Below are 50,922 nucleotides of genomic sequence, written 5' to 3'. Positions count from 1 at the left end.
GTCATTTAATATTTTCCCCCATAGAATCCTTCACGATTGCAACTCGAGGCTTGAATTTTCTCTTCAGTTCTTTCAGCTTGAGAAATGCCGAGCGTGTTCTTCCCTTTTGGTTTTCTATCTCCAGCTCTTTGCACATGTCATTATAATACTTTGTCTTCTCGAGCCGCCCTTTGAAATTTTCTGTTCAGTGCTTTTACTTCATCATTTCTTCCTCTTGTTTTAGCTGCTTGACATTCGTAAGCAAGTTTCAGAGTCTCCTCTGACATCTATCTTGGTCTTTTTCTTTCCCGTCTTTTAAATGACCTCTTGCTTTCTTCATGTATGATGTCCTTCATTTTATTCCACAACTCGTCTGGTCTTCGGTCACTAGTGTTCAGTGTGTAAAATCTATTCTTCAGATGGTCTCCAAATTCATGTGGGATATACTCAAGGTCATATTTTGACTCTTGGGAAGTTGTTCAAATTCTCTTCAGTTTCAGCTTTACCTTGCATATGAGCAATTGATGGTCTGCTCCACAGTCGACCCCGGCCTTGTTCTCACTGATGATATTGAGCTTTTCCATTGTCTCTTTCCAAAGATGTAGTCAATTTGATTCCTGTGTGTTCCATCTGGCGAGGTCTACGTGTATAGTCGCCGCTTATGTTGGTGAAAGAAGGTATTTGCAATGAAGAAGTCGTTGGTCTTGCAAAATTCTATCATTCGATCTCTGGCATTGTTTCTATCACCAAGGCCATATTTTCCAACTACCGATCCTTCTTCTTTGTTTCCATCACTAGTAATTATCAATGCATCCTGATTGCATGTTCGATCAATTTCAGACTGCAGCAGCTGATAAAAATCTTCTGTTTCTTCATCTTTGGCCTTAGTGGTTGGTGCATAAATTTGAGTAATAGTCGTATTAACTGGTCTTCCCTGTAGGCGTGTGGATATTATCCTATCACTGACAGAGTTGTACTTCAGGATAGATCTTGCGATGTTCTTTTTGACGATGAATGCAACCCCATTGCTCTTCAAGTTGTCATTCCCAGCATAGTAGACTATATGATTGTCTGATTCAAAATAGCCAATACCAGTCCATTTCAGCTCACTAATGCCTAGGATATCAATATGTATGTGTTCCATTTCATTTTTGACAATTTCCAATTTTCGTAGATTCATACTTCGTACATTCCAGGTTCCGATTATTAATGGATGTTTGCAGCAGTTTCTTTTTTTCAGTTGTGCCACATCAGGAAATGAAGGTCCCGAAAGCTTTATTCCATCCACGTCATTAAGGTCGACTCTACTTTGAGGAGGCAGCTCTTCCCCAGTCGTCTTTTGAGTGCCTTCCAACCTGGGGGGCTCATCTTCCAGCACTATATCAGACAGTGTTCCGCTGCTATTCATAAGGTTTTCACTGGCTAATGCTTTTCAGAAGTAGACTGCCGGGTCCTTCTTCCTAGTTTGTCTTAGTCTGGAAGTTCAGCTGAAACCTGTCCTCCATGGGAGACCTTGCTGGTATCTGAATGCCGGTGGCATAGCTTCCAGCATCACAGCAACACCCAAGCCCCCACAGTACGACAAACTGACAGACACGTGGGGAACATCATGAATAGTTGGGTTTATCTCAGGAATGCAAAGTTGTTTTAACATGTGAAAATCAATGAATGTGATTGCCATGTTCACAGACAGAAAAACCATATAATTATCTCAATAGATTCAGAAAAAAAAATCATTTGACAATGTATTTTGACAAATCCAATATCCATTCCTGATTTTTAAAAAAAAAAACTCAGCAAACTAAGAATAAAAGACATCTCTTCAACCTGATAAAGAACATCTGCAAAAAAATGACAGCTAACATCATACTTAGTTATGAAAGACTAGTGACTTCCCCTAAAATCAAGAACTATGCAATGATATTCACTCTCTCCACTTCTCTTCAACATTGATCTGGAAGTTCTAGCAATAAAGCAGACTGGAAAGAAAGACATAAAATGGTCTTTATTTGCAAATGACATGATCATCTATGTAGAAAATTCTATGGAATCTACCAAAAAAAGCCTCTAGAACTAATAAGTGAGTTTAACAAGGTTACAGGATACAAGATCAATATATAAACACCAATTGTATTGCTATCTACTAGCAATGAAGAATCAGAACCTGAAATTTTTGAAAGTACCATTTGTAATGGCATCAAAAAATATTAAATACTTAGGGATAAATCTAACAAAAGATGCACAAGATCTGTATGCTTAAAACTGCAAAACTTTGCTGAGATAAAGAAGAACTAAATATAGAGATGTAACATGTTCATAGTCAGACCACTCAAAATTGTTAAGATATCAATTCCCCCCAAGTTGATCTATAGACTCAGTGCAATCCCAATCAAATTTTTTTTTTTTGTAGAGATTGAAAAACTGATTCTAAAATTCCTGTGGAAATGCAAAGAGCCTAGAATAGCCAAGACAACTTTGAAGAACAAAGCTGGACTCACACTAACTGACTTCAAGACTTATTATAAAGCTACAGTAATCAAGATATCATGGCACTGATGTCAAGATAATTAGATCAATAGATCAATGGAACAGACTGGACCCACACATATATCAAGTGATTTTCAACAATGGTACAAAGGCAATTCAGTGAAGAAAGAATAGATTTTTCAACATATGGTGCTAGAATAATTGGATGCTCATATGCAAAAAAAATTTAATTTGAATCCATACTTTGTACTATGTCATGGATTGAATTATATCCTCCAAAAATTATGTGTAAATTTGGCTAGGCCATGATTCCCAGTATTGTGAGGTTGTCCTCCATTTTGTGGTCTGATGTTATTTTCCTGGGTGTTGTAAATCCTAATCTCTGCCTGTGGTTAAGGAGGCAAGATTAGGTTATGTTAAAGATGATTAGGGTAAGATGTAATACTCCTACTCAGGTCACAGCCCTGATATGATGTAAGGGGAGTTTCCCCGAGGTGTGGCCTGCATTACCTTTTATTTTACAAGAGATAAAAGGAAAGAGAAACTAGCAGAGAGATAGGGACCTCATACCACCAAGAAAGAAGTGCCAGGAGTGGAGCATGTCCTTTTGACCCAAAGTCCCTGAGCTGAGAAGCTCCTAAACCAAGAGAAGATTGATGACAAGGATCTTCTTCCAGAACTAAGAAAGAGAAAGCCTTCTCCTGGAGCTGGCACTCTGAAATTTGGATTTCTTGCCTCCTAGACTATGAGAAAATAAATTTCTGTTAGTTAAAGCTATCCACTTGTTATAGCAGTACCAGATAGCTAAGATACATTGTATAAAAAAATTAACTCAAAATGGATCAAAGACCTAAATGTAAATCCTAAAAGTACAAAACTTCTTGGTGAAAACATAGAAATCTTAGTGACTCTGGGTTAGGCATATACTTCTTATATATGACACCAAAAGCATGATCCATAAAAGAAAAAAGTTGATAAATTGGTTTCTTCAAAATTGGACTAGTGTTCTGAGAAAGACACTGTTAAGAGAATGAAAAGACAAGCTACTAACTAGGAGAAGATATTTAGAAACCACCTGTCTAACAGGGGACTTGTATCCAGAACATGTAAAGAACTCTCAAAACTCAATTAAAAATTTCAATTAAAAAAAAAAGTCTGTACTGTGGTTCAGTGAATTACTTCATATAGCCCTCCTAGCCATGCATGGTCTTATGACTCCCACAGAATGATTGGGAGGGACTATGCAAATAAGGTGTTTGTGGCCCACCAAGGGGATTGGACAGCCTGCTAAGAATGCAAATAAAGTGCATGGAACCCCGTGGGGGTGGGACCATGCAAATAAGGTGTATGGAACCCCAGTATGGAGATTGGCCAGTTTTATCATCCTGCTATTCTTAAAGGGAGCCAATTCCAGAGCAGAGAGGGGACCTTACTACCGCCCAGAGGTAGAGATGGGAGTACAGCATGTCCTTTGGACCTGGAGCCCCTGTGCTGAGACCCTCCTAGACCCAGGAGACAGAGAGAGAGAGAGAGCCGCAACGTTGCAGACAGCACAATAAGGCAAAAACCAGTGGTAGAGATACAGCAGCAGAACCAGGGGACTGGTGCAGGAAAGTGCAGTGGGCTTCTGGGCCCATAGTGTAAGCCGATTACAACGGGGAGGTGAGAAAGCTGAGCACCTTCGGGCAGGAGGCTTGCTGGTAGAGCGCGGTGCCCCTAGGCACTTACTGGTAGAGCGCGGTGCCCCTAGGCACTTACTGGTAGAGCGCAGTGCCCCTAGGCACTTACTGGTAGAGCGCGGTGCCCCTAGGCACTTACTGGTAGAGCACGGTGCCCCTAGGCACTTACTGGTAGAGTGCGGTGCCCCTAGGCACTTACTGGCAGAGCTGAAGAGCTTTGTAACACTTGTCCAGGCAGGGCAGAGGCCAGGCCAAGGGGCCTAGGGCCAGAGAGGAGCCTGCCTGCTAGCACGGCTGAAAAGAGGCTGTCCTGATTGAAGAACTATATCCTGGGTTGTTCCTGATCCTTAACTGGAACCTGTACTTCCCTAATAAACCCCATAACTGTGAGTTGTGTGTGGCCATTACAATGGATTATTGAACCCAGCAGAGAAGTAGAGAGTGTCGTGGGAGGGATGGCTGATGTCAGAACTGATTAAAAAGGTCGGAGGATGGACTTATGTCTGACCTCCAGCACACAGGAATTTGCCTTGGGCCAATGCTGATGGTGATTCTCTCTCCTCCCCCATTGTTAAGTTAGAGAAGGTCAGATGCCCCCTCCACACCATTTTTACATACACTAATAGTAAATAAGTACATAAAATTAAACTAAAACCACAAGGTTATCACTATACACCTATTGTTATTGTTATGTGCATCAAGTCAACTGCAACTCATAGTTACCCTATATGACAGAGTAGAACTGCCCTGTGGGGTTTCCTAGGATGTAGCCCTATGGGAACAGATCACCAGGTCTCTTCTGCAGAGCAGCTGGTGAGTTCGAACCTCTGACCTTTCAGTTAGCATCAGAGCATTTAACCATTGTACCATCGGGGCTCCTTAAGATATGTATTGGAATGTCTAAAATTACCTCCGCGTGTCTGTCAGTTTGCCGTACTATGGCAGCCTGCATGTTGCTGTGATGCTGGAAGCCATGCCACTGCTATTCAAATACCAGCAGGGTCACCCATGGTGGACAGGTTTCAGCTGAGCTTCCAGACTAAGACAGACTGGGGAGAAGGACCCAGCAGTCTACTTCTAAGAGGAATTAGCCAGTGAAAACCTTATGAATATCAGCGGAACATTGTCTGATATAGTGCTGGAAGATGAGCCCCCCAGGTTGGAAGGCACTCAAAATACGACTGAGGAAGAGCTGCCTCCTCAAAATAGAGTTGACCTTAATGACATGGATGGAGTAAAGCTTTCGGGACCTTCGTTTGCTGATGTGGCACAACTGAAAACGAGAAGAAACAGCTGCAAACATCCACTAATAATCGAAATGTGGAACGTACAAAGTATGAATCTAGGAAAATAGGAAATCATCAAAAATGAAATGGAACACATAAACATTGATATCCTAGGCATTAGTGAGCTGAAATGGACTGGTATTGGTCATTTTGAATCAGACAAACATGTGGTCTACTGTGCCGGCAATGACATAATGAAGAGGAATGGTGTTGCATTCATCATTAAATAGAACATTTCAAGATCTATCCTGAAGTACAACTCTGTCAGTGATAGGATAATATCCATATACCTACAAGAAAGGCTGAAAGCAGAGAATACCAGAAAGATGTTTACCTGTGTGAATCATAACAAATTATGGATAACGTTGCGAAGAATGGGAATTCCAGAACACTTAACTGTGCTCATAAGGAACCTGTACATAGATCAAGAGGCAGTCCTTTGAACAGAACAAGGGGATACTGTGTGGTTTAAAGTCAGGAAAGGTGTGCATCACAGTTGTATTCTTTCACCATACTTATTCAATATGTATGGTGAGCAATAATCCAAGAAGCTGGACTATATGAAGAACAGGGCACCAGATTGGAAGAAGACTCATTAACGACCTGTGATATGCAGATGACACAACCTTCTTTGCTGAAAGTGAAGAGGACTTGAAGCTCTTACTGATGAAGATCAAAGACTATAGCCTTCAGTATGGATTATACCTCAACATAAAACCAAAACAAAACCAAAACCAATGGTGTCGAGTCGATTCCAATTCCTAGCTATGCAACAGGACACAGTAGAACTGCCTCATAGGGTTTCCAAGGAGCACCTGGTAGATTCAAACTGCCGACCTTTAGTTAGCAGCCATAGCTCTTAACCGCTATGCCACTTCAACATAAAGAAAACAAAAATCCTCACAACTGGACCAATAAGCAATATCATGATAAACAGAGAAAAGACTGAGGTTGTCAAGGATTTTGTTTTACTTGGATCCACAATCAACACCTGGAAGCAGCTGTTAAGAAATCAAAAGATGCATTGTTTTGGCCAAATCTGCTGCCAAAGACCTCTTTAAAGTGTTGAAAAGCAAAGATGTCACCTTGAAGACTAAGGTGCGCCTGACCCAAGCCATGGTACATGGGAAAGCTGGATGATGAATAAAGGAGACCAAGGAAGAACTGATATCTTTGAATTGTGGTGTTGACAAAGAATATTGAATATACCATGGACTGCCAAAAGAACAAACAAATCTGTCTTGGAAGAAGTACAACCAGAATGCTCCTTAGAAGCAAGGATGGCGAGACTAAGTCTCAGATACTTTGGACATGTTACTGGGAAAGATCAGTCCCTGGAGAAGGACATCATGCTTGGTAAAGTACACAGTCACAAAAAAGAGCAAGACCCTCAATGAGATGAGCTGACACAGTGGCTGCATCAGTGGGCTCAGGCATAACAATGATTGTGAGGATGACGCAGGACCAGGCAGTGTTTCGTTCTGTTGTGCACAGGGTGGCTACGAATAGGAGCCGACTTGACAGCACTGACCATACCAAGTGTTGATAAAGATATACAGCAAGCAGAATTTTCATACATTGTTGTCAGATACGTAAAACGGTATAATCACGTGCCCTTACAAAAACCTGTACACAGATGTTCATAGCAGGCTTACTTGTAATAGCTCAGAGCTGGAAATAACCAAAGGCCATCTACAAGTGACTGGACAAACCAATTGTGCTGCGTCCATACAATGGAATACTACTCAACGGTAAAAATGAATGAACTATTAATGCACGCAGCAACATTGATGGGTATCAAAATAATTATGCTGAATCAAAGCCAGTCAACATAGAGTACCTACCTTATGATGCCATTTGTAGAAAATTCTAGAAAACGCAAAATAATCTATAGTGACAAGAAGCAGATCAGTGAGTCGTTACCGGAGGATGAGGTAGGATGTGGAGGGGATCCAGAAGGAAGGATTACAAAGTGGTGTGAGGCATCTTTTGGGGGTGATGGCTGTGTTCACTATCTAGATTATTGTGATTTTATGGGTATATACATGGCAGCAGAGTGATTAAGAGCTACAGCTCCTAACCAAAAGGTCAGCAGTTTGAATCCACCAGCCACTCCTTGGAACTCTATGGGGCAGTTCTACTCTGTCCTATAGGGTCACTATGAGGCGGAATCGACTCCACAGGTTTGGTTTTAGGTTTTTTATACATGGCAAAACTTAGCAAACTGTACACTTTAAATATGTGTATTTATTGTATATCGATTGTACCTCAATAAAGTTGTTACTTAAAATAACAATAGGTCGATGTGCTAGAAAAAGAAGGTGAGGCGGCTCCCATAGAGGCTGGTCTGGGAGGACCGCTGAGGGGGCAGATGAATGGCTGAGGACTACCACGGTCTGCAGATGTAGCAGGTGCTCTGTTAGCATTTGCTGAGTGAATAAACGAACTCCTGAATAAAGAAGCCCATTGCTGTTGAATCCATTCTGACTCATAATAACACCAGAATAGCTTGGTGTTGATCATTTTAGATTTTTTAGTGCATAAATAAGCTTATTGGGTTTCACCTTTTCTCCTTGCTGTTAGCTGCCATCGAGTCGGTGACCGATTCACTCAACAGAACCAAACACTGCCTGGTCCTGTGCCCTCCCCAGGACCGAATGTGGATCGGACTGTTGTGATCCACAGGGCTTTCACTGGCTGATATTTGGAAATAGATCGCCAGGCCTTACTTCCTAGTCTGTGTTAGTTTGGAAGCGCTCTGAAACCTGTTCAGCATCACAGTAACACTGACAGACAGGTGGGGGCTGTGCATGAGGAACTTCTTTCCTGTGACAGCCTCCCAGAAGCCTTTGCCGTATCAGAGCAGGGGCTGCCCTCTTGGACCTGCTCTAGGACACTGTTTGGAGGGACAGTGGACACTTGGGTGGCCACAGGGACTCTCGTCACAGACTCTGTAGCCACGGGCGGCCTGTGCCCACCCCTCTGGGCCTGGGTTGCTCATATCTTTGAGGTGAACTTGAGGGCATAGACGTTTCTAAGACCTGACCCAGCGTCCCCTTCTGGAAGGTTAGCTGTCCCCACAGGGACTCAAAGGTGGTGACACTGGTCCTGCCTCCTAGCTGGCCATTCAGGACATGGCAGAACTCCTGGGCAGGACAGTGGGCTGAGCGGGGACCTGCTGAAATGGGGTCCCCACCCTGGTGCTGCCTCCCAGCAGCCATCCAGGACATGGCAGAGCTCCTGGGCAGGACCAAGAACCGAGCAGGGCCCTGCTGGGATAGGACCCCGCCCTCCCATAGCTGCTTCCTCTCCGCAGTCAGGTCCTTGCCGGGGGCCAGAGCAGGACACTGATCAGGCCAGGCCTTCCTGGCTAAGGGCTGATGAGCGGGCACATCTCTCCAACTCTTGGGGCTCACAGACCCTCGAAGCCTGGCCATCCACGTGGCATCTGTCAGGGTGTATAATGGCCTGGTGGGGGACAGGAGGTCTGGGGTGGGCAAGCAGGAGGGGGTGTGGTGGGCAGTGCTGGCACTCACGGCCATGGGGGTTCTCCCTCTCCTCCCCTCCCGTGTGCTCTCTTGGGCTCGACCCAGAGGCCCGCAAGCCAGGCGCAGAGGCCCCAGGAGGAGAGGCCTCACCAGGGCGTGGAGTGCAGCATCCAGGGCGTGGAGTGCAGCGTGAGCCGCACTTTGCCGTGGGGCTGCTGAGCTGGGGGTGTCAGCGTTGGGCGCTTCTCTGGCAGCGCCTCCCTCTCCTGGAGCCCCTTGACTGGGAGGCTGCGGGGAGATTTCTGACCTGGTGTTGGGGCGCTCAGGCTGCATCCCAGGAGGGCAGGGCGGGTGGTAATGTCTAGGTGGAGGGCCGAGTTAGGAGGGGTGAGTGGACCCTCAGGGCTTTACCCGGAGCATGTCCCAGCAGTGGGGGAGAGTGTTCGCTTCCAGGCACCCCAAGAAGAGGCCGTCTTGCCAGGTGCTAGACTCTACCCACATACGACTGGATGGAGCCTTGGTTAGCCCCTGCCCAAGTGGGAGACAAGGGCACCCGCCAGCTCCTCTCCCTCCTTCCCTGTCCTCCCGCTGCCCCTCCCCTCCCAGCTCTACGCCCCCCTTCTCCAATCTGCTGGGCCCAGGTTGGACGGGCGGCCTCCCTGGCTCCTACGCAGCTGGCTTTCTCTTGAGTTGGGCCGGTGCACAAACTGGAAAGGCATCGGAGCGTGGGAGGAGAGTGAGACTGGGGTTCACTCTCCCAGCACCCTTCCTGCAGCGTCAGAGGCCTCAGGCCCATGGGGAGCCCTTTTAGATGGTGCTCTGTCCCTCTGCCTCTGGTGCCAGCACCCACCCGGGAGGGGCAGTGCTCTGCCCCCCCCCCCCCACTTTTAGGTGCATCCTTGTGCTTCTCTGCATCCTGACCACACCTTTGTAGTTAGACTCTTTCCCCAAACCCCTCGATGGACCCTAATGACAGAATCATCCATATTAGCAGTGGTCCTAGGACACAGACCCTCCAGATGGGGTCCTGGGGTCAGATCACTCACAGATCTGAGGGGCCCAGGGCCAAGCTGCTACAGGGGGAACCGGCACCATGGCTACTCCGGTTACCACGGCGGTAGTGTGGGATGAGGTACAGGTGGAAGGCAAGGGATTGGGAGATCAAGTGACTGTGGCACCTGGTTGCTGTGGCAACACAGGTGCTTCTAAAGACTGGCGTCACCTTGCTTCTTCCGCTAACGGCCCATGAAAAGAAAAAGGTGAAATCGAGAGCTAGGGCTGGGCAGCTGCAGCATGTGGGAGAACCAGGCCTCTGAGGCCCATTTCCTGTGGCCACAGCTGGTCGGCCCAGGGCCTGGTTCTATGTGCTGCGGCCCCACCTGAAAGCTCATCCCACTGAGGCTCTTACTTGCTGAGACAAGGCAGTTTACATCGGGAAGGAGGGGCATTCTGAGACCCCGGGACATGCAGACATGAGACCATGGGACTCACAGACAGACGTGTGTGAGACCGGGAGCCCCAGCTTCCCTTGCTGGTGGGGCCCCTCCTCGTGTAAAAGCCTGTGTCTGCACCCCAGGGAAGCTGCCAGTCCTCCTTATGACCCACCCCACCCCACCCACCATTCCTCTTTGCCTCCTGAACCAAAAAGAGAGTTAGACCAAGACTGAGGCTGTCCCAGGAAGAGAAAGCAAATGCAGTGAAGAATTACAGGCCAAGCTAACCCAGATCAGCTCGGGGAGCAGGGGGGCCTGCGTCCATGTGAGTGGGTTCTAAAATCATTAGCCGTTGTATTGAATGGGAGCATTCGCTGGGATTCCGGAGTAATGTGTTGGCAGGGGTACCCAGGACTGGGGTTAATCATCCACTAGGCTGGGGCCTGGACTCAACCATGGCCTGCAGTCAATGAGGCTGAGATGCTGGGACTTCCCAGCACACCGTCACCTGGCTACTCAGCAGGGTGGTTTATGGACCAGCAATAGCACTGGGGAGCTTGTAAGAAATGTGGACTCTCAGCCCCCACCCGAGGCCTACGGTATCAGAGTCTGAATTTTAACAGGATCCCAGGTACTCATGGGCGCATGAATGTTCCAGAAGCAATGTGCCCTCAGGGATCTATGGCCACGGTGAGATTGACTAAATCAAACAGATGGGCACCTACTAAGTGCTGCTTGAAGTGCATGTGGGCAGAAAAATTCTAGGTCTAGTGGGCAGTTATCTGACAGAAAGTGCCCAGGGGGGCTTCAGGGCCTCTTATCTAGCTCCCAGACTTAAGCCAGTCCATAGACCCAGAGCCCTTGACAGAAGTAGGCTGGATCCCTTTGAAGGCCCCTACAACATAGCCACAGGTGTATGAGTGATTCTGCCCTGGGGAGAGGGAAAGACTCAGGCTTAGTCATCCAGTGCTGCTATAACAGAAATACCACAAGTGGGTGGCTTTAACAAAGAGAAGTTTAATCTCTCACATCTAGGAGGCTATAAGTCCAAATTCAGGGCACCACCTCCTGGGGAAAGCTTTCTCTCTTTGTCAGTTCTCAGGCAAGGTTCTTGTCATCAATCATCCTCTGGTCTAGCAGCTTCTCAGCGCAGGGACTCCAGGTCCAAAGGACGCCCTCCACTCCCGGTGCTTCTTGTTTGGTGGTAATGAGGTGGTCCCCCTCTCTCTGCTTGGAGCCCTGGTGGCGCAGTGGTTAAGAACTATGACTGCTAACCAAAAGTTCAAATCCACCAGCCACTCCTTAGAAACTCTATGGGGCAGTTTCCCTACACTGTGCGTCAGAATCCACTCAGTGGGTTTGGTTTTTTGTTTTCCCTTTCCTTTTATCTCTTGTAAGATAAAAAGTAATGCAAGCCACACCCCAGGGAAACTCCCCTTACATCGATCAGGGCTGTGACCTGAGTAAGGATATTGCATCTCACCCTAATCCTCTTTAACATAACCTAATCTTGCCTCCTTAACCACAAGCAAAGATCAGGATTTACAAAACTAGGAAAATTACATCAGATCACAAGTGGAGGACACAACCTCACAATACTGGGAATCATGGCCTAGACAAGTTGACACATATTTTTTGGGGACATGATTCAATCCATGACACAGACCTTCCAGGGACTACTGAATAATGGCTCTGAACTCTTGCTAGTCCCCAGTCACCTGAAAACCATTGTGGCTCGAAAAGACTTATGGAGATCTGGCAATAGGCGGGGTATTGACCTGGCTCTAACTGTGAATCCAGTGGTTTTATAGACCTACCCTGTAGGTATTTCTCTAGTCCCAAGGATGTAATTGGGAACATTCATACTTAACCACTGGCAGAATCTCCACATTAGTTCTCTGACCTGTGGATGGAGGGCCATCATGAAAGCTTCTGGAACTGCACCCCCCCCCATGCTAAACTAAATCATTTCCCGGGAAATTTAAGAGATTAATGCCAACCAGGGACAGATTATCCAACAGGCAAGGTAAATACAACGCTTACCATGCTTCCCAGGTCATCTGTGATGAGCAGTTTCACTACAGATTGGTAAAGCACAAGTAAGCCCATGCCTACCTTGCGTACTGGGTAATCCATCCCTGTCAGGGATTGTACATTTGAAAAGAGGCTTTGATTCTGCAGGAAGGTGCTGTGGGGTTGGGAGAGAGAGAGATGCCAGACATACCTAGAAGCAGAATCTTTGATGTGGTGAAAAATGTGAAGTGGTTCATTACAGATGATCTGGTAAGCAAGGTAAGCACTGTGCTTACCTTGCTCATTGAATAATCCACCCGACCAACATCAAAAAATTGGAAGCTGCAAGGAGGGGTGTCCTTCTATGTTCTTCATGTAAGTTGCCAGATGGACGTGAAGTGACGCTGGATTATCATACTTTAACCTGTGGGGATGCCAGTCGTAGATGAGGTCCAGACATAGTATCTTTATGGGGGAAAATCAACCACCCTGGCATCTGCTATGCAGCTCCTAACCTGGCAAATGCTTTCTTTTCTATCCCTATCAATAAAGAAGATAAGCAGTTTGAGTTCAGGCGACAGGGACATCCGAACCAAAAAAAAACCAAACTCAGTGCCGTTGAGTCGATTCCGACTCATAGCGACCCTACAGGACAGAGTAGAACTGCCCCATAGAGCTTCCAAGGAGCGCCTGGCAGATTCGAACTGTCAACCCTTTGGTGAGCAGCTGTAGTGCTTAACCACTACACCACCAGGGTTTCAGCATACCTTTACAGTTCAACCCGAATGATGTCAACTCTCCTGCTGTCATCGTCTAGAGAGCTCTCGATCTTCTCGATGACATTATGCTGGTTGCACAGCAAGCACTCAAGATGCCTTAGTAAAGAAAGCGCATGCCTACCAGAGGGCAGACGGCCAAGTCTGGGAGCCTTCGCTGAAGTTTTCAGGGCTCCATAGTCTATGGTGTGTTGGTATATTCTATTTTAAAGTGAGGTAAGTCATAGCTTACACCACCCACTTCTAGAGGCACAAAGCTTGACGGGACTCTGGATTTGGGGTGCAACATATACCACGTCTGAACCTACTGCCCTGACCCACTGCTTGGGGAATGGTAATGTTGGCAAGAAGGGGCTCTGCAGGTCTAGGCTGCAACACAAGCTACCTTGCCACTTGGGTCTTGTTATGGATTGAACTATGTTCCCCCGAAAATATGTGCTGGAATCCTAACACCTATACTTGTGGATGTAATCCTGTTTGAAAATAGGGTTTTCTTTGTAATGTCAAAGAAGCCTTGCCCGTGTACAGGGTGTGCCCTAATCCTAATCACATCTGACTTATAAAAAGCACCATAGACAAAAACAAGGAAGCACAAACAGGGGAAGATAGGTGCCACATGAAGATCTCCAAGGAAACGAGGAACACGGGGGCTACAGAAGCTGAAAGAGACACGGATGTCCGACAGAGACCCTTCTCCTAGAGCCAGTGTCCTGAATTCGGACTTCTAGCCTCCTGAACTGTGAGAAAATTAATTTTTGTTTTATAAAGCCACCCACCTGTGATGTTTGTTACAACAGCACTAGAAGACTAAGACAGGTCTTATGACCCAGCAGGCCCAATGTTGTCTAAAGTGTCTGTGGCAGACAGAGATGCTCCATGGAGCCTCTGGTGAGCACCAGTAGGAGATACACAGCACAGACACCCTAGCATTCTGGATTAAGTCCATTCCCTCCTGTCAAAAACAGCTCTCCAACTAGATGGTGCCCGGCTACAACCAATGACTGCCCTGACAGGGAACACAACAGAGAACCCCTGAGGGAGCAGGAGAGCAGTGGGATGCAGACCCCAAATTCTCGTAAAAAGACCAGACTAATCGGTATGACTGAGACTAGAAGGACCCCAGTGGTCATGGCCCCCAGACCTGTTGGCCCAGGACAGGAACCACTCCCAAAGCCAACTCTTCAGACAGGGATTGGACTGGACAAAGGGTTGGAGAGGGATGTTGGTGAGGAGTGAGCTCCTTGGATCAGGTGGACACTTGAGACTATGTTGGGATCTCCTCCCTGGAGGGGAGATGAGATGGTAGAGAGGGTTAGAAGCTGAAAAAATGGACATGAAAAGAGAGAGTGGAGGGAGGGAGCGGGCTGTCTCATTAGCCGAAGAGAAATTGGGAGTATTTTCAGCAACGTGTACGTAAGTTTTTGTGTGAGAGACTGACTTGATTTGTAAACTTTCACTTAAAAAAAAAAAAAAAAAAGAAAGCACGGTAAAAATTAAAAAAAAAACAGCTCTCCATGTGAAAAGTAGCTCCTCGCTTGCTGTGGGGCCCTGCTGAATGTCTAACTGTGATTCACCAGGTGGATGACCAGAAGACCTGAACTGGGTACTCTGCAGCATTCTGATATGAGACCAAAGGGCATATGGAAGACCAGGCACAAGTCAATTGTATGAACGGGAGGCTCAAGCTCCCATTTACCTGCCTCTTCTGTATTGCCACCTCTCCCTCAAGCACACCTATGGCTTCCTAACGAGTTTCCTGTTGGCTGTTGAGAGAGGTGAGCCAAGTGCAGACTTGGCTCATGGGTGTATCTGTGTGGTACACTGGCATTGCCTGGCAGGGGATGGTTCTGCATTAGAGCCCCACTTGGGTGGCCCTGAGTGGAGGGACATCCTTGGTGGGCAGAACTTAGTGATTCATTTGGCCTGAGGCATGGCTCTACAACGGGCAGCCTCCAAGAGGTTGTCCACTTGCTCAGACTCAAAAAAACCAAGATGGGAACCTGGAAGCTTGGTGCCAAGGAGGTCTGGAAAAGACGCAGTAGATGTGCTCTTAGGATGGGTACAGAGGATATCGTGCCCTACAAAAATGCTGCATTCACCCCGAGGGCATCCACCGTAGTGAAGATGCTCAACAATGGCAATGTTGGATGTCAGCCTCTTCCCCATCGTCATGGATTGAATCATGTCCCCCCAAAATACAAGTCAACTTGGTTAGGCCATGATTCCCAGTATTGTGTGGTTGTCCTCGTTTTACGATTTTCCTATGTGTTATAAATCATAATCTCTGCCTGTGGTTAAAGAGGATAAGAGTGGGACTAACACCCTTGCTCAAGTCATATCCCTGATCCAATGTAAAGGGAGTTTCCCTGAGGTGTGGCCTTTACCACCTTCTATCTTAAAACAAAAACAAACCCGTTGCCTTGGAGTTGATTCCAACTCATAGCGCTCCTATAGGACAGAGTAGAACCGCCCATATGGTTTCCAAGGAGCACCTGATGGATTCAACCTACCAACCTTTTGGTTAGCAGCTGTAGCTCTTAACCAATATGCATCAGAGTTTCCCCTTTTATCCTAAACCCACTGCCATCGAGTCGATTCCGACTCAGAGCAACCCCTTTTATCCTACAGGAGATAAAAGGAAAGGGAAGCAAGCAGAGAGTTAGGGTTTTCATACCAAGAAAGAAGCACCAGGAGTACAGCATGTCTTTTGGACCCAGAGTTCCTGCGTGGAGAAGATCCTAGTCCAGGGGAAGATTGTTGAGAAGGACCTCCTCCCTCCAGCGCTGACTGAGAAAGCCTTCCCCTGGAGCTGACACCCTAAATTTGGACTTCTAGCCTACTTGATTGTGAGAAAGTAAATTTCTCCTTGTTAATGTCATCCACTTGTATTTCTGTTGTAGCAATACTAGATAACTAAGACACGCAGTGAACACTCCACGGGCCGGCCCCATGCAAAGTGGTGGTGGCAGCAGGGATGGAAGCTATGTATGGACTCATCAACATGGACTTGCCCTGACCAAAACTAACCTGCCTCTCGCTACTGCTCCAAGCCCAACCTGCCACCAGCATGGCTCCATGGAAGGGTGGGGCGAGTCAGCAACCTGGTGGCTGCCTGATTACACTGCAGCCTTCTATCACGAAGGAGGTGGTGGTTATCCCACTGGAAAAAGGGAACCTACTGCAGAAGTGGACTTCCATCCCTACCCGAAATGCCCTTGCCAGCACCACCATTTTTGGGCTCAGTATTTCTTGCTTCCACGTGTCTGCAGGTTGTCGTACTATGGTGGCTTATGTGTTGCTATGATGCTGGAAGCTTCACTGCCGGTATTTCAAATACCAGCACAGTCACTCTTGGTGGACAGGTTTCAGCGAAGCTTTCAGATTAAGACAGACTAGGAAGGACCTGGCAGTCTACCACTGAAAAAACTGGCCAGTGAAAACCTCCCGAATAGCAGCAGAACATTGTCTGATGTAGCGTTGGAAGACGAACCCCTTAGGTTGGAAGGCTCTCAAAAGGTGACTGAGGAAGAGCTGCCTCTTCAAAGTAGAGTCAACTTAATGACATGGACGGAGTAAAGCTTTTGGACCTTCATTTGCTGATGTGCCACGACTCAAAATGAGAAGAAGCAGCTGCAAACGTCCATTAATAGCAGAAACGTGGAATGTACAAAGTATGAATCTAGGAAAATCGGAAGCCATCAAAAATGAAATGGAACGCATACGGATTGATAGCCTCGGCATTAGTGAGCTGCAATGGACTGGTGTTGGTCATTTTGAACAGGACGATCACTTATTGCCAAGGCACCTCCACACATCATTTCCAACAGGAGCCCATTTACCACCCAAGATGTGTGGCCTGGGGCTCATGCTGTGCTGTGAAATCTGCTCATACAGGTGTCTGTGGATGCCCCTGGTTTGGTCAGGTGGCAGGATGGACTCCTGATGCCCAGCAGGGGACCACCACCTGAGGTTGGGCTGCTACCTCCAGGATGAGGTGGACACTTAAACGCATGGCTGTTTTGTTGAAAGCCAGGACACATGGGCCTGGAACCACCACACCCAACTGTCCACCTCTGGAGTTTCCTCCCTGTCCCCCCAGCCTTGGGCTCAGTTGGTTTGACAGTCCTGGTATCCAAGGACGGGCCGTATTCACCAGGGATAAACTGGAAGCTGAGATGCCCTCCTGGCCACTAGAGGTTCCTCGAGCCACAAAAGCAGCAGGCGGAGAAGGGGCTATTTTACTGGTCAGGGTGACGGGTCCTAATTACTATGGAGAAATAGGGCTGCCACTCCACAACGGGGGCAGGGAGGCTGACGCCTGGACCTCAGAGATGGTGCCATGGCTCCTTGTGCAATCACCACAGTCAGCGGGAAACTGGCCACCACAGAGACACAAAGGACAGGGCCCTGAGGGTGACAGTCTGGGTGCCCCACCAGGCACTCAGCCCAGAGCCCTAAGGCGCCGATGGGGAAAGGGGGGCAGGAAATGGGTGATGGCTTTGGATTCCAGGTGGAACTAAGACCAAGCTGACATCTCCCTCCCATGATATGGCAGCTGGCAGGACTTGGTGGCCCGCATGTCAGAAACACACAGTGACGTGAACTCTTCGCCTGGACGGAGAAGGAAGATTCGGAGAAGCAAACAGAATTGCCGGTGCCATCTCGCCGGCCCCTCCCAATGCTTGCTCCCCTCCCCCTGCAGAGTCATGTGAAGACAACCTCCAGGGAAACGCACAGCGTCCCGTGATGCCTCTGTCTTCCAGGTGGATGACTGTAGCCAGGAGAGTACACTAGAGGGGGCAGGACACAAGTGGTGGTCCCTATTCCCTGGCTCCCACCCAGCAGGGCCCCACTGGCTGGCGGCATCCCTGAAAGTCTCCACTCCTCAAAGGGTGGCTTCTTCTTCCCCTGCCCCTTCTGGCCTGGGGGGACAGCCCCCAAGATTCTGCACCCTCTCTTGTGGCTTCCCTGCCCCTGGCCACACATCTGTAAAGAATCCCTTTGCTAAACTCTTCTCCAGCCATCCTCATCTGAGCACACCATCTGCTTTCTCCAGGCCCCAGACAGCTCGAGATGACCCCACGGTGGTGACAGAGACCACTGTGGACACTGCCGACCCTTCCTGTCACTGGCCAGTCTGGGCCAGGCTACAAGGATGCCACCCCACCCTCTGCTGTGGCAGGGTGCAGGAACAGCCCCAGCAGGGCCTCAGCACCCAGGCACACATCCTCCCTCATGGCTGAGCTCCCCATGTTGCACGATGGGTCAGGAATGCAGGGGTTGGAGCTCCAAGTTGGGCCTCCCTCACCCAGTGGCGATGGGGTGTCCAGCCTGGCTGGCCAGGCTCCCCAGCCCTGGGTGATACCAGGATTCTCCCCAGGGGCTGCACAGTTGCAGCAAAGAGCATGTGTGGGCCTTTGCCAGCAGCTCAGACCTCTCTTGGCTCAACAGCCGTGTCCCACAAATCAAAGCGGAGGCACCTGGGGGTCTGTATGGGGAGTGGGCTCTGAGTGGAGATATCAGCTTTGCCCCAGCCAGGCCCTCACCCTCGGACACTAACCCCTAGGTCTGCCCCTTGTTCATTCACGAAGTCTGACCTCGAGACCACCGTGTAGAAAAAGCAGTTTAAGTGGTAGGGGCAGGATAGGACAAACGGAGCTGACGACTGACCAGCTGATGGCCGCCCAGCCCATCTTGACTCCCGGTCTTCCCCAGGTTCAACAGTCAGTGCAGGCTCACAGGGTCACCTGGTGGCAGCCTTCACGGGACAGGGACCTCCAGGTACTGCACGGGATCTGAGAAGGGGCCGGGCCGGGCCCAGTAGTCCACAGCTCGAACCCGGTAGGAGCCGGAGACAACACCTGTGCCTGAGGCAACAAAGATGCATGTGTACCCGTGAGTGTGTGCCCACCTGAACCCACCCAAGTCTCCAAAGCTCCCCCCGCACAAGCTTAAGCAAGTCTCTGGGTGCCCACCCACCCAGTGCTTTCCTGAGGCCCAGCAACAAGGCGGCCCAGGTATGGGTGGTGAGCTCACCTGGGCTGAACACGAAGAGGTTAAAGGTCGATGCTTTTCTGCTCACTGGGGTATACACCCCACCCTCCTCGGAGAACTGGATCTCATATGTCCACAGGCACCTGGGGAGGTCAAAGTCAGGACCGAGGCTGGGGTCAGAGTTGGGAATTCATATCAAGGGTGGGTCCCTGAAGGCCTGGAGTGGGAGGCATAGGGGTCACCCAGGGCCCTATTCCCTCTGCCCCCCTTCCTAGCCCTTCCCACACCTCTGGGCACTCTCAGCAAGGGTGACAGGCCTGACCGGTGGAGTAGCAGGGATCAGAGCCCAACTGCACTGATTTGCACTGGTGTGTGCACACTGAGGGACTGCACATTGGGCAGGGGGGTACACACGGCAGAAAGGGGGTGCACACAGGGACAGAGAGGGTGCACCTGGGGGAGGGGGGTGCACCTGGGAGAGGGGGGTGCACATGGGGGCAGGGAGAGTGCACGTGGGGGAGGAGAGGTGCACGTGGTGGAGGGAGGAGCAGCCAGGACTGGGGGATGCATGCAGGGGTGTAGAGGAGGTATGCCCTGGACAGAGGATGCATGCAGGGGTGTAGGGGAGGTATGCCCTGGACAGAGGATGCATGCAGGGGTGTAGGGGAGGTATGCCCTGGACAGAGAATGCATGCAGGGGTAAGGGGATGCATGCAGAAGCAAGGGGGTGTGCGTGGGGGCAAGGGAGTGCACAAAGGACTGAGAGGTACACACAGGACATGGGGTGCACAAAGGACAGGGAGATGCATGGAGGAGCGAAGAGGGTGCTGCAAACCGGCAGGATGGATTCATGCAGGACGGGGGGTGTACACAGGGCAGGGAGATGCACTCGGGCAAAGAGAATGCTGCACACGGGGCAGGAACAATGTACACAGGACAGGGGGGTGTACACAGGGCAGGGGGGTGTACACAGGGCAGGGAGATGAGATGCACTTGGGCGAAGAGGGTGCTGCACACGGGGCAGAAGGGATGTACGCAGGAAGGGAGAGTGTACACAGGGCAGGGAGATGCACGCAGGAGTGAAGAGGGTGCTACACATGGAGCAAGAGGGATGTACGCAGGACAGGAAAAATGTACGCAGGACAGGGGGGTGTACACAGGGCAGGGGGGTGTACACAGGGCAGGGAGATGAGATGCACTTGGGTGAAGAGGGTTCTGCACACGGGGCAGAAGGGATGTACGCGGGAAGGGGGAGTGTACACAGGGCAGGGAGATGCACGCAGGAGTGAAGAGGGTGCTACACATGGAGCAAGAGGGATGTACGCAGGACAGGAAAAATGTACGCAGGACAGGGGGGTGTACACAGGGCATGAGGGGGTACACAGGGCAGGGAGATGCACGCAGAGATGAAGGCACTGCACACGGGGCAGGAGAGGTGTACGCAGGACAGAGGAGTGTACACAAGGCAGGGAGATGCACACAGTGGCGAGGTGGGTGCACTGGCTAGGCAAAGAAACATGGTGCAAGAGGAAAAGCCTAGGGACCAAAGAGCAGGTGCAGTTTGGGGGCAGCGACCCCACTCACGCACTTGGAGCCCACGCGTTCATCTGACCAAACCAGAAGCAGCTGTCCGCGGGTCATGGGCAACACCCGGAGCCGAGTCACCTGGGGAGGGGGGCGCAGTGACGGAGTGAGGGCGGGGCAGGGTCTGGCCTGGGGGCCGGGCGGGCGAAGCGCGGCCACTTGCCTGGCCTGGCGGCGTCTCCGGGCGCGCACACACGTGCAGCAGCAGCAGGGAGGGCAGCGGCAGCTCCGGGCGCAGTGTCAGGAGACCGCCAGTGGGGAAGGGGCGTGGGGCCATGGCCACAGGGTCCTGGGGGTGGCGGCGGACCTCAGGGCCTCGCGGCCAGGGCTGGCGTCCCTCCGCCGGACCTTAGGGACGACTCCATCCCACCCCGTGCAAACCCCGCCTCCGCCCTCGAACCTCAGCCGCGCGCATGCGCCGGAACTGCTCGGCCGAGGGGAAGACGGGCCGGCCTAGGCGCTGCCACTCGCCGTGAGGGCTGCACAGCCGGTTGTCCAGGTAGAGTGTCACGTAGAGGAGCCCTGCGGAGCAGGACGCTGGGGCCGGCACCTCCCCGGCCCCGCCCCTCCCGGCCCCGCGCCCTCACCTCGCGGTCACACCCCCTCGCGGTCACGTTCGGAGCCCGAACCCGCGCTGGCAAGAGCCCAGCAGCTCACCTGGGGCTGGGGGCACCCCGTGCAGGTGCAAGGTCATGGCGGCGCTGCGATTGGCGTGGGCGCGAGTGTCGTCGCTCGCGTAGACCAGCACCGTGGCTCGCCAAGCGTCAGCGGGGCCCGAGGGGCTGTGGGCGCTGGCCAGGACGCCCACCGTGTGGTTGCTGTCCAGCACTGTCCCAGCCTGTGACACCTCCGCCCAGAGCTGCTCGCCATCTGCGGGGAGCTCAAGGGAGGGGTCACCGCGCAGAGGTCGGAGCCCTCCCCCCCCGCCTCCAGGCCTGGCTTCCCACTATTTGCATCTCCTCCTCTTGGTAAAGGAGTCACCCAGCCACTCCACCGCTTCTGTAGCCCACAGAGCTGGGGGGTGCAGAAAGGCTTGGATAGGCAGCCCCAAAAAGCAGGCACTGCAGCAAGCATAGCCCCAAACAGGGCCAGTTCCTGCTTTCCCCTCGCCTCAGGGCCTCTGCCTGAATGACTTCCCCGCCTATCCACCGCCACCTCAGGGAGGCCTTGGCCCCACCTGATCCTTCTTAGTCCTCACCCCATCCCAGGGTCTGCATATTCTGTTTCCAGTCTGACCCAGAGCAGAGGACGCAATGCCGGGGCACAGGGCAGGGCTCACCAGCAGGGCCAGCAGCCCCATGGGGGGGAGCCAGGACAAGTAGTGCTGGGGGCACAGGAGCGGGGCTCACCGAGCAGGGCCAGCAGCCCCATGGCAGTGAGCACCGGCTTTCGCAGCAGCTGCACGTGGGGCGGGCGCGTGTTGTTGACTTGGAAGCGGGCAGTGAGCGTGCGCTGTGAGAAGGGGTGTGGGTGGTAGCTCAGAAAAGCGTTGTCGTTGCTCAGGAGCGCATAGCGGGTGGAGGAGCTGGTGTTGGCAATCAGCAGATTCTGGTGCTGCGCGATGACCTGCAGATGTCGGAGGCGGCTAGGACCATGTCCGCCGCGGCCACCTGCTCCCACACCAGCACCCCAGTAGAAAGGCCGCTCCTGGAGAGGTGCCCTACAAAACCCAGCGACTAGCAACTGCACAGGCGGGGAGAAGCGCCAGGGCGGGGCCGAGCCCACCTTCACGACCATGGCTGCGTAGGTCACGTCGGCCCTCCACGGCTGCGGCAGGGCCCAGCCCACCAGCGGGTCGGCCTCGTCGTTGTAGACTGGGGTGTCGGTGAACTTGGGGAAGAGCCGCTGGATCTGCTGCAAGGTCTCCTGCTCCTGCTCTAGGATGTAGATGGAGCTCCCTGCGCCCTGTGGGCAGCAGCCAGCCTCAGCACCGCCAGGGTCAACTCACGTGACCTCGGCTGGTGGGAGGCAGGAAGGGGCAGCCAGCGGGGTCCTGGGCGGAAAGCTGGGGTTCCGGGCGGAAGGACTGGCCGCACCTTTTTGTGGAGCGCAATGTAGTCCAGGCGGACGCCCACCTCGCCCGTGAAGAAGTTAGTTCCGTTGTGGCAGTGCCCCAGGAGGCTCCAACACAGGGGGGAGCGGGGTGGAGGGTGAAAGGAGTCGCCGGGACCGCCTAGCCGCAGAGCTGGACTGGCCTCTCGCAGACCCTCGGAGCAAGCGTCATAGTAGTTCAGGAATCCTGGGCAGGTGGAACCACAACGTCCACCACTGCCCGAGGGGCCGTCGACGTGGCCCAGGCTCTACTCCATCCCCGAAGGTGGCCCTGCTGTCGCCCCTCCCCGACCTGGTCCCTGGACCACCCTCTCTACTCCCCAGCTCGGTGGGACCCCTGGAAGCACTGCTCACCTTGTGTAGTCATGGACACATTGTCAAAGTCATGGTGGTCTGGCTCATTCCATGTTTCAAAGTTCCACTTGGAAACGTGCTCCAGCCCGTATCTACCTGCAAAGGTGCCTCAGTGCCCTGGCTTCCACTGGTGGGCCCCACACAGAGCTATGGGGGGCTGGCCCAGCCTAGGCCCCAACCCTGGGATGAAGAAGTGCTGGGCCTATACGGGGGCTCCCAAGGGACACGAAGGGGGTGTCTGATTCAAGATGCGCCCCACTTCATCAGGAGGGCCTGAGTCCAGAGATGGCTGGATGAAGTGGGGGGAGAGGAAGCTTCAAGTGTGGTAGAGGACAGCCTGCTCAGGAGCACTCCGCCCAGCCCAGGCTGTGCCTGCCCACCAGGGCTGTGCCTGCCCACCAGGGCTGTGCCTGCCCACCGAGGTATCTCCTGGCCAGGAGTGAGACCAGGCGCTTCCACTCCAGCACCTGCTGCTTGTCCTCAAAGTCCGTGAAGCGTCCAGAGGGGCTGCCCATCAGCTCGAAACCTATAACACAGTCACAGGGTGACCGCCCCCCGGCTCCACCCATACTGTCCCCCCCACTCCCCCCTTCTTGGGATGCTAACACACCAGCACTGCGGCCAGTCCTGATCAGGCAACCAGTGAGGAGAGGGGGTGGGGAGAGGGGGGTTGGGTGTGGGCTCATGGGGAGGGGGGTTGGGCAGGCGGTCAAGGCGCTGGCCGCTCACCTGGGAGGAGCTGGTTCTCCCTGAGAAGGTCCAGGTACGCGTCCAGGTTGGTGAAGTTGTAGCTCAGGCCCCACCCAGCCATCCCCCTGTGGAAGAACACTCAGTGTGTATGTGTGTATGTGTGTGTGTGTGTGTTGGGGGGTGTTGGTGTGCTGACACAGTGTATCTGTTTCCCTGGCTGGAACTGGGGCCACATCTAAGCAGGTAAGGAGTCCCTCCCCTTTGAAAACACCAACTACGAAAGCCTATCAGTCACTCACAGTCTGGTGTGAACTGGTGCATGTACACGTGAAACTGCCCCCAAGTCTTCAGATTAGAGATTTGGGTTGGGGGACTCAGAACAGCCTGGGGGCTCAGGATTGGGACCTCCAGGCAGACGCTGAGGGAAAGATACAATAGAACAGGGATGGGGGAGGACAAGGCATACTGAAGATCGCTGACCTGGGAGTGTGGCCCATGGGACGGGTGCCAAGCTGGACCCAGTGGACGCTGCCCACTGCTTTTGCTGTGCCTCCTGGAGGCTAGGGACCCAGGTTTGGCCCAGCAGTACCCCCACGCCCTCCCACAGCATGGGTGGGCAGAAAAGAGAGGAAAGGGGAACACTCCACCCTGCACTCATCCTGGCCAGGGCCTGGACCCAGCAGAGACTAGGATAGGCCTGATCCCAGTTTTCATGGGGCTCACATTCCCAACACAGAAGGGATGTCTCCAGACAACCATGTGAATCTATAAGGCATCAGACAAACCTCGAAGCAGATGTGACAGAGAGCACAGAGGGCAGAAGTGAGGCACGCAGCCCCAGAGCCCGGCCCTTGGAGGCAGCAGCCCTGACTGCTCCTTTCCTTGGACCCTCCCTTGAAATAAAGGCATCTTTCTGATCTCCCACCTTTGCCTTTTGTTTATTGGCTGTTAACAAGGCACACCAAGAAAAACCTGGGGCTTTCACCCAGCAACAGAGGGGCAAGGAAGAAAGCCTCTCCAAGGAGGTAACATCTAAGACCAGCTGAATGATGGGACAGGCCAGCCATGAGATGTCTGGGGTCGGGGTGGGGGGGAGAGCAGGGACAGCACATGCAAAGGCCCTGAGGTAGGAATGAGCTTGCAGTAATCAAGCCCCAGAAAGGCAGCCAGTGGGCCTGGGGCAGAACACAGGTACCAGTCCTTGGAGATGAGGTCACACAGGACCTTGTAGCCACAGTGAGAGTGGGACTTTGAATCTAGGCAAAACAGGGTTCTGACCAGAGCAGCACCATGACATTCTGAAAGGATGCCATCTGACATCTGAGTGCAGCCAAAGCAGGAGCTGCAATACCGCTAGGGCCACAGTGGTCACCCACGGAGCGGTTTGGTGCCTGGCCTGGGGTGGTGGCCATGGAGGCAGTGAGAAGAATCAGAGCTGGTGTGTTTACAAGTAGAGGTGATGTGAGCTGGAGAAGGGAGTCCAGCACCACCCTGCAGATGTGGGCTTGAGCAGCTGGGTGGACAGGGTGCAGACAGCCGTGGCAAGTGAGGAGATGCTTGGGGTAAAGTGAGGCCGGGCTTTGGTCACGTGGAGTTGGACATCCCAGTACGTATGGAAGTTGCATTGGTGGCTTAAGGAACGAACCCGGTGCTCAGGGGTCTGGGGCCTGAGGACCATTTCATGTCCCCAGGCATGGGGGTAGGGGTGGGGGTGATGGAGGAGAGAAGAGGACCAAGTGTTGAGCTTGGGGAGGGGGCGCGGAGAAGGTCACAGACAGGTGTGCTGGTGGGAGTCCGAGGGTGTTCCCCTTGAGGATGCGCCCAGATCTCTGTGTGCGAAATGAGGAGAGGTGAGTGGGAACGCTGGGGGGCAGGGGGATCTGTGGGAGGCCCTGGGTGCCAGCCTCCAGGTGGGGCAGAGGAGCAGCTGGGTTTGTCATCTATGTGCCATGGGGGGGGGTCACAATGATGGACGCTGGAATCTGGCCCTAGACAGCGCTGGGCTGGCCTGTCTTCACACCCCATGCCCAGAGGCCTCCCCCAGAAGGAGTCTCCACAACTCAACACCGCACTCGGGTCTGGGTGTCCTCCCTCACTGTGCGATCCTGGGCCCAGCGTTCAAGGCCCCAGGAGCCCAGGTCCAGCCACTGCCCTCCACCCCCCACCCTGGCACCAGTTCCTCCTCCTCTTACCCTCCGCTTGCCCTCGCTGTTCCTCTGCCCAGAGGCTGGTCTTCCTTTCCCACCCCAAGGTCAGCCAGCACCAGCCCGCGGACAGCGGGAGCTCCACAGCCCTCCCCCGGAACCCGTCACCTCCCCATGCTCCCTCCCTTGCCCATCCAAAGGTCACAACCGGTAGCAAAGGAATAAAACAACTACCATTTGGATAAACATTAAACGGAGCCGAGGCTGTGCAAGGAGGGAAAGTGAAGCGTTCTCCTGGGCCCTGGAGTGATAACCCCGACCGGTGCCGGACATAGGTGTGGGAGCAGAGCCGCCACGGGAGGGCGCCTGAGAGCCAAAGGCGTCCTCAGCCTGCCACCCCGGGTGGCCTTGAGGGTCCACAGGCTGTCACGCCCCGGCAGCCAGGGATGTCCCCGCCTGGGGCCAGGAGACCCACCCCAGGGGCAACCCTAGGCCCAGGAACCCCGGGGCGCGGTACTTGGGCCCCCTGTACTGTGCCTCGGTCCCCGGCCGACCCCGTCGAGAAGGGATTGGAGAGACCCGACCCGGAGTGGGGGTGCAGGGAGGAAGGGAGAGGCTGCTCCGTCGAGGGGAGGTGAGCGACCCCGCCCGGGGTCAAGAAGGCTCAGGGCCCCAGGCCCTGCCGCCCCACCCCCCCGCCCCGGGCTAGGCCACCTCCTGTCTCTGGCCGACACGTGGGTCCGGGTCGTGCTGGCTGCACAGCGGGCTCATTCACCGCGCAGTCGGCCGTTCAGCTGCACCGCGCCCGGTCCCGCTCCCTGCTCCCCGCCCGCGGTGCCCACCGCCGCCAGAACTGAGCCCACCGCCGCCGGGCGCCTGGCCGGGTGAGTGGCTGGCTGGCCGGGGCGCGCGTGCTCCGCGGCGGAGGGGCAGACGGGGCCTAGGGGCGCGCGTGCCCGACGGCGGGGGAGTAGGCGGGGGCCGCGAGTGCAGGGTGGGGGGGTTGGGGAGACGGTGCTGCGCACGCTGGAGGCATGTGTGCCTGGGGTGGGCCGCGCGGGCCCAGGGCTGGGTGGGTGGGGGACATGGTTGCACTACTGGGAGGAGGGGCGCCAGGTCTGCCCAAGGCGGGGGTGGTGGGGGCTGACGGGACCTCACGATCTGAGGTGGGTGCACGGGCCAGAGGCCTGCAGACACAGACCTGTCGTTTAGAATAATCTGCTGCCTGGCCTGGGCCGTGGGGGGGGGGCGGGGATGTCAGCCCTGGCCCTTGGACCAGCCCTATATGCTGTGGGTCCTCTCAGGACCTCTGTCTCCTCAAGTGGAAACCAGGATTACACCCACGTGGCAACAGGTCTTTGGGGAGAAACTGAGGTCTGACCCTCGGCCCTGAAGCCAAAATGCACTTGTCGGTGGAGCCTCTTTTCACCTGTAGTAGGGACAGTGTTTCCTTTCCAAATGAATAGGCTCAAATGTGAAGGAGTTGATATAAATAAAAACATTAATGCTGTGCAACATAGGGGAGCTCAAGGCTGCAGTGAGGGGGTCCCAGCAGTGGGAAGGCACTGGGGACCCCACTGTCCCCTCCCAGCTACCCCCACCGGGCAGGGGAGTGAGAAGTCTGGATGGAGCCTGGGGAGGGGAACGTGGGCCTCCCTGTCCTCTCCAGCCAGCAAGTCCCTGGGACCCCCAGACACTTAGTCTGTGTGCCTGGCCAGGCTGTAGAGCACCATCTCTATACACAGGCAGGGAAAGTGATGCAGGGACCATTGCAGTTCAGGGGGGGATTGAGGCCCTCGGGGGTCCTATGATTCTCTCACAGGCCAAGTGTGACCCGATTCCATTTCCTCACCTGCTTTAGACACCCAGGGCACAGGGCGGAGTAAGGCCCAGTCCCTGCCACTGAGGATAACCAAGGTGGGGACACCATGATGCACCCAGGCACCCACAGTGCAGCTGAGGATGGTGGGGGGCTGGGAAAGGGCTACACACAGAGAATCGCTCTACCTGAAATCCCCCCCACCTGCCTAAAATCCCAACCCCAGGACCCTCCTGAAGCCTCCACCCCCTCCCTGTGGACCGGGCCTGTGGGTCCTGCTTCCTGAGGGGGGAGGCTGCTTCTCCCACTAAGTTTTCTGTCCCCCCAGGTGACCACCCCCATGCTGACTTGCACAGGGCCTCAGCACACATCACTGCCCATCATAGCATACATGTATGTGCCCCCGCAGCAGAGCTAGGGAACCCAGCCAGCCCTCCTTCCAGGAGCCACCCCAGGGGGAGTAGACCCAGCCCTGGGGGGTGGGGTGGTGAGGCCCTGGCCTGGTGAGACCCAGCTCTGCCCACAGGAACCCCTGGCATTTCTCCCACTGCCCCTTGCTGGTAGCTGGGCCAGGAGATAAGTGTTTATGGCCCCTCAGTAGCTGCCCTACAAGGTGCAGCCCTCCCCTCCCCTCCCCTTCAAGGTGCCCCTTATCTGTACCAGGGAGGGGCCTGAGGCCCTGAACTGGGTGACTCACCCACCCACTGGCAAACTGCTTCCAAAACCACAGCTCCCAACCGCTACTCATGGGCAAACATTTTCCCCCACCAGGGCCCAACTGAGGGACAGAGGGGAAGCCCCCAGGCCCTGTCCTGGGGAGGGGGGTGGTGTTCAGACTCTGCAAGATGAGGGGCAGGCACTGCAGGGAGATATCCCTGGAGCTGAAGGGGGGCGGAGCCCGAAGGAAACAATCCCGATCCTGGGAGAGTGGAGGCCCAGGGCCATGGGGGTGCCACAGGATCTTAATTCCCCTTTGAAGACCTATCAACTCCCCAAGGGGACAGGAAAATCAGAGGCTTGTAGCCTGCTGTCCCCGGGCCTGAGGCTGCCAAGATGCCCAGGCCAGCTGGGGTTGTCCAGCCTCTCAACCTCCCCGGGGGCCGTGACTCAGACATTATACGTCATCTCACTTAACCCTCAAGCAGCCGGTGACGGAGGTTTTATTTTCGTTTCTTCATTTTAAAGATGGGGGACCTGAGGCTCTGAATAATAAATTTTAAAATAGCAGTTCACCCTTGGCAGTAAACCAAAAAAACAAACCCGCTGTGGTCAATTCTGACTCATGGCAACTCTACAGGACAGAGCAAAACTGCCCCGTGGGGTTTCCAAGGAACAGTTGGTGGATTTGAACTGCCGACCCTTTGGTTAGTAGCTAAACTCTCAACCACTGTGCCACCAGGGCCATCAAATTGACTGCAACTCATGGCGACCCTACGTGTGTCAGAACTGTGCTCCATAGCGTTTTCAGTGGCTGGTTTTTCAGACATAGATCACCAGGCCTTTCTTCCGAGGCACCCCTGGGTGGACGCAAACCTCCACCATCTTGGTTAGCAGCCGAGCATGTTAGCGGTTGGCACCACTCAGGGACTCCAGCTTACCCTTAGCGCTTACTGTGTGCCAGGCACCATCCTCAGCATCTTGGGGGCACTAGTTTACTTCATTTAAAGAGGTCATTCCATGGGGAACACAGGGTGCAGAGGAGCATGCTGTCACATTGGGGGGGAGCAGCTAGGGGTACATAGCAAGGTGTGTGTAAGTGTCTGAATGAGAGACTGACTTGATTTGTAAACTTTCACTTAAAGCACAATAAATAAGCAGGTCAATTCATCTTCACACCAGCCCTACCAGACAGGTACCGCTGGTCCCCTCTGCTGTGGAGAAGTGCAGAGGCCGGTGCAATCCGGTCTCAGCGAGTCAGTGCTGGGGCTGGGTTGGAATCTAAGCAGTTGGTTAGGCTCCAGGGGTCAGACCCCAGGGGGCCCTGTCCCCCACACCCTCAGCAGGAAGAGCACACCTGGCTGGTAACGTCATCTGGATGCCTGGCAGCCCCCAGCCAAGGGAGGGGGTGGCAGCCAGACCCCGGCAAGTGCATGTACATACACACCCCCGCCAACAGCCCTGTGCCAGTTTTCCGCTCGAGGAAACAGAACAGAAACCCAGGACAGAGACCCAGGACACAGCCTGGCTCTGTTATGCGCCCTAAGCTCCCACCAGGGACTCGAACAGGGAAGATGCTGGGGATGGTGGAGCCCCCACTTAGCCCCAGAGCTGAAGGGTGAAGATGCTGGCTGTCTTCAGCCTGAGACTGGCCCACCTGCAGCACCTTCCGTCTCCCCTCCACAAGGGGCCAAAACCCGCAGGCATCCTGCTCGGGCCACTCACTCCACCCGCCTGTTGCAGCCTGCAGGGCCCCAGCCACTACACCTGCAGCTCGTGGGGGGAGCGGGAAGGCCCGGAAGCTTATCAAGGGCTCACACCATTGTCACTGCGGGATCCTGATTACAGTACAACCCACTGGATTAGCGCTCAGGTAACACTTGTCTGCGGAAACATGTGACTCAGCAGTCTTGGGAGTAAATAATTTAACTGCAAGCCCAGCACGGCCACGCAGCCAGTCCGAACCGTAGAGCACCGCCGCCTGGCTCCCCGGCTCGACCCTAGAAGACACAGGGTCTCAGGGGTTAGGCTGGCCGGCACAGCCCAAGCAGACCCCAGCCTTGGATGCACAGCAGGGCCAGGCCCCCACTGTCCTGCCGCCCACCCAACCCTCCGGTGGCTCCCTTAGGTAAGAACCATCTGGGGTCCCCGCTGGGGTCAACTCTCTCTGGCAGAGGCCAGCTCACTGGGCAGAAAGAGCAGAGGCTGACGCTGAGCTTAGGGGCAACTTTGTCCAGGATGTGAACAGAAAACGCTCCCAACTCCAGGGCTTCTCAGGGGCCAAAAGTCTGTGTGGGGAAGGAGTTTGTGGGCCCTCAGGTCCAAGACAGGTGGCACTTAGCAGTCCTCATTCCACACAACCCGACCCCCAGAGGCTCGGGAGCTTCAGCGTGGCCAGGGACCCCCCGAGTGGGTGAGGTCTTTGAGGCAGTTTAGTGGAGAACGGGAAAACACCTCTCCATAAGTTCCCTGAAGGGCCAGGACTCACCCCTCTAGAGCACCCCCTCCCCATCAGGCCAGGGAACCACTGTCCTCCACTCCCGAGGAAGCTGGCTGTGCCCGCCCCTCACCCCACCCCCGCCGTGTCCCGGGCAGCACAGAGACAGCATACTCAGCACTGGTATCTGGGTGTCCTGGGCTCTAAGGAGCCAAGAGGTTTTGCTTCATGCCACCATGAAAGAAGCTTCTAAAATTTGAAGTTCATGGTTGCTCAGTGTCAAGCAGCCGAGAACAGTGCAAACAAAGATGGCCGCTGGTGCGCTAACTTCTGATCTGGGCCTGTGGATTGCCGCCTCCGTGACGCCACCCAGTGATTTGCTCTCTGGAGCTAGGGCAAAGTCAGGAGACCTCCCCACCACAGGGCGGCCAGGGCTGTTTGCAGAGGGCTGGCCCCAGAGGGGGACAGCAGACACCATCTGGCACGTGCATTCGACAAGTGGCTTATGCTGTTTGGGGCGACCTCTGAGATGCGTGTGTGTGTCCGTGGGGAAAAACCAACTGGGTAGGAGTGGCAACCACTGTGTACCTACCTCCCCTCCAAGCTGGCCTGGGCCTGGGTCGCTCCTCTCAAGGCGTGTGCTGGGAATCCTACACAAGGACCGGGGAGGGACATGGCCCTGGTGTCCAAGTGCCCCTCTCCTGGTACCAGGGCCTGCGGTGGCAGAGGTGACAGAGGGAGCTGTGGAGCTGGAGCCAGAGGGATGGCCTGGAGATGCTCACAGCTTAGATGGAGAGGGAGTCTCTGGTATGGGAATCAGGAGGGCAGCAGGGGCCTTCACAAGCTGGGGAGCTGAACGGGGGAACAGTAGGGAGCCCAGCTCTGGGCACGTGTGGGCCTGATCTCTGGGACGGTCTCGGACCCCAAGTCCTGTATGTGCGGATGGTAAAAGCCCATTATGTTCCCTGTCTCATAGAAATCCATACCCACTGCCGTTGAGTCAATTCCAACTCATGGAGATGCTTGAGGACAGAGTAGAGCTGCCCCATAGGGTTTCCAAGGCTGTGATCTTTATGGAAGCAGGCTGCCACATCTTTCCCCTATGGAGCGGCTGGGGGATTCAAACTGACTCTTTGATTAGCAGTGAAGTGCTTAACCACTGCACCACCAGGGCTCCTTCTCTCTCAAAAAAACCAAAACCCATTGCTGTAGAGTCGATTCCGACTCACGGCAACCCTATAGGACAGAGTAGAACTACCCCCATAGGGTTTCCAAGGAGCAACTGGTGGATTCGAACTGTTGACCTTGTGGTTAGCAGCCAAGCTCTTAACCACTTCGTCACCAGGGCTCCTTTCTTCTCATGGGAGGTGGCCGCCTGGGAGGAGTGTCTTCTGGGGCCACCCCTTAGCTACACCGACCTCGGCACACTCTGAGACACGTGGCTTATTGTTATCATGCTTAGATTTCACCCCAAAAAACTGAAAATCTTGGACGGAGGCCTGACGTCATCTGCGCTGGGTTCTAGGTAGATGGGGCACTGTCCGCTCTGGGTAGCAGGTCTGTGGCCCCCACCAACGAGATGAGCGGGGGCCCAGTGCCCAGTCCACCCCACTCAGTCCTCTCAGCTCCTGGGACCAGGGGACCTCTGACTGCTGCCCTGGGATCCATGAGCAATGGCTCCCCAGCCTGGGCCTTTCTCATTTGAACTTGCCTTCCTTGGCCCTGGGCCCGCGCCCGTGGCCACCCCAGTCATGATGCCCACTTCTCCATTGCAGGTTGGCCCTGAGGGGGCTGGCGCCGCAGGATGGAAGCATCCCCTGAGTGTACACAGCAGGATGGGGGGCTGGGGCTGGTCCGCCGGCGGCCCCCAGCCCCCCAGAGCCTGCGCGAGACGCTGAAGGGCCGGCTGCAGCAGAGCTGCACATGCCGCGGGCGGAAGGCCTGGGCGCTGGTTCAGGACCTGGTGCCTGCAACGCACTGGCTGCCCCGGTACCGCCTGCAGGAGGACCTGGCGGGTGATGTTATGTCCGGGCTGGTCATCGGCATCATCCTGGTGCCACAGGCCATCGCCTACTCGCTGCTGGCCGGGCTCCAGCCCCTCTACAGCCTCTATACGTCCTTCTTCGCCAACCTCATCTACTTCCTCCTGGGCACCTCCCGCCATGTGTCCGTGGGCATCTTCAGCCTGCTCTGCCTCATGGTGGGCCAGGTGGTGGACCGCGAGCTCCAGCTGGCTGGCTTAGACCCCACCCAGGACGGCCTGTGGCCAGGGGCCAACAACAGCACCTTCAACGCCTCAGCCACAGGGTTGGCGCTTGGGCCTCAGGACTGCGGGCGGGACTGCTACGCCATCCGTGTGGCTACCGCCCTCACGCTGGTGGCTGGGATTTACCAGGTGAGGAGCTGGCCAGGCGGGGGCAGGGAAGGGTGCACCCCCAGGGGCACTCACAGCCCACCCAGCAAGACAGAGCCCCGGAAGAAGTACCAGGTCGGAGTCAGAGGCAGGTTGGCCCAGCCTCAGGGTCAGGCTGTGAAGAAAGGTAGTATTTAAACAGGCAAGGAGAGACCAGCAAGCACACAAGTGCAAAGGCAGGACAAGCAGGGGCACACAGGGTCAGGCATCAGACACCCCAAGGGTGCCATAGGGCTGGGGTACAGGCAGCCCAACCCTGGCCAGCTCTACCTGGGCAGAGACAAACAGGCAGAGCACGGCCTCCAGCTCCAGACGTGACCAACTTCAGCCCATCTGGCTTCGCTGTCCTTCCTGTGGCCCCCCACGCCAGGGTCCTCACGTGTCCTAGGCTTCCCACCCCAGCCCCACTGCGCCCAAGCTGCCGGGAAAGTTAAGCAGGGTGACAGCCTATCCCAGGGGGCTGATGCTGGGGTGGGGAGGTCAGAGAATTAGAGGTTGCCATCTAATCCTCAAGAAGCCCTGGTGGCACAGTGGTTAAAGCACTCAGCTGCTAACCGAAAGGTCAGCGGTTCAAACCTACCAGCCGCTCTGTGGGAGAAAGACGTGGCAGTCTGCTTCTGTAAAGATTACAGCCTTGGACACCCTATGGGGCAGTTCTACTCTGTTCTACAAGGTCGCTCTTAGGTGAGACTGACTCAACGGCAACAGGGGATCTAGTCCCCAGAGCCCAGAGGCCCCGTTTCTGAACCTAAAGCAGCTCCTGTGCATGGCAAGTGGAAGGGGGGTTCCTGTGACTGACCACGTCCATGTTCCACACACACGTGTGCCCCCGAGTTTCCACGTAAGACACGGGTACCAGGAGTCTCCAGAGGCATGGGGGCGTGCAGCGGGTGTGCGTAAAGCTCCCCCCGCCATGTCCAGTTAGGGAACTAAAGCAGCCGCAATGGCCAGAGGTTGGGCTCAACGCTGCTGCCGACCCCCATCTCGGGGCTGCTTCAGGTGTCTGGGTGGCCTGGGCCCCTGACCGTGCTCTGTCCACAGGTCCTCATGGGCGTCCTCCGGCTGGGCTTTATGTCCACCTACCTCTCGCCACCGCTGCTCGACGGCTTCGCCATGGGGGCCTCAGTGACCATCCTGACCTCCCAGCTCAAGCACCTGCTGGGTGTGCGGGTCCCGCGGCACCAGGGGCCCGGGATGGTGCTGAGCACGTGGCTGAGTCTCCTGCGCAGTGCCAGCCAGGCCAACGTGTGCGACGTGGTCACCAGTGCTGTGTGCCTGGCCGTGCTGCTGGCTGCCAAGGAGCTCTCAGACCGCTACCGGCACCACCTAAAGGTGCCCCTGCCCATGGAGCTGGTGGTCATCGTGTTGGCCACACTTGCATCCCACTTCGGGCAGTTCCATGAGAGGTTCGGCTCCAGCGTGGCCGGCCACATCCCCACTGGCTTCCTGGCCCCACAGGTGCCTGACCCCGGGCTGATGTGGCGCGTGGCGCTGGACGCTGTGCCCCTGGCCCTCGTGGGATCTGCCTTCTCCATCTCGCTGGCAGAGATGTTTGCCCGGAACCATGGCTACTCTGTCCGTGCAAACCAGGAGCTCTTGGCCGTGGGCTTCTGCAACGTGGTGCCTGCCTTCTTCCATTGCTTCGCTACCAGTGCTGCCCTGGCCAAGAGCCTGGTGAAGACAGCCACAGGCTGCCGCACGCAGCTCTCCAGTGTAGTCAGCGCTGCCGTGGTGCTGCTGGTGCTGCTGGCCCTGGCGCCCCTCTTCCAGGACCTGCAGAGGTGCGTGCTGGCCTGCGTCATCGTTGTCAGCCTGCGCGGGGCCCTGCGCAAGGTGGGTGACCTTCCGCAGCTGTGGCGGCTCAGCCCGGCCGATGCGCTGGTCTGGGTGGCCACTGCGGCACCCTGCGTGCTGGTCAGCATTGAGGCTGGGCTGCTGGTCGGTGTGCTCCTCTCGCTGCTCAGCCTGGTGGGCCGCACACAGCGCCCGCACGCCACCCTGCTCGCTCGCATCAGCGGTTCTGCCTTCTATGAGGACACTATGGAGTTCGAGGGCCTCCTCCCTGAGCCGGGGGTGCAGATCTTCCGATTTGCGGGGCCGCTCTACTATGCCAACAAGGACTTCTTCCTGCGGTCACTCTATAGCCTCACGGGACTGGACGCAGGGCGCACAGCTGCCAGGAGGCGGGGGCTGGATGCAGGGGCGCACAAGGGGAACAGCAGCGGCAAGGACCTGGGCCCAGCAGGCACCACATCCGTGCTGGTGTCCTCGGCAGCCAGCTTCCACACAGTGGTCATTGACTGCGCCCCCCTGCTGTTCCTGGATGTAGCCGGCCTGGCTGCACTACACGACCTGCGCAGAAACTACGAGGCCCTGGGCATTGTCCTGTTGCTTGCCTGCTGCAGCCCCTCGGTGACAGACATGCTGAGGCGAGGGGGCTTCCTTGGGGAGGACGAGGGGGACGCGGCCGAGGAGGAGCAGTTATTCCACAGCGTGCACAGCGCAGTGCAGGCGGCCCGAGCCCGCCATGGGGAGCTGGCGGCTACAGACTCCACCCTCTAGCAAGGTCAGCACCTGCGGGCCATCACCACACCCTCTTAGGAGCCCAAGGCACACATCCTCCACCAATCGCCACGCTCCTTCCCAGGGAGCAGTGCCCGTGGCTGGAGTCAGCTACCAGACACCCTCTCATGCCATACCTACTCTAAAAAAACGGAATTCTAACTGGGAACAGGGACAGACAGCACTTTTAACACACACAAGGACCACAGACACTCAAGGATCCAAGAATCACTGCCTTCAACACAAATGCTGCCCTGGCTGCCGTCCTGGGCACTAATCCCAGACCCACAGGGCCCCCACTGAGAAGAACCACATCTACCCCAGTCTTAAAAGTCTTAATCACGCTTGAACAGGGGCTCTGTATCTCACTTTGCACCAACTAAAACCAAGTATTGTCGCCTCAATTTCAACCCATGGCAACATCACGTGTGTCAGAGTAGGGTTGTTCAGTGGCTGTGGGGTTGTTCGGTGGCTGAGTTTTTGGAAGTAGATCGTCAGACCTTTCTTCCAAGGCACCTCTAAATGTTCTCAAACCTCCAACCTTTCGGTTTGCAGCCAAGTGTTGGTTAACGACTTGCACACCAGGGACTGCTGGTTTTTGCACGTGGCCCCGCAAATCACGCAGCCTCCAAAGTACTGTAGAAAACAAAAACCCTCACAACTGAACCAATAAGCAGCATCATGATAAACGAAGAAAAGATTGAAGCGGTCAAGGATTTCATTTTACTGGGATCGACAATAACACCTGCGGAAGCAGCAGTCAAGAAATCAAATGACACACTGCATTGGGCAAATCTACTGCAAAAAACCTTTAAAGTGTTAAAAAGCAAGGATGTCACTTTAAGGACTAACATGCACCTGACCCAAGCCATGGTGTTTTCAGTCGCCTCGTATGCATGGGAAAGCTAGACAATGAATAAAGAAAACCAGAGAACTGACATCTTTGAATTACGGTGTTGGCAAAGAATACTGAATACACCACGGACTGCCAGAAGAACAAACAAATCTGTCTTGGAGGAAGTACAGCCAGAATGCTCCTTAGAAGCGAGGATGGCGAGACTGCGTCTTACATATTTCGCACATGTTATCAGGAGGGAACAGTCCCTGGAGAAGGACATCATGCTTGGTAAAATAGAGGGTCACTGACAAAGAGGAAGACCCTCAACGAGATGGACTGACACAGTGACTGCGACAATGAGCTCAAGCATAGCAACAACCGTGAGGACGACACAGGACTGGGCAGTGTCCCGTTCTGTCGACCACAGGGTGGCTACGAGTCGGAACTGACTCGACGGCACATAGCAACAACAACAAACCAAGTACCATCGCGTCAATTCTGACTCATGGCAACACCATGTGTGTCAGAACAGGGTTTTCAGTGGCTGGGTTTTTAGAAGTGGATCATCGGACCTTTCTTCCAAGGTGCCTCTGGGTGGTCTCAAACCTCCAACCTTTCGGTTTGCACCCAAATGTGTTGGTTAATGCGCTGGCACACCAGGGACAGCTCATTTTGCATATAGCCCCGCAAATCACGCAGTCTCCAAGGTGCTATATGGAAACCCCACTGACTCAGCCTGGCCAGCCCCTGCCCCACCTTGGGTAAGAGCCAAGGACTCTGGTCTAGGGCACCAGGGTTTCTGTGTCTCTGGGAACCCCACCCCCTACGCACACACCCCACACACCTAAGTGCTCCTTACACCTGGCGCCTCAGCCCAGGCTGAGCCTCATGGTGCCGCTACCTGCACCAGGGCAAGCAGTCCAGTGTCAGAGCCAAACGCAGGTGGGACCAGGACACACCTTAGCCCAGCCCTTGGGCACAGCATCCTGGCACAGACCAGCCTGTGAATACACACAACACAGGCTATGTGGGGGTGCAAAAACCAAAAACTGGGCAAAGCCAGGTACGACCGTCTGCCACCCTGATCCTGAGTCTCCAGAGGGAAGCCAGGTGGACTAGCTACAAAGGTAGCTGGGCAGGGTCCAGGTGCTGACCCCCAGGACCCAGGCCCCACGAGAGGCAGCCCCAATGGCCCTTTGATGGCAAATGCAGGAATCAGGAGCAGCAGTGCTTCCTCAGAGGGAGGCATCCGCCCTGTGCCCCCACTTTAGCACCCCACCCCCAGCTCCACACTGATCCCCACACCCCAGTCCACCATGAGGCCAGCAGGCTCTCCCACTGGCCAGTCCCACCTCCCCTCTCAGCCTCAGTCTTCATCTCTGTAAAGTGGGGCTCTTGCCAGCTTCCCCCAATTACCCCCCCGCCACCGGCACCCACCTGGCCGTGATGAGGTCCAGCAGCCAGTGGGTCCGAACCTGCCTGATGCCCCCGTGAGGGACAGCACCCACGTAGGCAAGGTTGAGCTGCTGGTCCCAGCTGAGGTCATACTGGTCAGCCTGGTCATGTGGCAGAGGGGGGCTAGGGGCGGGACAAGGACAGTGACTGTGTGAGTCCTGAGCTCTCGGGGCGAGGGTCAGGCCACCAGGGCAGCCACTACACACATCTGGTGCCTAAAAACCCAGTGTTCGAGCCTCCCTGGAGAACTAGCTCTAGCAGACAGGCCCGGCGGCTTCCCACGAAGCGGGCTTTACTGCCCCTGGAGATAGTAAAATAACCCTTCATCCCACGAGTGTTCTCAAGGCTCATGCTTACGGGGATGGGGTGCCCACAGGACCACCTCCCGACCCTGCCCCTTGTCTGCCAGCTCAAAACCTACTGTGAAGGTGGCTAGGGACACATGGGCTGGGGACAGGTCCCACTCCAGGGCTGGGCTGTCCTACACACACACCCACACCCCCCCCGCCCCCCCCACACCTCCCACCTGCTGCCTAGAGGCCTTGTGTGGGCCCCGGTTCACTGCAAAAGGCAGTGTCTTGGGCCCACCTTCCTTGAACCCTCTTCCTGGGCTGCCCCTAAAGCCACTGTAGGGTTCTTCAGACTCCTGAAGGCCCCCAGCTGGGACAAGCTCAGGGCCTGGCCTCAGACCTCCACCACATGGGGGGAAGCCATCAGGTAGAAGAACCCCCACCCCAAGTACCCCACGGAGTCCAGAAGACAGAGAGGAGACGCCCTACTCTAACTGAGGGTGCATCTCCAGACGCAGGCATGAGAGTGAAAGTGGTTCGGTGGACTTTCCGGGCTCCAAGGTGACCGGCTCATTCCTGGACACTGGGTTTGGGAGCACTGACTATGCGCTAAGGGCACAGGGGTCCCGGAGACACAGCGGCCGCAGCTTCCGAAGAGCGCGAGGTCGGGAAATGGACAGAGTGGGCGCTCACCAGAAGCCCGTGCTCCTCCAGAAGTGCCGCAAGGGCCGCAGGGCCCGGGCTGCATCCACGCGCACCAGGAGCGGGGCCTCGGCGAGGGACCCAGGGTGCGGGGCCAGCAGCGCTGCCACGAGCGCGAGCAGCGCGGTGGGGGAGCGCGGGGGGCGCAGGGCCGAACGTGGGGCGGGGGGACGCGGCGGGCACATGGCTGGACGCGGTAACACCGCGCACTCCGCGCGCCTCCGCGCTCCCGGAGCTGAGGGTCTACACCGCGCCTGCAGTTCCGCCTCCGGGTCGCGCGCCCACGTGATCCCGTAGTGTGGGGATGCCTGGGCGGGACCGGGGTGGACCGGGGCGGGCCGGGAGTCTGGGGGGCAGGGCCAGCGCCGTTAAGTGGGCGGGCCTGAGCTGCACCTAGGCGGGGACAGGGCCGCACCTGGGGCAGGACGGGTGGCACCTAGGCGGGGTCTGAGCTGGCTTTAGGCGGGCGGGGGCGAGGTGGCAGGGGCTGCGGGCGTGGGCGGGGACTAGATGGGACCTAGGTAGGTTGGGGCCGCGGCAGGTCCTCAGCAGGCTGGGGCAGGGTTAGGCGGGGTCTGGGTGGGATCTAGGCTGCCGGGGGCGGGGTCCAGGCGGGCCAAGGTAGTGGACGGCGGAATACCTGGGTGGGGCGTGGGCGGGGAATAAATGGGATTTCGGTGGGTCTGGCAGGTTGGGACCTAGGCGGGGCCTCAGCGGGCTGGGCGAGGCCCGGGCAGGCCTGGTAGGACCTGGGGTCCCGCGCCTGGGGGTTAGGGGGAAATGGGGCCCGACATGGCGGGCCTGGGCGGGGCATAGGAGGGTCATCGGCAGGCTGGGCCGGGGCTTGGGTGAGGCCTGGGGGGCGTGGGTCGGTTGGGACTGCTGCGAAGCTTTAGACGGGGGAGGTTCTGGCAAAGGGGCAGTCCTGGTGAGGAGCCCTCTGGCCTAGAGGAAGCCCAGGTATCCGGGAACCTGCGACCTAAGGAAAGCGCTCTTGGAATCCTACCTCTTCCCACAGGTTCCTCCCCTTACTGCTTCTTTCCCAGCCGAATGAGAACAATAATAGTCCCTACCTCATTAGGTTGTTGTGAGGACTGAGTGACTAAACACACGGAAAGCACTTGGAAAAATGCTCGACCCTTTAGTGGTATGTGAGTGTAAGCCGTTATTGTCTTGTTAATACTTAAGAAAGATCACCCTGGCTGCCCAGAAATAGCTTCCTGAGGCCTAGTCTGGAAGCCAAGAGATGGCTGCCTCCCGGTTGTGGTTGGAAGGTGGGGAGAGATGTCCCATTGGGGATACATTTTGAAGATGCAGCTATAGGACTTACTGATGAATTGGATGGTGGGGATGGGAAGGAAAGAGAGGCATCAAAGGTGACCTGCAGGGTTTGAACCATAGCAGCGGAGGGAACATTCCATTATGTGAAATGGGGACCAGGCATCTTTGAGATGCTAAGTGGCCGTTTCTAACAGGCAGCTGGGTGCCCTGGCTTGGATGTCAAGAGGAGGTAGGGTCAGATGTGTAAATATTTTATGTTGATATAGATATGGATAGTGCAAATGGAAGTCCCCTGGTGGTGCAGTGGTTAAAGCACTCACCTGATGACTGAAAGGTCGGCACATTGAACCCGCTAGCAGCTCTGCGGAAAAAAGATGGGGCAGTCTGCTGCTATAAAGACTTAACTCATTGCCAAGTCGATTCCGACTCATAGCGACCCTATAGCACAGAGTAGAACTGCTCCATCGAGTTTCCAAGGAATGCCTGGTGGATTTGAACTGCTGACCTTTTGATTTGCAGCCGTAGCACTTAACCACTATGCCACCAGGCCTTAGAATGGTCTCCACGACAGTGGGTTTGGCTTTGGTTTGGTGCAAATGGTTAATGGGTTGTTATGGATTGAATTGCGTCCCCCAAAATATGTGTTGGAATCCTAACCCCATTCCTGTGGATGTGATCCCCTTTGGAAATAGGGTTTGCTTTGTTGTGTTCAGGAGGCCGTATCAGTGTAAGGCATGTCCTAAGCGTGATCAGTTCTGCGCAGATTAGACACAGAAGTAAGCATATTGGAGAGACGTTAGATGCCACAGGGAGATCACCAAGGAACTGAGGAACAACGGGGCTGCCCAAACTGAAAGAGACGAGGCTCTTCCCTTAGAACCACCCTAGAACTGATGCCCTGAAGTTAGACTTCTAACCTACTGAACTGTGAGAAAATTAATTTCTTTTCTCTAAAGCCACCACCACTCTTGGTATTTCTGTTACAGCAACACCAGATAACTATGACTAAATTAACACACTCAGCTCCTAAAAGATTGGAAATTCAAGAGGCACCTGGGAAGAAAGGCCTGGTAACCTGCTCCCCCCAAAATCAGCCGTTATAAACCCCGTGGGACGTAGTTCAACTTGACACACGCGGAGCTGCCATGAATCGGAACCGAGTCAGTCACAACTGGCATGTAACTGGTACAGATATAAAAAGCCCCAAAATTTAGCCTGTTGTGGTTGAACCAATTCTGATTCATAGCAACCCTATAAGACACAGTAGAACTGCCCCTTAGGATTTTCAAGGAGCAACAGGTGAATTCGAACTGCTGACCTTTTGGTTAACAGCTGTGGCTCGTAACCACTGTGCCACCAGGGCTCCAGTGTAGATATAGATATATGAAATAGGTTATAGCATCATATCGTTCAAGAATAAAGTTTCAAAACACAGTGAAAATCCCCTATTCCTGTGTCATCCTCTGCCAGCCAGTAGGATCCATTTCCTACAGGCAACCAATGTTACCAGCCCCTTTTCGGTGATTTAAAATTGTGGGTCATCAAAACAGAGCCATTATAAAGGGAGCTATACAAACGGAGAAAAGAAGGGGACCTATGACAAAGCCTCGTGCAAGTCTCAGGAAGAGGAGAAGCTCCTCACAATGGTACTTCTGTATTAAAAATGTTTATTGAAATAAGAAGTTCAAAATGAAGAAAGTCTAAGAATTATGTGGGACACTGTTATGGATTGAATTGTGTCCCCGCAAAATATGTGTACCAATTTGGCTGGGCCATGATTTCCATTGTGTGGTTGCCCTCCATTTTGTGATTAGGACTTGTATGGTAAATCCTGATCTCTGCGTGTGGTTAATGCGGCAAGATTAGATTACGTTAGAGAGCTTAGGGTGGAATGTGACACCCTTGCTCAGGTCACATCCCTGGGCCAATGTAAAGGGAATTCCCCTGGATTGTGGCCTGCACCACCTTTAATCTTACAAGAGATAAAAGGAAAAGGGAAGTGAGCAGAGAGTGGGGACATCATATCACCAAGAAAGCAGCACCAGGAGCACAGCACATCCTTTGGACCCAGGATTCCTGCACCTGAGAAGCATCTCTACCAGGGGAGGATTGATAACGAGGACCTTCCTCCAGAGAGAAAGCCTTACCCCGGAGCTGATGCCTGAATTTGGACTTGTAGCCTACTAGACTGTGAGCGAATAAATTTCTCTTTCTTAAAGCCATCCACTTGTGGTATTTCTGTTGTAGCAGCACTAGACAACTAAGACAGACGCTATGAAGAGAAAAAACCTACCAGTGATTGTAGTACGAGAATGGGGGATGGCGAGGGATAACAGAAGACGCAGAGGGAATTGTTGAAGATTTGTTGGCAGAAACTTCCCTGATATCACGAAAGACAAGACGATATCTACCCAAGAAGCTCAACAAACCCCACACAGGGTAGATCCCAAAAGAAAGTCACCAAGGCATATAATAATCAAACTTGCCAAAACCAAAAACAAAGATAGAATCTTGAGAGCAGCTAGGGACAAACGAAAAGTCACCTACAAACGAAAGAACCAATAAGACTAAGCTCTGACTACTCAGAAAAAATCATGCAGGCGAGAAGGCAATGGAACGACATATATAAAGCCTTGAAGGAAAAAAATCGCCAGCCAAGAATTATATACGCAGCAAAACTGTCTCTCGAATACAATGGTGAAATTAGGGCATTTCCAGATAAACAGAAATTAAGGGAATTTGTAAAAACCAAACCAAAATTACACAAAACATTAAAGGGGGTCTTCCAGTTAGAAAACCAACAATATCAGACAACCCCAGACTGGAACACAGGACAGAACAACCAGAAATCAACCCAGAGAAGGAAGTTGCAAAAACAAGTTAAAGCTAAAATACTGAAAACAGGGAAACAGATGACAATATGTAAATGATGATAACGTCAAAACAAAAAGAGGAAATAGAGTAGTCGTAGAACTTCCACATGGAGAGGAAGTTAAGGCAGTATCAAGAAATAAAAGATCTATTTAAACTTAGAAAAATAAAGATAAATTTTAAGGTAACCGCAAAGGAAGCTAAAAAATCTACCCATCAAAATAAAAAAAAAGGAAAACATACTCAGCAAATACAAAATCAACAATAATGAAAAAGATGAAAAGAATACATGAAGAAAAATGACTCAGCACAGAAAATTAGGTGGAACAAAGAAATGGTCAACACCACACACAAAAAAAAAAAACTGAAATGACAGCAGTAACCTCATACCTATCAATAATTACACTGAATGTAAATGGACTAAATGCACCAATAAAGAGACAGAGAGTGGCAGAACGGATGAAAGAAAAAGCTCAATGAATGGTTAAACAGCAAACTAGGCACCACTGGAAGCAGAATTAGGGAACTAGAAGGCTTATCTGCAGAAATTGCCCAGAATGCAGCAAAAAGCCAAAGAAATGACAAATGAGGTGTGAAGAGACATGGAAAATAAAATAAAAGGGTCTAATATAGTCAGGAGCCCTGGTGACACAGTGGTTAAGAGCTATGGCAGCTAACCAGAAGGTCTGCAGTTCGAATCTACTAGCGGTGCCTTGGAAACCCTATGGGGCTGTTCTCCATCCTACAGGGTTTCTGTGAGTTGGAATCAACTCATTGGCAATGGGTTTAGTTTAATATAACTAGGGAAGCCCTGGTGGCGTAGTGGTTAAATGCTATGGCTGCTAACCAAAGGGTCGGCGGTTCAAATCCACCAGGCGCTCCTTGGAAACTGCATGGGGCAGTTCTGGTTAGAGTCCCAGAAAGCAAAAATACAGAGAATGCAGGAGAAGTAAGATATGAAGAGATATTCTTGTTGTTAGGTGCTGTCGAGTAGGTTCCGACTCATAGCAACCCTACGCACAACAGAACGAAACACTGCTGGTCCTGAGCCATCCTTACAATCGTTGTTATGCTTGAGCCCATTGTTGCAGCCACTGTGTCAATCCACCTCTTTGAGGGTCTTCCTCTTTTCCGCTGACCCTGCACTCTGCCAAGCATGATGTCCTTCTTAAGGGACTGATCCTTCCTGACAACATGTCCAAAGTATGTAAGACGCAGTCTCACCATCCCTGCCTCCAAGGAGCATTCTGGCTGTACTTCTAAGACCGATTCGTTCTTTCTTTTGGCAGTCCATGGAATATTCAATATTCTTTGCCAACATTACAATTCAAAGGCACCAATTCTTCGGTCTTCCTTATTCGTTGTCCAGCTTTCACATGCACATGATGTGATTGAAAATACCATGGCTTGGGTCAGGTGCACCTTAGTCTTCAAGGTGACATCTTTGCTCTTCAACACTATAAAGAGGTCCTTTGCAGCAGATTTACCCAATCCAATGCGTCTTTTGATTTCCTGACTGCTGCTTCCATGGCTGTTGATTGTGGATCCAAGTAAGATGAAATCCTTGACAACTTCAATGTTTTCTCCGTTTATCATGATGTTGCTCCTTGGTCCAGTTGTGAGGATTTTTGTTTTCTTTATGTTGAGGTGCAATCCATACTGAAGGCTGTGGTCTTTGATCTTCATCAGTAAGTGCTTCAAGTCCTCTTCCCTTTCAGCAAGCAAGGCTGTGTCATCTGCATAACGCATGTCGTTAATGAGTCTTCCTCCAATCCTGATGTCTCATTCTTCTTCATATAGTTCAGCTTCTCGAATTATTTGCTCAGCATACAGATTGAATAGGTATAGTGAAAGAACACAACCCTGACACACACCTTTCCTGACTTTAAACCAATCAGTATACCCTTGTTCTGTCTGAACAACTGCTTCTTGATCTATGTAAAAGTTCCTCGTGAGCACAATTAAGTGTTCTGGAATTCCCATTCTTCGCAGTGTTATCCATAATTTGTTATGATCCACACAGCCGAATGCCTTTGCACAGCCAATAAAACACAGGTAAACATCCTTCTGGTATTCTCTGCTTTCAGCCAGGATCCATCTGACATCAGCAATGATACCCCTGGTTCCACGTCCTCTTCTGAAAGCGGCCTGAATTTCTGGCAGTTCCCTGACGATATACTGCTGCAGCCATTTTTAAATGATCTTCAGCAAAATTTTGCTTTCGTGTGATATTAATGATATTGTTCTATAATTTCCACATTCGGTTGGATCACCTTTCTTGGGAATAGGCATAAATATGGATCTCTTCCAGTCAGTTGGGCAGGAAGCTGTCTTCCATATTTCTTGGCATATGAAGAGATAACTCATGGGAAATCAAATTCTGTAGGCCCAGGGAGTACAACATATAATTAGCAGAAGAAATAAAAAGAAAATTCTCACCTAGATATAATGGAGCAAAACAGCCAGACGGTAAAGACCACAATAAGATCTTAAAAGCAACCAGAGAAAAAGGTCAGATATCTGCAAAGAAATGACAATTAAATTGACACCATTCTTCTCAACAACTACAATGGGAACCAAAGATAGTGGAACATCTATAAGGTGATGAAAGAAAATAACTGTCGTACAACTACATGGTGCCCGGCTACCACCACTGACTGCTCTGACAGGGATCACAAAAGAGGGTCCCAGACAGAGCTGGAGAAAAATGTAGAACAAAATTCTAACTCAGAAAGAAAGACCAGACTTGCTGGCCTGACAGAGACTAGAGAAACCCTGAGAGTATGGCCCCTGGAAACCCTTTCAGCTCAGTAATGATATCACTCCTGAGGTTCACCGTTCAGTCAAAGATTAGATGTGTGTTAGTACACACATTGTTCTATGACATTGGTTAACAACCCCCCGACATGTCAACACTCTCCCTTCTCAACCTTGGGCTCCCTATTACCACCTTTCCTGTTCCTTCCTGCCTTCCCGTCCCTGCCCTTTTAGTCTTGTATTGTTCCATGGGCCTGTTCAATCTTTGGCTGAAGGATAAACCCCAGAAGTAACCTCATTACTGAGCTGAAAGGGGTTCCCGGGCCACACTCTCAGAGTTTCTCCAGTCTCTGTCAGGCCAGCAAGTCTGGTCTTTCTTTTCGAGTTAGAATTCTGTCTATATTTTTCTTCAGCTCTGTCTGGGACCCTCTATTGTGATCCCCGTCAGAGCAGTCAGTGCCGGTAGCCGGGCATCACCTTGTTGTCCTGGACTCGGTCTGGTGGAGGCCGTGGTAGGTGTGGTCCATTAGTCCTTTGGACTAATCTTTCCCTTGTATCTTTAGTTTTCTTTATTCTTCCTTGCTCCTGAAGGGGTAAGACCAGCGGAGTATCCTAGATCGCTGCTTACAGGCTTTTGAGACCCCAGATGCTACTCACCTAAGTGGAATGTAGAACATTTTCTTTATAAACTATGTTATGCCAATTGAGCTAGATATTCCCTGAGATCATGGTCCCACAGCCTTTAGCCCAGCAATTCGGTCCCTCAGGAAATTTAGATGTGTCTATGGAGCCACCATGACCTTGCTTTGTACAGGTTGTGCTGGCTTCCTCAGTATTGTGTACTGTCTTACCCTTCACCAAAGTTTCCACTTATCTATTGTCTATTAAGTATTTTTCCATCCCGACCCCTCCCCTCCCTTGTAACCATCAGATTGTTTCTTTTGTATGTAAACCCTTTCATGAGTTTTTACAGTAGTGGTCTCATACAATATTTGTCCTTTTGTGATTGACTTATTTCCCTCAACATAATGCCTTCCAGATTCCTCCATGTTATGAGATGCTTCACAGATTCATCACTGTTCTTTATCATTGCATAATATTCCATTGTGTGTATGTACCGTAGTTTGTATATCCATTCATCTGTTGATGGGCATCTAGGTTGTTTCCATCTTTTTGCTATTGTGAACAATGCTGCAATGAACATGGGTGTGCATATGTCTGTCCATGTGATGACTCTTATTTCTCTAGGATATATTCCTAGGAGTGGGATTGCTGAGTCATATGGTATTTCTATTTCTAGCTTTCTAAGGAAGTGCCGTATCATTCTCCAGAATGGTTGCATCATTTTGCATTCCTACCAACAGTGCATAACATTTCCAATCTCCCCGCAGACTCTCCAACATTTGTTATTTCCTGCTTTATTGATTCCTGCCAGTAATGCTGGGGTGAAATGGTATCTCATTGTGGTTTTGATTTGCATTTCTCTAATGGCTAGAGATCGTGAGCATTTCCTCATGTGTCTATTGGTTGCTTGAATGTCTTCTTCGGTGAAGTGTCTGTTCATTTCCCTTGCCTACTTTTTATTTGGATTATTTGTCTTTTTGTTGTAGAAGTGTTGGATTTTCTTGTAGATTTTAGAGATTAGACCTTTGTCTGATTTGTAATAGCCAAAATTTTTTTCCCAGTCTGTAGGTTCTCTTTTTACTCTTTTGGTAAAGTCTTTTGATGAGCATAAGTGTTTAATTTTTAGAAGATCCCAATTATCTAGCTTATTCTCTGGAGATTGTGTGTTGTTGGTTGTGGTTTGTATCCTGTGACTGCCATGTGTTAAGGCCTCAGCATTGATTCTGTTTTTTCTTCTATGAACTTCATGGTTTTTGGCTTTATATTTAGGTCTTTGATCCATTTTGAGTTAGTTTTTGTATATGGTGTGAGGTATGGGTCCTGTTTCATTTTTTTGCAGATGGACATCCAGTTTTGCCAGCACCATTTGTTAAAAAGACTGTCTTTTCCCCATCGATGGACTTTGGGCCCTTGTCAAAGATGAGGTGACCATAAGTGGATGGATTTACATCTGGGTTTTCAGTTCTTTCCATTGATCAATGTATCTGTTGTTGTACCAGTACCAGGCTGTTTTGACTGCTGCAGTTGTATAGTAGGTTCTGAGATAAGGTAGTTTGAGTCCTTCTACTTTATTCTTCTAAAAAATATGGAAGGCTTCACGAATTTGTGTGTCATCCTTGCACAAGAGCCATGCTAATATTCTCTGTATTCCAATTTTAGTATATGTGCTGCCGAAGCAGGCACCCAGCAGTCTACTTATGAAAAGAATTAGCCAGTGAAAACCTTATGAATAGCAGTGGAACATTGTCTCATATAGTGTCAGAAGATGAGCCCCTCTGGTTGGAAGACACTCAAAATATGACTGAGGAGAAGCTGCCTCCTCAAAGTAGAGTCAACCTTAATGATGTGAATGGAGTCAAACTTTCAAGACCTTCATTTGCTGATGTGGCAGGACTCAAAATGAGAAGAAACAGCTGCAAGCATCCACGATAATCTGAATGTGGAACATATGAAGCATGAATCTAGGAAAATTAGAAATCGTCAAAAATGAAATGGAACACATAAAGATTGATATCCTAGGCATTAGTGAGCTGAAATGGACTGGTATTGGTCATTTTGAATGGGACAATCATATGGTTTGCTATGCCAGGAATGACACCTTGAAAAGGAATGGTGTTGCATTCATCATCAAAAAGAACATTTCAAGATCTATCCTAAAGTACAACGCTGTCAGTGAGAAGATAATATCCATACACCTACCAGGAAAACCAGTTAATATGACCGTTATTCGAATTTATGCACCAACCACTAAGGCCAAAGAGGAAGAAATTAAAGATTTTTACCAACATCTGCAGTCTGAAATTGATTAAACATGCAATTAGGATGCACTGATAATTACTGGTGGTTAGAATGCAAAAGTTGGAAACAAAGAAGAAGGATAGGTAGTTGGAAAATATGGCCTTGGTGATAGGAACAGTGCCGGAGATCACATGATTGAATTTTGCAAGACCAACGACTTCTTCATTGCAAATACCTTTTTTCACCAACATATATAGTGACTATGCACATGGACCTAGCCAGATGGAATACTCAGGAATCAAATCAACTACATCTGTGGAAACAGACGATAGAAAATCTCAATATCATCAGTCAGAACAAGGCCTGGGATCAACTGAGGATCAGATCATCAATTACTCATATGCAAATTCAAGTTGAAACCGAAGAAAATTAGAATATGTCCAGGAGAGCCAAAGTGCCACCTTGCGTATATTCTACCTGAATTTAGAGGCCATCTCAAGAATAGATTTGACGCGTCAAACACTAAGGACTGAAGACCAGACTAGTTGTGGAATAACATCAAGGACATCATACATGAAGAAAGCAAGAGGTCATTTAAAAGACAAGAAAGAAAAAGACCAAGATAGATGTCAGAGGAGACTCTGAAACTTGCTCACGAACGTCAAGCAGCTAAAGCAGAAGGAAGAAATGATGAAGTAAAAGAATTGAACAGAAGATTTCAAAGGGCGGCTCGAGAAGACAAAGTAAGGTATTATAATGACATGTGCAAAGACCTGGAGTTGGAAAACCAAAAGGGGAGAACATGCTTGGCATTTCTCTAGCGGAAAGAACTGAAGAAAAAATTCAAGTCTCGAGAGGAGATAAAGAAAAGACCTAAATGGATGTCAGAAAGACTCTGAAACTTGGTCTCGAATGTCAAGTAGCTAAAGCAAAAGGAAAAAAATGATGAAGTAAAAGAGCTGAACAGAAGATTTCAAAGAGTGGCTCGAGAAGACAAACTGAAGTGTTACGATCACATGTACAAAAACCCAGAGATAGCAAACCAAAAGAGAAGAACATACTCAGCATTTCTCAAGCTGAAAGAATTGAAGAAAAAATTCAAGTCTTGAGTTGCAACACTGAAGGACTCTACAGGGAAATTATTAAACGATCCAGGAAGCATCAAAAGAAAATGGAAGGAATACACAGAGTCACCACACCAAAAAGAACTGGTCGACATTCAGCCATTTCAGGAGGTAACATATGATCAGGAACCAATGGTGCTGAAGGAAGAGGTCCAAGCTGCGCTGAAGGCATTGGTGAAAAACAAAGCTCCGGGCATTGACGGAATACCAATGGAGATATTTCAGCAAACAGATGCAGTGTTGGAAGTGCTCACTCATCTATTCCAAGAAATTTGGAAGACAGCTACCTGGCCAACCAACAGGAAGAGATCCATATTTATGCCTAGTCCCAAGAAAGGTGATCCAACTGAGTGCGGAAATTATCGAACAATATCATTAATATCACATGCAAGCAAAATTTTGCTGAAGATCATTCAAAAGCACCTACAGCAGTATATCAACAGGGGACTGCCAGAAATTCAAGCTGGATTACAAGAGGATACCAGTAATATCGTTGCTGATGTCAGATGGATCTTGGCTGAAAGCAGAGAATACTGGAAAGATATCTACCTGTATTTTATTGGCTATGCAAAGGCATTTGACTGCGTGGATCATAACAAATCGTGTGTAACATTGTGGAGAACGGGAATTCCGAAACGCTTAATTGTGCTCATGAGGAATCTGTACATGGACCAAGAGGCCAGTCATTCAAACAGAACAAGGAGATGTTGCATGGTTTAAAGTCAGGAAAAGTGTGTTTCAGGGTTGTATTCTTTCACCGTACCTATTCAATCTGTGTGCTAGGCAAATAATCTGAGACGCTGGACTATATGAAGAAGAATAGGGCATCAGGATGGGAGGAAGACTCATTAACAACCTGTGTTATGCAGATGACACAACCTTCCTTGCTGAAAGT

At 52.4% G+C, this 50,922-nt stretch overlaps 2 protein-coding genes and 1 non-coding gene across 4 annotated transcripts; 1 reads left to right on the top strand and 2 right to left on the bottom strand.

The window, feature by feature from the left end:
* Window positions 1-18,751: 18,751 nt before the first annotated feature.
* IDUA (alpha-L-iduronidase) lies at window positions 18,752-39,332 on the bottom strand. Of its 2 annotated transcripts, none has more exons than XM_064286114.1 (14): window positions 39,124-39,332; window positions 38,123-38,263; window positions 23,855-23,940; window positions 23,544-23,651; window positions 23,126-23,221; window positions 22,756-22,958; window positions 22,445-22,624; window positions 22,069-22,285; window positions 21,377-21,589; window positions 21,120-21,241; window positions 20,883-21,008; window positions 20,724-20,800; window positions 19,178-19,278; window positions 18,752-19,008 (listed from the first exon to the last, which is right to left on the bottom strand). In XM_064286114.1, exons 1-14 carry the CDS (start codon window positions 39,315-39,317, stop codon window positions 18,902-18,904), a joined length of 1,971 nt encoding a protein of 656 aa, XP_064142184.1. In that variant the 5' UTR covers window positions 39,318-39,332; the 3' UTR covers window positions 18,752-18,901. The 2 variants fall into 2 exon arrangements, with proteins under 2 accessions (XP_064142184.1, XP_064142185.1); XM_064286115.1 differs by lacking the exon at window positions 39,124-39,332 and adding an exon at window positions 31,465-31,586 and having other exon boundaries at window positions 38,123-38,626.
* SLC26A1 (solute carrier family 26 member 1) lies at window positions 30,405-38,136 on the top strand. Its single transcript, XM_010591446.3, has 2 exons — window positions 30,405-33,267; window positions 34,327-38,136. The coding sequence occupies exons 1-2, from the start codon at window positions 32,677-32,679 to the stop codon at window positions 35,845-35,847; spliced, it is 2,112 nt and encodes a 703-aa protein (XP_010589748.1). The 5' UTR covers window positions 30,405-32,676; the 3' UTR covers window positions 35,848-38,136.
* Window positions 39,333-48,244: 8,912 nt separating the features above from the next.
* Window positions 48,245-48,348, bottom strand: LOC111751061 (U6 spliceosomal RNA). Its single transcript, XR_002786136.1, has one exon. It is a non-coding gene; the product is annotated as a U6 spliceosomal RNA (small nuclear RNA).
* Between the last annotated feature and the right edge of the window lie 2,574 nt (window positions 48,349-50,922).

The sequence above is a fragment of the Loxodonta africana genome, chromosome 5 (genome assembly GCF_030014295.1).
Source record: "Loxodonta africana isolate mLoxAfr1 chromosome 5, mLoxAfr1.hap2, whole genome shotgun sequence".
Classification (NCBI taxonomy): Eukaryota; Metazoa; Chordata; class Mammalia; order Proboscidea; family Elephantidae; genus Loxodonta; species Loxodonta africana.
The sequence above is the reverse complement of the archived record's forward strand: the minus strand, read 5'-3'. Positions and strand labels throughout refer to the sequence as shown.

Coding starts and splice junctions, on each gene's coding strand:
- IDUA (XM_064286114.1), bottom strand. CDS start 39,317: ATGTGCCCGCCGCGTCCCCCCGCCCCACGTTCGGCCCTGCGCCCCCCG. Junction 21,009..21,119: donor GGCGCATGCGCGCGGCTGAG/GTTCGAGGGCGG, acceptor CGCCACCCCCAG/GACCCTGTGGCCATGGCCCC. Junction 19,279..20,723: donor GATGAACGCGTGGGCTCCAA/GTGCGTGAGTGG, acceptor TGACCTCCCCAG/GTGCCTGTGGACATATGAGA.
- SLC26A1 (XM_010591446.3), top strand. CDS start 32,677: ATGGAAGCATCCCCTGAGTGTACACAGCAGGATGGGGGGCTGGGGCTG. Junction 33,268..34,326: donor TGGTGGCTGGGATTTACCAG/GTGAGGAGCTGG, acceptor CTCTGTCCACAG/GTCCTCATGGGCGTCCTCCG.